Source organism: Ciconia boyciana, chromosome 5 (assembly GCF_034638445.1).
Source record: "Ciconia boyciana chromosome 5, ASM3463844v1, whole genome shotgun sequence".
NCBI lineage: Eukaryota > Metazoa > Chordata > Aves > Ciconiiformes > Ciconiidae > Ciconia > Ciconia boyciana.
The window spans coordinates 23,526,394-23,598,482 of NC_132938.1; positions in this window are offsets into that span (position 1 = coordinate 23,526,394).

Below are 72,089 nucleotides of genomic sequence, written 5' to 3' on the forward strand. Positions count from 1 at the left end.
TTGGAGAAGACATGATCCTTGCTACTTAAATGAGGTCCGTAGCCCTTGCACCTATCTGGCATTCACAATAGTTGAATCAGAACATTACAGAGTGAATTCTGCCAATTCCTTTGAGTTTCCATTTACAGGTAATTTAGTTTACCTCAGTTTGAGTCAGAATTAAATATGCAAAATCTTTAGTTCTGAGCTGTCATTTTTGCTAAAACTTATATTAAAAAGGTTTGATCATTTATTTTGTGCATATGCATATGTATTTGTTCTGTGGTAGCATTTTCCATGTCTTTTCCAGTGACAACTTGAAATACTCTGGATTTGCCTTCAGCTGTCAGCACTTCTCCCATTATAAGACATCAAATAGAAACAATATGAAGATTGTAGGGGAATGCAAAGTGGGGTCCATGAAAATAGTTGGGTCTTGTCAAGGATTATTAGAGTGCTTTATTATTAGTGCTATATTATTAGTGCTATATTATTAGATTATTAGAGTGCTTTAGTAGGATTATTACTGTTTAATGTTTTGTCTGGATAACATTATAGAAAAGTATGTGTTTTATAATCTCAATTTATTTACAGTCTTTGCTTTATACTATGAAATCATATTTTGTATGTGGTTAGAACTACCTTTTGTCAGCAGAGGACTTCTGTCTGTTGTTGCTTGCATGGCCACAGCCCATCTGACATGTTTATGCCTTCTGCGTTGGGCTGTTGCTATTCTCTGATGATGGAGAGGTCTGAAAACTTTCTTTGTATGCTGGAGTCAGTATAAGATATCAATTTTTTTTACTCTGCATGCTATTATCTTTTCGCACTCTTCTTATATTTTTCAAATTTTCATTATGTCAACAAGAGAAATATAGTTTCATGTCATTACTTTTGAAAAGAAAACTAAATCATATTTTAGTTGAGCTTGTTCATTTGTCAACTTTTTTCCTTTTCTTTCTACAGTTTGCAATAAAAGTGACATTTACATAAACAAAATATTTGTTCTTAAATGCCTGTGTCTCACTCTAGAAGACAACACTGTAAATCATAAGTATAACTGGTGATCTTAGAAGGGGCAAACTGTGGCACAATGATATCCTGGACTATGGCAGGATCTTCCACAAAACAAATAAAAGTTGGTAATTAAAACCAGTAATAAAAGCCTTAAACCAGCCTATGCTTTTTTGCTCTAATTGTAACAATGAAGAGGAGAACACACAATAATGCACACAGTTCTACAGATTTTTTTTCAAATCAATATGAGTATACTATTTCCCTGCAAAAAACCCCAGCTTTACAGAAATGTTCTTTGTTAACGTAATAAATATATGAAAGTTTAATATAGAACTGTATGTGATGCATAAGGTATATATGTATTTAAATTACACAGAATAGAATATATATACTTATGAATAATATGTAAAATACAATTTAAAATCAATTAAAATTCTTCACAATGGAGGAAAATACAGAGCTGGATCTAAGCCAAAATGCTGAACTTAAACTTTGAAAGTGGGGTGTGTGTGTATGAGAGAGATTTGGACTCTTGTAAAAATTGTTAGCTTTTGAACATGTTAAGCAATAAGCTTGTCCTAGATATATTGTAATGAAAATGATTGAAATACGACCTTTTATCAAATTTCACTGGCTGGAAGTAAACAGTACAAAACCTTAACACTTCATCAAACATAAAACAGAAAACCACTGGTTGATTAGATTTATTATGAATTCTCTTCTATTCCATATTTACACTTAATTTTTACTATAGACGCAAAATAAAAGACTAGAATGGTAATTCTTTAAGACCCTATTTGAGCCTCTGGAAAGTTTATATATTTATTTGCTTTTTTCTTATAAAGTTCAAGCCAATCTTGGAGTATGGATACAGAGCTCAAAAATACTTTCTATTTTGCAGAAATTTCAAGAGGATTTGTGAATGGTTGAGAAGCTGGACAAATCTCTGCATCGCATACAATCTATAACAGGTATATTTTGTATGAAACTATGAGTAAATGCATATATGGATACACATTGCAATAAGGTGAATTTTCTTTATTTGAGATATTCTGTTTTTCTATTTATACATGAATATTTACACATAAGAAAAAGTGTAACTTACTAACTATCCTAAAAACTGTTATTTATCTTAACCGTAGGACATAAAGAACTATAGATTTCTAATATAGACAACATATAATATTGTATCTTAAAAGATTCAGAATTTTTTTATGATGTTATTAGTTATTTCAAAGATTACTTTAAGGAACATGATGCTACCTTGGTGCTCTAGAAATAACTTCCTCCATTTCCACTGTTTTTGTGCTATTAGGTAGAGAATAGAAACACCAAATAACTGAGAATCAATGAAAAGAAAGAATATATAGGCAGACTGTGCTAAGAAAATGCAGAAAAAATAATTTGAGTAGATCCCAAGACTGAAAAGGAAGAAAACATTTACATCTTGCACCTTTCTGTAAAGGGAAGGAAGAAATCCTTGTCAGTGATGTTGCAGCTCTCCTGGGAAGCTTTCAGGATGGCGCAGTGAAACCTTCTCATCCCTGCCCAACAGACACCAACGGCCTCAGGAGCTGAGGAGCATGGGCAGGGTTTGCATAGCAACACCCGGCAATGGAGCAGATACTAGGAAAGTTTTTGTTCAATATTTTTAACTGTTTTGTCAAGGCTTGTCTGTGTTGATTTGGACTGTGAACATATATTACTGGTAACTAGACTAATGATTCAGACTGTAAGACTGTTAAAACATTAATTGGACTAACAGTAAATTCTTGGTTTCACATCTGAGGTCGTTTTCTGTTTGTCCATAGCAAGGTTTTTAGTTTAACATTTTATATAAATAGAAGGACATTGTGATTATTTTCTTTAGATTACATAGTAAATAGGTCCAATTGAAGTGCATTGTAACACAAAAATATTTACCTCTTCTGCTGTTGTATTTCAAAGGTCAGTGTTGAATTTTAGCTACTCCCTGCCATTTGCAAAGATCGTTCCATAAAACTTATTAAGTCTAACTAGATGTGTTTGTGAGCTGGACAGCTCTCTTAATGTTATTTGAACACCTCATGGAAATGGACATTCAGGAAATGGACAAGTGTGTGAAAGTGTAGAAGGAAAGAAATACAATTTTTAAAAGTTTCAGAAAGATGAAATGCTAAGAGTTTCCATTAAGCAGAAGAAGGTTCCCAGATGACAGAAAACCATTTTTTTTAACAAAACTAGAAGATGGGCTGCCAGATTTGCCAGCTGAGCATTTGCACCTGACTGATAATATGTTGATGCAGATGGCAGTTAATGCAACATTTGGCCATGTTACACATTGGCTGTAATAAAATTTTTTTTCTTTGGGACATCAAGTTAATATTTTAGCTTCATTACATTTAGGATAAAGTCCATAATGTTAAAGAAATTAATTGACATAAAAGATCCATCCCTGCACATTTTCCTTTACTGGGGATCACAAAGAATCCATCAGCCATCAAAATGCAAATATTTGACTAAGGCTACTAAAGATGACTACTTCACATATGAGGAAAGCCTTTGTTTTCCATGCAATTAATTTATTAAATTATTATAAAATAGACAGAAAAAAACAGCAGAGCTGTAGGTTTCGGTTCTATTTTCTTTTTTTCTAATAGTACTAGGTCTGGCTGGGAAGGAGTTAATTTTCTTCATAGCAGCATGTGTGGTGCTGTCTTTTAGATTTATGACCAAACCGGTTCTGGTAACAAATCAATGTTTTATCTATTGCTGAACAGTGTTTGCACAGCATCAAGGTTTTCTGTGCTTCTTACTGTGTCCCCCGCCCCCGCCCAGGGAGTAGGCTGTGGGTGAGCAAGAGGTTGGGAGGGGACACAGCTGTGACAGCTGATCCCAACTGAACAAAGGGATATTCCAAACTGTATGGCACCATGCTCAGTAATAAAAACTGGTGGGTGGGTGGTGTACTGCATTTCCTAGGTAGCCTTTGCTCAGAGACTGGCTGGGCATCAATCTGCTGGTGGCAAGTGGTAAATGGTTGCCTTTGCATCTCTTCTTTTTTTTTCTTTTTCTTCACTTATAAAACTGTCTTTATCTTGACCCATGATTTTTTCTTGCTTTTGCCCTTCTGATTCTCTCCCCCTGTCCTGCTAGAGGAGGGGAGAGTGAGGGAGAGGCTGGTTGGTACTTAGTTGCCAGGAGTCAATCCACCACAGTAATCAGGTATTAATCTTTTCATATTTTCTGTACACCAATGTAAGATTTTTATGTTATTTTTCTATATTTTATTTTAATAAGCTTGTTTGTTTTATTTCAATTTTTAATTTTACTGTGGTTATCTTAACACTAAGCTCATCATACTTTAGCACATTTTCCTGTCAGGTCAACTCCATGTTTGTAATTGATCCAGTTCTCTGAGGCCTTAAATTCAACATAAAACTATCTGCCATTTACCATAGAGTGGTTTACACTGAATTGATTGTGTGAAATTTCTGAAATGTCACCTACATATGGTAATAACTTAGTGGTCCTACTTCAAAGTGATTTAGCCTTCTCTTCCTTATGCAGCTTCCTCCTTTGAAGTAAACCCAGTAGAAGCATAACACACAGCGCCAGTTGTTTGACAACTGTTTCATATGTCAGGTGTAAGATGAATCTTCTTTTACACATCGCTTCCCATGTCAACAGACAAGAATGTCAATAAATCAAGTCTCAATTTTGCAATAAATAAAATCACCAAAGAAGTGCTCATTTGCTTGAGATTCTAGGACTTATTCTCATTTGATGCGTGAGGCAGTGTGAATTGGTAACTGGATGAAAAGTCTAAGTAGGCTAAGAATAAAAGCAATGGACTCTCAATCTGTTTGCAGATAATTTATTGGCTATTTTTTCCCCCTCAAGAAAATATTTTGTTCAGAAAATAATGCTCAATTAAAATTGAAATTGAAACTTCTCAGGATAATTCCACTTAAACTTTAATTATGATAGTTTCAAAGAGGTAAAGAAGAGTCTATAAAAATGTATTGAAACAAGAAAAATATATAAATATCCAAAAGCAGTGAAAAAAGGATTTAAATATGCAATTTTTCACATCCCATGTCAAAAATCTAATCAATAAGCTACTATTTTTTTTATAGTGAGTCTGGTTTGTATTTCATAAGATTCTTAAGAACAAGTTTCTCCTTGGTGGAGAAAGGAAATAGGTGAACTCCCCAAAACTTCCAAGTGTAGAAAAATAATTTCTGAACAAATTATGTTGCATGTCTCCAATTAGACTTGTCTGGAAATGCTTTCCAGGAGGATTATCTCCATCATCTTCCCATGGATTGAGGTGGCACTGACTGGCCTGTAGCTCCCTGGATCTTCCTTCTTGCCTTTCTGGAAGACAGGAGTGATGTTTGCATTCCCCTGAATCCCTCTCTCTAGGGCAATAACCCATAGGATTCTTCCAAGCAGACCTATAAAGAGGTTGAAGTCTTCTTTCCTGAAGTCCAGGGATGTGGTCCTGATTTTTGTGCTGCTCCCTCATATTAAGAACCTGGTAGGTTCTTAATCTCATCGTCCATATAGTACATAATGAATGACACGTTTACATAATATTTATTTGCCTGTTTTGAGGTTCATTTATTTATTGTTTTAAACCAATTTTTAAAATGAAATAATTTTTAAAAAAGAATTTTACTTCATTTTTATTCATAGACTTAATAACCACCCATCTTTATGTGTTTAATTCAATTCTTATTTAGTTCTATAAGGCTTCAATAAAATCTGCGATATTCTTAGAACTGAAGTAATCAAATGTGAGCTGTGATGCATGAGTAAATGTTTCATGACAAACTTTTTTTCAGCAAAATAAAAGTAAATGAAAGAGAATAATCTAAATGAAAATGGGAATGTATCTTTGACTGCCTGGTGGTTGGCACAGGACACACCATAAATAGTCTAATAATAAACTAAGTTGGAAAATTATTATCAGAGGAATGATAGACATTCCAAAGGTGTTTAGAATTCAGAAACACCCATTTTATTTCGTTATATTGAGGCATATGATAGTAAAATTAAAATAAAAATTTCCCTTCTGTCTTAACTTAGTTTTTCTATATTTCTCCCTATGACTTGTTATAATACTGAAAATATATAAATCTATATGTGTTAGACAAAATAAAGTCATTTATGTCCACTAAAATCCAATTGACTTTTTTTTTTCCCCTTAGAGTATATGGAATGTGGAAATCCTGGACTGATTGATTTCTATGAACACTTGCCACTGATATCGATGGAACTAAGATTTTAACTTCTTAGTCTATTAAGTCTGAAGTTGCAATTAAACACTAAGTCACCTAGACAATGGGCTGATACAAACCTAACATTCTCCTATAACTTCCATTAAAACTTTTTATTTTTACTTCCTATCTTATCCATTGCATGTACCTATTGAGGACCACTGAACTCATTTATTTCACTTATGCATGAAGCATCCTAGGTCATACTGCATTTTAAGTAATAGCAAAGAGAATCTTTAGATACTGTAAAAGCGAGATCATTGTTGCAATCAATGACTAAGTTAGTCACACAATGAAACTGGTTTACAAAGCATCTTGAAAAATATAATAAAAAGAAAATTCTGGAAGATTTTTTGTCATTTCAGCATTGTTTGTTGCTTTTTTTAATGCTTAGAAGAGAGGTAAGATATATACCAAAAACTAAGTAGACAGAAGGTTTCCTTATTATGTCTGAATTGTGAAAACAGTGCTGTATCCCTCCAATACTTGAAGCTGACAAGCATATAAAGACAAGTTTTTTTATACATTACATTAAATTCAGTTGCAAACTTCTAATCTCTAATCAAAGACGACTGCCTACTTAGAAAAAAACGACCTTATATATGTTTCACACCATGGTCTTCTATTTCATCTTGGCTAGAAATTCCTTTATATGTAACAGAAAATAGTGTCTAAGAGATACAATCAAGTTTTCATCTTTTTTTTTTTTAAAGCATTGAGTCTGCAAGAAAAGCTTATTCTCCATATAAACAGATTGTCTTTTAGAGGACACATGCTATGGTCAATAGAAGTGCTTATTCTTATTATTAAAAGAAATTTCTTTAGATATGTTTAATTATTCCTCCGCATCCAGAAAGAATTAAAGGATTGGCAATAGGAGGTCAAGTGTCTAAGTACAAGTACTCTATCCACTACTTTTCTCTGGATGGATGTCTGCCAACCATTCACTATGTGTAGAAGAAAAATCCAACATTCTGCTTAGTGTGTTCCTTTGTAAATAAAAGCTTTATCATAACTGGTCTAAGATTCAAAAGCTAATCTTGTTTTCTACTGCATATCTTACAGTGCCTGATGGAAAATATTTCTTCCTATTATGTTAATGTAAATCAACTACAGTGAGATCAATGCAATTACTACAAGTCCACTAAAAATTAGAACAGATTACACTTCATAAAATGTTTGTAATTTTTGTTTGGCAAGAGCTTGAACTTAATTCTATTGATTATTAGCCAGTACGTTATTGTTATAACCTTAAGTAGATTCAATTTTTTTCCTGTTGTCTCATTTATTTGCAACATCAAGAGAAACATTTTCGAAGTGTTAGCCACTGAAGAAAATAAAATATGACAAAACAAAATTATCTAAAAAGTATTCAAATACTGAAAACCATAAGAAATATTAATCTGAAATCCTACACTTCAGACTGTACAGACACAAAGAGTAGAAGAAACATGAATGTCTTTCACTGAAAAAAAAAATATCTGGAAAAAAAAATAGTTTTATTAATTAAATATACAAATATATATATATTTATATATAAATTTAAAAAACACCTTTTTTGATTCAACTGTTTTTTCAAGCTTTCAGATAGCATAGACTTTCCTTTCAAGAAGTAGTGACAGATTTGAGCATCTTTGATATAAGTCTGTTTATTTGCAAAAATGCATAAATGTGTGGGGATGGGGGGGAGTTGAACATCGACATGTCAGATAGCAAGGACAAGATTCAATTGATTTAATTCCCTATTTAACTGAGGAGTTCACATCCTAGGCTTTGTTTTGTGCTGTCCATTCTTTCTTTTCCTGATGGATAGATCTTCAATCTACACGAATATCTGTCTTTATCTCTGATGTTGTACATCTACTCAAATACATTATTTATCTAAACAATGGTCTGATGAATCCTGTTTTCCAGGATATTTAATTTCTAAAAACTTGCCTCTTCATCTATGTAGCTATGCATACACATTGTGTGTTTCAACATGGTTTAGACAATTTTTTACAAAAAAACCTGCTGTACTGTCAGGGACTGTACTGTCCTTTTAGTTCAGAAGTTCACAAATAGGAGGGATTAGGGGTGCTAGTTACTATGAATTTATCAACTATTTAAACACTTTTTACTTTTTTGGAACTTCAGCACAAATAAAATATGCAAGGTGAATTTTTCAGTACCAGGTATTCCTAGTATTTTTCCTATATTATTCCAGATGGTTTATAAATTATTGATAAAAATGAGACTGGTGAAACTATATTGTTTGGGTCCTTATTTTCTGAGTATGTCAGTTAGAATCTACAACCTTGTGAAAGATATTTCAAATTTAACAATGAATGTTGACTTCATGTCAAATATTTTACTAGCTCTGAACACTGAAAAAAAAGTTCAATGCTATTGGAAGATCACAGTGTCTTCCTTTTATGCTTTGCTGGCACTCAAGAACCGGGGACAAGAAAGTTTTCCAATTCAGATGTAATGGAAGCAAAAACACCTTAGGGCACTGAAAAAATAAAAGGGACAAGACGTTTGTGGTTGCGTATACAGAAAGGAGTTGAGTAAAGTTGAATTTATAGTTAAACACACCAGGAACTCTTAGGAGACAACAAAGTCAACATGATTATATCAAGACACTGGGATTGAGGCTAGAAGGAAAGAGAACTGGAAACATGAGCAAGAAGGAGCTAGATGGATTCTTGGAGGGACCAGAGATGCTAACAATTTGTCATAACACCCTTCTCACACCACCAGGCTGAAGCTACTGTCCTTACGAACCAGAAAAGTCATGCAAGGCTGAGTATTATCACAGCAAAAAGGGTAGGAACTAAGATTTATTTATATAAAAAATTTATCTATATTATTACTATTGATGAGATTTTGTACAGAAGTTTTTGTTTTCTCTAATAATTAGATCTGAACTGATAATGACTATTGGATTAGACTGTTAATATTCAATTATATTAACAATAGATTCTTGGCTTGATATATAAGGTTTGTTTTCCCTTGCCCATAAACAAGATCTTGAGCAAAACAAATAGACTATTTTAAAATACTGCTAAACCTGTTTGCACCAGTAGGTGTGCTTGTGTGTGAGGAACATCTGAAAAATGGGTCTATAATTTATTGCTCATTACCTCTTTCTTGTTAGTTTGTTCCTACTTGTTTTTTCCTCTGGTTTTCTTTGAAAAGGATGGCTCTTATTCATTCAGTGAGACAAAGAGGTCCTTTGGGAGCTAAAGAGCTTTTTTTTTCCATGGTGGATGTGCTGGTTTTGGCTGAGATAGAGTTAATTTTCTTTATAGTAGCCAGTATGGGGCTATGTTTTGGATTTGTGCTGGAAAGAGTGTTGATAATACGGGGATGTTTTTGTTATTGCTGAGCAGTCCTTACACAGAGTCAAGGCCTCTTCTGTTTCTCACCCCACCCCACCAGCGAGGAGGCTGGGGGTGCACAAGAAGCTGGGAGGGGACACAGCCAGGACAGCTGACCCCAACGGACCAAAGGAATATCCCACACCATATGATGTCATGCTCAGCATATAAAGCTGGGGAAAGAAGAAGGAAGGGGGGGACATTCGGAGTGATGGTGTTTGTCTTCCCAAGCAACCGTTACACATGATGGAGCCCTGCTTTCCTGGAGATGGCTGAACACCTGCTTGCTGATGGGAAGTAGTGAATTAATTCCTTGTTTTGCTTTGCTTGCGTGCATGGCTTTTGCTTACCTATTAAATTGCTTTTACCTCAACGGACGAGTTTTGCCACTTTTACTCTTCCGATTCTCTCCCCCATCCTGCCGTGGCAGGAGTGAGTGAGCAGCTGCGTGGTGCTTAGTTGCTGGCTGGGGTTAAACCACAACAGTGGAAAATGTTGATAAGGTCTATATACTTGTTGTGGTTTAGCCCCAGCCGGCAACTAAGCACCATGCAACCGCTCACTCACTCCCCCCTGGTGGGATGGGGGAGGGAATTGGAAGAGCAAAAGTAAGAAAACTCCAAACATAAAAAATAAGAAAACTCCAAATCCAAAACATAGCCCCATACCAGCCACTATAAAGAAAATTAACTCTATCTCAGCTGAAACCAGGACAATACTGAGGTTTTACATGTACATGTCTATGTAAACCTCAACTTTTCTACCACTGTCCTCTACACTACTGTTGTATTCTTGCTGTTTCTGCCTACAAGACTATTCTTTGAAGTCTATTGCATTTTAAAGCCATAAAGTATACTCTCAAAATCAATCTAGATACTTCTCTGGATCATTCTGAAAACTGGGTAAGGAGTGGAGTGAGAAGAGACATAAACTACTCCCTTTAGATGTAGCAAGTGCTACCACTATGGAACTAATGACCTAGCTAAATGCATTAGTAATTACAAATCTGAAGAAAAACTTTGAAGACATATTCAGTATTTATATTTATTTCAGGATATTTCAGGAGCTGACAAACAGTTGTGTTACAATTGGAAAGAAAATTGGCAGAAAACTGTGAGCATTTCAAAATAGTTGTGCACTCAGAAGTGCTGTAGCAGGAAGAATTAAAGTTTTGTTTTCCATTTCTTTACATAGTAGATTGGGTGATAGAAAGAGAAAGAACTGTGTAACAGAAGTATTCCACTCCTCTGTAAACACAGTCAGTACAACAGCTGATGCAGGAATCATCCTTCACTTTCAGTGCATGCATTTTTAAAATGTCTAGGTTAGCTACTACATTTGAAATATATAGGTTCTAACTACCTTACTTTGGAGGAATTACTTTTTTTCATTTCCACCTTTTTTTAATGACAAAAATTGACATGCCCAGACTGGAAAGAAATCGAGTTCTTTTCTCTACTCACCCCTCCTCTGCTCAGGTGACAGTAGACAAACTTTTACCTTGTGTTTATGAGCCTCTTCATATTCTAGTCTTCATACATGAACCACAGCTTCTTATACTTTCAGGGGTAAAACAACACATTTACTTGGAAAAGCAAACTGCAGAGTCTTCTATGTTGGATACATGATATAAAGCAGTGTTGCTTTTCAACGACTGTTGCAAGGTTTCCATAAGACCTGATAAAGAGAGAGCAAGGTGAGGTTAATTGCAAAGGAAAAATGTCTGTGCTAATACAAATTCAAGCAACTGCAGTGATTTTCAATTGAGATGAATTCTCTACTGCACTCCACTACACATGGCAAGATCCCACAGAAGAGAAATTGATGTCTAAGCTAAAATCTGCACACAAGAGAATTTAAATAGCTCAGCAAAAGGAAAACTATTTAGTAGCATTTAATTCCCAACATAGTTCAGGCCAGAGGCTATTCCCAAGGTAGGTCAGTTGTGATAATCCTGTTTTAGAGGGTAAGATAATTCAATAGTATGGATAAGGTCTATTCTGTTTTCTTTTTTGCTAGAGAGAGATTCTGGAATTCATTGTTAGACATAGCTGCTATGATCTGTTTACATACGTGTCCTATATGTTATTCTTTAACCTCATCATCTCCACTCTTTTCTGGTAATAAAATCTACACAATCAAAATCCAATTTTATTTTAATTTGAAGGAGGAAGAAAAGGACTTGGTTGTGATTTACTTATTGAAGATATTTGCAAGTGTACAAAAATGTGGGTTTAAAACGTTTTAGAGAATTTGGCTCACAACAGATCAAATTCATGTAAGGTGCAGGTACATGATTAATTTACTGATTATCTCACTCAAATGCCCCATGAAGAATGACACATCCTCTCAGGAGAGGCCATGCAGTTGATTCGGTTCATAGATGTGCAATTAGAGATGCCTTAAGATATTTTAGGCATCTATGTGGTAGTGGCTAATCTGACACAAAATCTGTAGGAGACCGTTGCCCTTTTGGACCATCAGGTAGTTATGGGATATTGTACAACATCTCAGATGGTACTAGATGTTTGTGTTTGAGGGATTGCACTGTGCTTTTTGATAATACAATCACTAGAGTGCAATTCAGTTTATCACATATAAGTGTCTACTTAGTGAAATTACTTCTTAGACCCCATTAATTATATTAACTAGCTGATCATGATAGGATCTTGGATACCATATATAGACACCTGAGTTGTCTTAATATGGAGATAAATAACTGGTATAAACTGAACTGCTTTACTTGTTCCTGTATATGCTATTAACTCACAGTGAATACAAGCTAATGTGATTTAATGTAAGGTAGAGTTAAAAAAATTAGTTATGTCACCTTACATTTTCTGTGAGTTAAGAGCATGTACACGAAGTCCAGCTTCAGCTTTTGAAGCTATAACAACTTGAATGTGAGTCAGTGCCCTCAATGTTCTCAAAACAACATCTAAGTAGGACTTCAGTGGTTTTATATTGGCCTTCTGTGCAAAGCAAAAAACCCCCAGAAAATAGAAATACTTCTCACTTTCACAGAAAAACAGTTTATGTAAGGATCTTAAAACAGTTGCAAATGCTAATTAATGAATCAACCTTTTCTTGCACACTTTTCATCTACTATTAGTCAATACTCTCTCCTAGACTGAGTAATTTGGGGATTTTTGTAAACTTCTTTCAAGTCCCCATTACAGGATTCTGATGACAGTTACTCAGATGAAATTTGAAAGGAATTCCATTGACAATTACACATTTATTTCATTTAGTGGCTCATCTGTGTGCTTTTGACTTTTCTGCTGAGCAATGAGATAGGGAAAACACAGTCACAGTATGGCAGTCCACACTGCAGCTGCACTACATAAAAAGCTAAGTTACTAACATTAATTATTTTTATGAAGAAAGAAGCTTGTCCTCTGACAGTTACATTAATATATAGCTTAGAGACAGACAGGCAAAAGAGAAACTGAAAGAATACAAAAAAAATTTCCTGAGCCAAAACTTGAATGAAGTCAGCAAATGAAGATTACCTTTCCCATTATAAAATAGCTTTTATAAGGATTTGCAAAAGCTACAGAATTGGGTCTTTTACATCTCATTGTATTTTCATGACATTTGGGAACAGGTTTTGAGATTCTTGGCCACATTTTCAAAACATTGCTAGAACTTAATTTGCAGTCACACATGCGATCAAAATAACTGTCCATAAGATACTTATACCAGGAGAGAATCAAAAGTAGGTTCACAAACTTCTATTGTTATCATTCCTCAAAAAAAGTGTCTCAATTTAAATGAATTTTGCTCTAAGTAGGTCAGTTAATAGGAAAGAAAAATAATCATTTAATAAGAGTTAGAGTATGGCACTGTAGATTAATTTAAGCTTCCCAGATCCTAAAAATAGAGATTAACATAGAGACTTGGCCCCAGAAGTGTATTTCATGGAAATGCAACATTGCATTGAACGTTTTGTTACGGACAATGTGAGGTGTGTAGGGAACACACCTTACATATAGAGCTAAGAATTTATTGTTAGTCTAATTAAAGTCTTAATAGCATAATCAAAATACAACAAGCAGTTATTATTAGTCCAATTACAATAACATTCATAGTCTGCAATATCTAATAAAGACAAAAAAAGCCTCAATAATACTCTAGCTAAAGTTGTTATATGAAAGCTTCCTAGTATTTGCATGTTGTATTTGATGTTGTGTGTCCCCTCTGGGCCCTAGGTTCAGTGGCTCCAACCTTCCTCCAGAAGAGAGTAGGAGGTTCAGAGCCAGAGTTCTTTGCCAGAAGAAGCTTGATAATGGTGGTGGGAACCTTCACTTCTTGGGTTTTGATCCACTTTATATAGTCAGCTGACTTGTCTTCAGTTCCCAGATAAATTTCAACTATCTTCACTTAGACATTATTTACACGAAAGCCTCTTCTAGCACTGGTGAACATGTATGTACCTCGATGACTACATAGATTTGTTGTAGCTTTATTACATTTGGTGTTCAGAGGGCTAAGTTTGAGAAAAAAAAAAAAGGTCATAGCCATCTGCTAGGCAATTTTTTCTAGAGCTGAAACAACCAGAAAAACTTCAAGACAAGCCCACACAAGTCCTGATATAAAAATAAAAATTTCATAGCACTAGCAATGGCAAAAATCTTATTCACTGGGCTACAGCAGTTTATACTTAAGCTTCCTGTGAAATCAGTGGACAACGGTTGGTGGTTCAGGAGGATAATTCACAGCAAATTAAGAAAATTGTGTATATCTGAAAGTTGATCCACAAAAATCTATGTACTGAGCTGGCAAATAGAAAATGGGATTGTATTCCTTTGGGTGTTAGGCTTTTTTTCTACAGAGCTTTCCTATCAGATATTGCTTGAACTATTCTGCTATGAAAGACATGAGCCCTAGGTTCTTTACACTATTTATACAGGCATAACTTAGTAACAATCAGATCTAAAATGCAAGTAAGCATATTAAAAGTTCCCAGACTGCACAGACTGGTTTTCTCTGGAGCTGTCATAAATAACTTTCTGTGGAGCTATTCAGATTTCCTGCTCCTCTAATAACTGAATAAAAAACGTAAATATTTATTTTTCTTATGCTCTATTCCCTTCTTCTTCTTACCCCACGTTCAGGACAATAACCCTAAAATGTAGTTTTGCACCAAAAGTTTAGTTGCGTCTACAGCCAAGTCACTACCAAATTACAAATAAGTTCACCGGCTAGGGAGTTATCCTGGAGATTCATTAATCAAAATTGCATTTATTGTTAATAAGACACAGTCCTCAGTTTTACAGTTTAACTTGAAATTCCATTCTGTCCATTTGCTACAGCTTCATCATTCTACTTTTCGTGTTCTTGTTTTCCAGCATTTCTATGATTGCAAACCTCTATAAGAAGATATTAGCTAAGTGTTTTTTCTTATGTAGTACTTGTGTTATGTGTTATGTGTTATGACACACTGAGTAAGTCAATGTCAATGGATTTTGGGGGGGGTTTTTTGTTTGTTTCTTAGGTCATTTTTGTTCAAGAATGCAGCAGAAACAGATAGACATGGTGAGTAAATAAGATTTCTAGGTGAAGTAGGAGAGGAGTCCTTTATCTCTCATACACATTCACTGTTATTTGTAAAGAACTCTTCTCAGACTCTGAAATGTACTCTTCCAATCAATTAAAACTGTCATCTTATAGTTACAACTTTTGGCATAAACTTATGTAAGTTTTAGAAGAGTGCATATGCACTCTTGATGTGGCATCTTTACCTATATATACACTTTCTGTAAATATTAAATTTACTCTATTTTGTCTTTCTGTTTGTTGGCTCAAAACTTCTCCCAAGTTTAAGTGCCTTAGGCTCTTAACCTTCATCAGCTCCAGGAAAAATTGCAGAAATTTCCTTTTGTTATAAATGTCCTCTCATGTTTGTCAGAGTTAATAAGGTTGTAGTCTAATAAACAAGTTTCCAGTGTGGTAAACTATCTGTCATATATCTTTAAACTCCAAAGCAACTGAAGGTCTCACAGAAATCCTTGCACATAGAAGCTTGTGAGGTAAGACTGTGTGCTATCCTCTGTTCTGTCTCACAATCTAAAACAGCACCGAGGATCAGTCTGTTATGGACTGCTCAGACATCCTTTATAACTCTGACTCTGTTTCTGTCAGCTCTCATACACAGTAACATTTCAGAGGGGTCTGGTTAAGCAGTCTTTTATCTTTATTTTTTAGTGCCTTTGCGAGAGACAGTATTCCCAAGTCAGACTGTGAACATTAGATTCCCTTTATGTAGTTAGGACTAAGAGGGAGAGTCTTCTTCCTGTTGCTAAACTCAGTTAATCATCTGAACCAGTTGTCTGTAAAACGATTTTGTGTATGTGTGCACAAGATTTTCTTTCTGTAAGCAAAGAAAAACTGTGCATACTTTATGTTTCTAAAGTGTGTTCGTTCTTGCTTGGTACAGAAATACTGAAGCAAAAACATTATTCATGAGGCACCAATAACCATCATGCTATCTTTTCAAATTGTCATCAGAATGGATCAGAGAAATGAATTTGTCAGTCTCATAGAATAATTTTAGATGTGTTACTTGGACTGGATATCTTGCTGCATTACCAGCTGAAACTTCAAACCCGAGTACACTCAGACACACATGGAAAAGCAACAGAGCAGCTGTCCCTGCAGCATGGAAAAAGGGAAAAAGGTCATTATTACCCTTCACCTTATTTTGTTATGATAACACATGCTACCGGATCAATGGGTGATATTGGCAGCATTCCACATTACAGAACTTCATAACAGAACCAGAGGGTTTGAATGATCTGACTAATTCTTTCAGTTGATCATGAATGAGAGAGAAACTATTTTTAAATAAGCTGAGGAAAGAATAAGATTTTTACTTAAAAATTAGAAGAAGGGAAGAAAGAACTGAACTGCATAAACATGTGGACAGAATTGGGTGAAAAGTCTGGGAAAAAAATAGAAAAGAAAAAACAATATGAATCAAAACAGACAATGTCAAAAGAGAAAGAAATGAGAAATGAAGACATGGAAAGACATGAAAATAGGAATGAAAATAATATAAAATGAAGCATTTGTTAGACATGAATCAAAATACAAATTGTAATAATTTGGGTTTTATGCAAAAATATTTGAAGAACATTTGATCAAAGTATTCAGAACTCGACTGTACAAGTCCCTGAAGGACCTGATCTAACTGAACCAACTCAGAGTCAGGGGCTGGACTACACATCCTCTCAAGGTCAGTCCCAACTTGCATGATTCTGTGATCTAATCACAGAATAGAATCTTTAAGGTTGGAAAAGACCTCTAAGATCATCGAGTCCAACTGTCAACCCAACACCTCCATGCCTATTAAACCATGTCATGAAGTGTCACATCTACATGTTTTTTGTACTCCTCCAGGGATATTGACTCCACCACCTCTCTGGGCAGCCTGTTCCAATGCTTGACCACCCTTTCAGTACGGAAATTTTTCTTAATATCCAGTCTAAACCTTTCCTGACGCAATTTGAGGCCATTTCCTCTCGTCCTATCACTAGTTACTTGGGAGAAGAGACCAACACCCACCTCACTACAACCTCTTTTCAGGTAGTTGTAGAGAGCAATAAGGTCTCCCCTCAGCTTCCTTTTCTCCAGGTTAAACAACCCCAACTCCCTCAGCCGTTCCTCATAAGACTTGTTCTCCAGAGCCTTCACTGCCCTTCTCTGGACACACTCCAGCAACTCAATGTCCTTCTTGTACTGAGGAACCCAAAACTGAACACAGTATTCAAGGTGGGGACTCACCAGTGCTGAGTACAGGGGCACGGTCACTTCCCTACTCCTGCTGGCCACACTATTCGTGACACAAGCCAGGATGCTGTTGGCTTTCTTGGGCACCTGGGCACACTGCCGGCTCATGTTCAGCCGGCTGTCAACCTGCACCCCCAGGTCCTTTGCCGCTGGGCAGCTTTCCAGCCACTCTTCCCCGAGCCTGTAGCATTGCATGAGGTTGTTGTGACCCAAGTGCAAGACCCAGCACTTGGCCTTGTTAAACCTCATACAGCTGACCTCGGCCCATCGATCCAGACTGTCTAAGATCCCTCTGCAGAGCCTTCCGACCCTCAAGCAGATCAACACTCCCGCCCAATTTGGTATCATCTGCAAACTTACTGAGGGCATAGTCAATCCCCTCATCCAGATCATTGATAAAGATATTAAACAAGACTGGTCCCAAAACTGAGCCCTTGGGAACACCACTTGTGACCGGCCGCCAACTGGATTTAACTCCATTCACCACAACTCTCTGGGCTCGGCCATCCAACCAGTTTTTTACCCAGCAAAGAGTACACCCACATAAGCCATGAGCTGCCAGCTTCTCTAGGAGAATGCTGTGGGAGACAGTGTCAAAGGCTTTACTAAAGTCCAGGTAGGTAACATCTACAGCCTTTCTCTCATCCACTAGGTGGCTCACCTGGTCATAGAAGGAGAACAGGTTGGTCAAGCAGGACCTGCCTTTCCTGAACCCATGCTGGCTGGGCCTGATCCCCTGGTTGGCCTGCACATGCCTGTTGAGCACACTCAAGATGAACCACTCCATAATTTCCCCCGATACCAAGGTCAGACTGACAGGCCTGTAGTTCCCTGGATCCTCCTTCCGGCCCTTCTTGTGGACGGGCATCACATTGTCAAGCCTGCAGTCATCTGGGACCTCCCCTGTTAACCAGGACTGCTGATAAATGATGGAGAGTGGCTTGGCAAGCTCCTCCACCAGCTCCCTCAGTACTCTCGGCTGGATCCCATCCGGCCCCATAGACTTGTGAGTGTCCAGGTGGTGTAGCAGGTTGTTAACTGCTTCCTCCTGGATTATGGGGGGTTTATTCTGTTTTTTGTCCCTGTCTTCCAGCTCAGGGGGCTGAATACCGTAATGGAAACATGATCTTCCTGTAGTTATTTTTTTAATGGCTTGTTAAAGCCATGCTGCTGGTTTGTTTCTCTTATGAAAAGGTTGATATTTAAAATGTGTTTTCTAAAAAAGTTGCCAAATCCAGTTACTTTCCCCTTCCTTCACGAGTTTTCATCTCTTCAGGTGTTAATTAAAGGGAAAATGTTTCCATGTGCTAAACCTGTTTTTTCTGACTGACCTATGACAATTGCTTAATGTTCCCTAATGACATGTAATTCAGGTTTTTTTGACTACTGATTTCCTGAAAAAATCATTGGTATTTAGTTTTGTTCAATTCTCCCCCAGATTTGAAATGCTATATAAGATCTGGTCCTGAGCAAACACTGGCACATTGTAGGACATGAGCTAATAATCACAGAAAAAAATTCATAGATTTCATACAGAATTATTCTTTTCGCATCATGCATGTTATTCTTGCCCCATTGCGTTATCATCCTGGTTTCTGCTAGGTTCCCATGAAACACTATATATGAATGACTGAAAAATGTAAAAGTCAACGGAATACAGAACCAAATTCAAAACTCATCCTGAGAAAGTCAGAGACTTTGTATTTTAAAGAGAAGGAAGCTCCTTATATCCCTTATACTTTCTATTTTTTCTTGGATCTTTCCAATATTACATTTCCTATCAAGTGTGCTTTATGTATACAGTGCCTCTTATATATTTAATTTTTAGATAACTCAATTATTTTGTAATAGATACTCATATTTTTGTTTTTTTCTTTTCCCTTTTATCTCTAAGAAAATCTAATCTTGTCATGGGACGAAAGAATAAACTACATCAACTCCACAGAGACCTTCAATCTACTTTTATGGATCCCTAATTCTTTCTTACAAAGATGAACAAAATAAGACAGAATTTAAATAAATGCTTTAGTGACATTTATTTAAGATTTTTTAGCAGTTGGTTTTTGTTTTGGTTTGGTTTTTTGGGGTGTTGGGGGGGTTCTTGTTGGTTTTGGGAGGTTTGGGTGCGTTGTTTTTTTTTTTCCTCCATAATGAAACCTAAAGCCATCTAGTCTTATGCTTTATTGTGAGCTTTACATGATCAGCTGGAGGCCCAGTCTGTATTATGATTTTGCTAAGATGTTTGTGTCTTAAACACTCCCTGGCTGTACCATTTACAACAGACTTCAGTATGTGTTTAGAATACAATATTCTATTTGTTGGTGTGATTAATAAAAAATAGTATGGACTTTTGTTTTTTATTAAGATGATAATTACCATGTACACTGCCCTGTCATTCTTCTGATACAAATTGTATCTCTTTAACACAGTCTAATATTAACTTTAATGTTAGTGCCAGTCTCTATTTGTGTGGTAACAATCATTCTTAATCAAGTAGCATCAATAATAAAACATAAACTTTCATGCAAATCTGCTAGACTCATTCCAAATGTTTCTGAATAAAAGGGCTTAGTAAGAATAAATCAGTGTTCTTATTTATATTGTAAAATGAAAAAAAATTAAAAAGCAATAAAAAGCAACCTGACATAAACACCTGCTGTCAAATAACCTATGTAAAGATTAAAGGTCATTTATCTTAAAGATCTCTTACCGCCGTCCTGCATGAGCATTTGGAATATAAACATAATGCATAATATGTCTAGAACTCACCTAGACTATAGATATGAGAATGTGTCATAGGGAACAATTCTCGTTTGAGAGTTTTTTCCCTTTTTTTTGGAATGCTAAGTAAACATGGCTTAACAAGAAACCTACAAACTGACTGTATTTTAGAAAAAGAGAATTCTGAATAGGAAAAAGAAAGGCATAAAGGGCCAAGATTGTCCTGGGATGCATCAAGCACAGCATAGCTAGCTCGTCAAGGGATGTGATTGTCCCGCTCTACACTGCACTGGTACATGAGGTGGGACTACTGTGTGGAATTTGGTGCACCTCAATATAAGAAGGACATTAAACTGTTAGAGTGTGTCTAGAGGAGGGTGACCAAGACGGTGAAATGTCTTGAGGGCAAGACTTACAAGGAGTGGCTGAGGTCTTGGCTTGTTCAGCTTGGAGAAAAGAAGGCTGAGTGGTGACCTCATGGCAGTCTAAAACTTCCTCACGGGGGGCAGCAGAGGGGGAGGTGCTCATGTCCTCTCTCTGGTGGCCAGCGACAGGACACGAGGAAATGGAAAGCATCAGGGGAAGTCCAGACTGGCCATTAGGAAAAGGTTCTTCTCTGAGAGGGTGGTCGGTCACTGGAACAGGCTCCCCAGGGAAGTGGTCATGCTGCCAAGCCTGTCAGAGTTCTAGGAAGATCTTGTCATATGCTGTTAGTCATATGATTTAGTTTTATGTAGTCCTGCGAGGAGCAGGGAGTTGGACTCGATGATCTTTAAGGGTCCCTTCCAACTTGAGATATTCTATGTTTCTATGCCTCTAAGTGAAGGAAAGCTTTGTTATGCCCCACGAGATGCTAGTCAAACTGTGCAATTTCTATGTGCTTTACATGGTTAGTATCAGTTATAGTCATTCATTCTGGATGGTATTTGTGCTCCACAAACATTTGACCTGTCCTCTATGTTATGCTACCATAACTTTAACCATATTTTAATTATTCAATAAGACATGCATGAATGCATCAATAAACACCTGAGATCTCAAAAAAGAACACTCAAGGAGATGTCAAGGTAGAGGTCTGAAACCAATGACAGATAGGCTCATGCTTAAAACAATGAAAAATAAATAGATTAAAGCATTTTTTTTGAAATTTACACACATACTTCAAAAAAAGTAACCTGTATATAGTTCTGTAACAACATAGCTCTTCCAATAGAATCATAAACACTTATGTGTACATATACTTAATTTCTGCATTTGATTCCATTAGAACTCAAGAATTTATAATTGCATATAGTTTTTCTGTAACCATGTATAATATGGATGTTGATAGTAACAAAATGTTACTTATAAAATAATTTATTGCAAAAAATAAAAAAGAGCTTGATTATAGCATACTTGGACTTCATGAACAATATACTGCCCCTTCATACATTTGCTAAATCTATTTGAAGTATACTAAAAGTACACTACTTTCACATAAGTGTATTCAGGCATGAAATATAATAATGCATTTTTAAGTAAATTGCTTTCTAACAAATTTATTTCAGAATATGCACATAATTAGAGTCACAGCTCTGCATAGTAGTCAGTCAGTATTATATCATTATTTGCCAACAAGCACTTTGTAAACAAGATGTGCCATCTCAGGATACGCATTCCATTTCAAAATTTTTCTTGTGCTCACTGAAAGAGAAGAGGTATTTGAAAGTGAGACATTTTATTGACTAACATGACGTCAGTCTGATCAAGGAATCATGTTGACGGTAGGATTTTTTTTTCCGTGTAGCTTCATTAAAAGAATAGAATTTTAGAAACAATTGGAATTGTGTCATTGCATATCAGAAAAGATGCTGCATTTGTCTTGTTCTGGTGATGTGAACTTATCAAGACTTCAGTGTATTTTTTTTTTTCTGAAGCTCTGTTACACAGCAGATGGGATGTCTAACATCCTTTTCTATTTAAAACATGCAAGTTCTAATCAACAAGAGGGTTTAGAATGTTAAACCAGCCAGCCATAAGAAATGTGTCACACAGTTTGCTGTCATCCTAATTAATTAGATAGCATTATTTGTTGTCCCCAATGAACTCAGATGAGCTCAATGACTGATAATAGCCTCATTCTTTTCAGGGATTCTCTTTTAATTTTATTCACTTTGATTTAAGAGAGAATGTTTAAAGAGGGAAGAAACAACCTACCACTACGAAGGGTTATTCAGAAATACATACTTGTGACTTATTAATATGAGCAAACATTTGGCCTGTTACTAAGGTCATTTTAATTTTAAATCTTCCAGGGTAATGTTTCTTGAATAACTACTATTTCAGTAATTATCTTGCACTTTTATAACACATTTCTGGACATGTTTTGTAATAGAATTCTTGCCCTTCAGCCTGTAGAAAGACTCAATAAAATTATTTTTGAACATCATTTGTAATACAGGACAAATAAAATCTAAGGGTTAACATAACACAGAGGTCTTCAAATGAATGTTAAATAGAAAAGTTAATGGGCTGTTCTCAGTCAGGAAAACATAATTAATTGCTTTTTGTGAATTTAATGCTCAGATTTACACTAGAACAAATAGGTTTGATGAATACAGAATTGAATGACACGATATTGACATAATATAGAGGACTAATCTTGCAATATTTGTCTTTCTCTTGGTGACTATGAAGAAAATTAAAAGTTGATCAATGAAAAAATCTATAGATAATGAAGGCAATAATAGGACTTTAATAAAGCAAATGGTAGTTTTGTTACTGGTTATGATTATTTAAGTTTCTTTGTTTCTGGTAAAAATACTGCACTTAAGTAAGGGATTAAATTCCTCAGTGGAAGAAGGGACAGAGAATTAAATAGGCTGTTACTGAAAAGTATGTGTCCACAAGTGAGGATATTTCCTTCAGAATACATGTGCTATTTCTGAATTTCTAGGTGCTTAGATATCTGTTATTTTTGTCTGTATGTATATCATAGCACCATTTTTATCTGTTTTGCATTCATGGAACATTTTTTTATTAAAAAATATGACAGCTAAATTAAATTTGTAAATTCCCATGGCTTTTAACTAACTAATGTGCATTCTGGTTCACTTTTGGATGTTGAAATGCAAATAGTCTTGCATAAACCACCAAAATCTCAAGAAAGGGTTAAACTAATTGATGTCCTCTTTGGTAATAGCTTCTACATCTATAGCAGTAAATGTAAAGAAAGAGAGTGCAAGAGCAAATACCTTTCTGAAGGAGGCTGCACTTAAACAGTCACACTTCATACTCTTTAATGAATCATTCCTCTATACAGAGTTCAGTCTTACACATCATGAAATAGCAATGTGTTCTATAAAGCATCCATGAAGAAATGTTTATTCTTGTTTAACATGCTTGATAGTTTCATTGGGTCTTGCTGGTAAGAGAGTGCCTACTTCTCCAGGTTTTATTGAGTAGTATTTCAGTTTTCTCTTTTTCAGACTGAAGAATCATAGGGGTCTTTTTGTCTGTTCTCCTACAGGAGGTATTCCATCCTTCAGACACCCGGTTATCCTTCTATGTACACTTATTTATATGTGTATACTTTTGGGATCACATAGCAAAAACTTTACACAGGATTCAATCTGAAGGTATACTTACCTTTAATAAATTTCTCTTCAAATTCTTATTCTTTTGATAATTATTTTTTGCAAGCTCATTTTTGTGTTATATTTAACAACCTGATTATCTCTTTGTTTTGCCTTTGTTAGGACACATCTGTTTTTTTGAAGAGCGATTTAAAGCTTGCATTGTTTTTTTTATTCTGTGTCCTTATGGTGTTCCTGATTTTTCTGAGCATTTGGTGGTCTGTCACCACAGTCAGTGATAGTATAACTCCAATAGCATATGCTTCCCATCAGATATTAGATAAAAAGCTGTAGATATTCTACAGATAATGCAATTAACTTCTTCTATTCCATGCATTTATTAACCTATAGCACCATTTGTCCATTGGCTCAATAAAATCTGAATAACATCTCAGTGGTAATTTGTATGCTTTTATTCTAACTTTTTCCATGACTTCTTTTACTGAGGAAAAAACATGAGTTGTACTAAGTTTGTGCCTGAAAGATACATATTGTAAATGGTGTACTCTTCACCTTCTATCTTTTCCACTGTTTCAACTTATTTTTCTTACTCTACTTAAGCAAGCTTACCCTGGGTGCTACTTCTTTTTTAGTCCATAGTGGCCTCTTCAGAAAGTAACATGCACCTGTGACCTTTATTGAAGAACTTTAGTGAATGAGTAGGCCATGTCTAAAAGTTATAAAACAAGATTAAGTGAATTTCACTCTACATAACTCTTCCTTTGTATCAAATATGTTCATTGATGTTGATCATTTCTTCATTTCACATGTAATGACATAGCTTTTCTGTTTCTCAAGCATTACAAAAATGCTAGAATAAAATAATCAAAATTTAAACATGACCAGGTTTTCAAATAATACTTGTAGAACCAGGGCATGGTTTAAAGTTTGGCTTAAGAGCTTTGAAATATATTTAAAAATAATAGAAACTCCCAGGACATTTTTTGTGAAAAACTTAAATAAGCTTAGGTCTGATGGAGGAGTTATCTTCAGCATAAATCTTCATGAAATGTAGAACTTCTGTAAATATTTTTATTATAGTTCACTAGGAAAGCTCTCAAAAAAGGAGTGTTAAAAATATGAGAAAAAATGTCCTACATTTTTCATCAGAAACCACTGATATAGGTCAACCAAAATCTTTTATAATGTCATGGGAATTTCTAGCTAATTAACTAACAACAATAGCAAAATCTGCAAAGGAATGGTGGTGATGCACCACAGGGCACATTTCCCAGCAGGTGTTGGAGCAGCTGTCCCTGCCAGGCCATCCTGCCATCCAGCCAGTTCTTTACCCAGCAAAGAGTACACCTGCCCAAGCTATGAGCAGCCAGTTTCTCCAGGAGAATGCTGTGGGAAACGGTGTCAAAGGCTTTACTAAAGTCCAGGTAGATAACATCCACAGCCTTTCCCTCATCCACTAGGAGGGTCACCTTGTCGTAGAAGGAGATCAGGTTGGTCAAGTAGGACCTGCCTTTCCTGAACCCATGCTGGCTGGGCTTGATCCCTTGGTTATCCTAAGCAGCACTTGGCCTTGTTAAACCTCATAAAATTGACCTTGGCCCATGGATCCAGACTGTCTAAGATCCCTCTGCAGAGCCTTCTGACCCTCAAGCAGATCAACACTCCCACTCAATTTGGTATCATCTGCAAACTTACTGAGGGCATAGTCAATCCCCTCATCCAGATCATTGATAAAGATATTAAATAAGACTGGTCCCAAAACTGAGCCCTGGGGAACACCACTTGTGACTGGCCGTCAACTGGATTTAACTCCATTCACCACAACTCTCTGGGCTCAGCCATCCAACCAGTTTCTTACCCAGCAAAGAGTACACCCGCATAAGCCATGAGCTGCCAGCTTATCTAGGAGAATGCTGTGGGAGACAGTGTCAAAGGCTTTACTAAAGTCCAGGTAGATAACATCCACAGCCTTTCTCTCATCCACTAGGTGGCTCACCTGGTCATAGAAGGAGAACAGGTTGGTCAAGCAGGACCTGCCTTTCCTGAACCCATGCTGGCTGGGCCTGATCCCCTGGTTGGCCTGCACATGCCTGTTGAGCACACTCAAGATGAACCACTCCATAATTTCCCCCGATACCAAGGTCAGACTGACAGGCCTGTAGTTCCCTGGATCCTCCTTCCGGCCCTTCTTGTGGACGGGCATCACATTGTCAAGCCTGCAGTCATCTGGGACCTCCCCTGTTAACCAGGACTGCTGATAAATGATGGAGAGTGGCTTGGCAAGCTCCTCTGCCAGCTCCCTCACTACTCTCGGCTGGATCCCATCCGGCCCCATAGACTTGTGAGTGTCCAGGTGGTGTAGCAGGTTGTTAACTGCTTCCTCCTGGATTATGGGGGGTTTATTCTGTTTTTTGTCCCTGTCTTCCAGCTCAGGGGGCTGAATTCCCTGGGGATAACTGGTCTGAGTATTAAAGACTGAGGCAAAGAAGGCATTAATTATCTCAGCCTTTTCCTCACCCTTGGTGGCAATGTTCCCCCCCACATCCAATAAAGGAGGGAGATTCTCCTTGGCTCTCTTTTTGTTGTTAATATATCTGTAAAAACATTTTTTATTATCTCTTACCACAGTGGCCAGATTGAGTTCTAGCTGGGCTTTTGCCTTTCTAATCTTCTCTCTGCTTGACTTGACGAGATCCCTGTACTCTTCTTGAGTTGCCTGTCCCTTCTTCCAAATGTAAGAGTTACCCTTGCTGGCAGAGGATCGGAGTATCAGAGATATGTTTCTTCAACAAACTGGGCATACATGAATAGATAAGCCCTAATAGGGTGCACCCATGAGTGCTGAGGGAGCTGGCTGATGTAATTTTGAGGCCACTGTTGATCATCTTTGATCAATCATGGTGACTGGGAGAATTGCCTGAAGACTGGAGTGAAGCAAATGTCATTCCTATCTTCAAGAAGGGCAAGAGTGAGGACCTGGAGAACTACAGGTCGGTCAGCCTCACCTCGATCCCTGGAAAGGTGATGGAGCAGCTAATCCAGGGAACCATTTCTAGGCACATGGACAAAAAGGTGATCAGGAGTAGTCAGCATGGTTTCACCTAGGGGAAGTCATAGTTTAAAAACTTGATAACCTTCTACAATGAAATGACTGGCTTGGTAGACAAGGGGAGAGCATGACTACAGGAGTAGCTATTGTCTCCTTTAACTTCAGGAAGGCTTTTGACACTGTCTGCCATAAGATCCTCATAGAGAAGCTCTTGAAGTATGGGCTGGATGAGCCCACAGTGAGATGGACTGAAAACTGACTGAACAGCTGAGCTGAGACTGTTGTGATCAGTGATATGAAATCATTCTCTCTAGGATTTGCATTTCAATCTCTTGCTTTTATTTGCTAGATTAACCACCATGTTTCATTATGGAAGAAAACATAGAGACATTACAAGCTATCTATGCAAGGGGTAATTTCTGATCAGGAACTTTGGCTTCCACCTAAGTGTGTCAAAGAGTACTATATGAAAAAAGGAGAAAAAAGAATTTCATCTGGTAAGTAATACATCTTTTTATAAATCACTCAGAGTCACAGACCTGAGGCACCTGTTAATTTAAAAATTAGGTTTTGGCTGTAATATTTTTTCCAATATGAACAGTTTCAACTGTATCTCTGTGTTTCATGCTATGCCCAGCAACAAGCTCTTATTTCTGTCTATTACATTACATCTGTCTATTTACATTACATCTGATAAAGCTCTTATTTCTGTCTATTACATTTCTGATTTTCTGATCATGTATATATGATATAAATTGTTTGGTTTTCATCAATCATTATTCATGGATTAGGATATTCATTGTACGTAATATAATCAATATGTCTGGCTACTTCTTCAATTTTGTATTTTGTGGAAATAGAGAAATATTCTTTATATATATTAAATCAACACTCCCTTTTTATAGTTAAATATTTGCTTTTTTTTTTTTAATGCTTGACAAAATTGTTAGTAGGAATAGCAATAAAGGAATAAATAGGTTAAGAAACATCTGGTATCCTGAATTAATAGATGCAGAACTATTTAAAAACAATTTAAAAAAAAATAATTTTATCTGCTGTAAGACTAACCAGCATCTTTGGATGAAAAGTAAATTCCTTTGTTCAATGAATCCTTTCACAGCTGTGTAAGTGAACTTAACAGTGCAGTGGATGAGACTCTCTTCAATGCTTAGCTTTCCTTTGATGCAGGATATGGTACACAACTTTTTTTAGGTTTTTTTTCCCTTTTTTTAAATTTTATATTACAGCTACAACGACAATATACTGGGTAGAATAACTTCATTCACTTAAGGAAAAGTTCCCTCTCCCAACGCCTTAAATGAAATTCATGGGTTTGAGTTTACTGACATTTAAACTCATCTGTCAGGACTGATTGATGTAGTTTATTTGGGTTAAGCTTATACTCTGCCAATTTCTTGTCCCTTTATGTTCTGCCTTCACTACCCTACACAAAAGAGTGGCTTTTCCTCACCCTTTATCCTTTTTACGGTCCTGCTGGATAGTTTAGGACTATTCTAGAACTAAACTCTAACTTGCTAAGGGGTTTTAAATTGCCTTATTTTTTTGCACAGAAGAAAAAAAACAACAAACATAAGCAACTCTATTTTAAAGCCCATTCTAAATAAAAGTTTAAGAGTTTTCTGCTCTAATACTTTGGGTTCAGCTTTTCACATTTTGGGAAGAAGGAGGAATTCAGTCACCAAATTAGAGAAAATATTCTGAAACTTCTGATAGCCTCTAAGAAGTTGACATATTCACTGTCTTCTAAAGTTATGCAGATACAAAAAGCTCATTGCGATAACTGTATAGAAATTTACATTTAATTTCAAGGAGGCTGCATAGGATTAGTTGTCGACTCCAATATAATTCTGTCCATCAGAATTAAAATATTTCCTTCTCTTCTAATTTAGTCAAGGTATTTATTTGTCATTTATTCTGCTTTGTAAAAGGGATGCCTCAATTTCTTTTGATTTCCTTCTCATGTCTGAGGACTTATAAGTGATTTCTACTAGACGACAATTTTCTATCCTAACACATAATTTTCAGTAAAAGCAAAAAGACCTTTTTAACTGAGTCAACATATTTGAACCTCTGCCTCTTGAATTAATGGCCAGTACAGTATTTAATTAAGTTCCTCAAATTCAGGGAGCCCCAAAATTATGTACTTAATTCAACTCTGCCTTTGAACATTCTGAAGTTTTTCTGTCTCTTTCAAAGCCATTCCAGTCTTGAGTAAATCATGTCTTTTGAAAAACATAACTGCTATATTTAACTGGTTGACATAGTCAGCATTATTGGAAACTGATTTGAAATTTTAAAGAGTAACACTTATATGTTTCTATATTGTGGGTCCACTTTTAATCATTACTTGATAGAAAATGTTTTCAAATGAAATTAATTTATATCTTCTGTATTTTATAAATGGTTCAGTGTTATGTCAAATATATAATGGCATGGTTTAAACTGAATTGCTAAATTATATCTTTTTAAATATTTGTAATTCTCAGACAGTGTCTTCATATTCTTTTTTTTTAATAATGAAAATAGTTGAAATTCTATGGTCAACAGCCTTGAAATTACTTCATTATGTATAACAAATTGATAGAATAACATGCTTTTTTGGTATTTTTTATAATCTTCAGCATATTTCAAAATGAGAAAGACCTAGATAATCTAGATAATTGTTCCATAATTTTATTAAAGGCCTAAGAAACTTTCTGGGAAATACAGAAAAAAAAAAAAATTCCTTAAACATTATGTTTCATGGTGATCTAATCTCTTTTTTACCAGAACTGCGCTTGGAGAAAAGGACCATATTCATTAGAAAAGCCTAATTCTACAAATATATTGCCAGTTAAAATGAAAGGAAAAGCAAAAGCGGTAAAGGAACTGCAGAAGATATAGGGGAGGCACTCAAGGGTGTTAAAGCTATAAAGGATAAGTTCAGTGAATTAAGTGATTATTTTGGGAGGATCCAACACGTCACACATTCTCTATAGCAGATAGATTAAAGGAGTGAAAGCAGTTGGAAGCAATTATGGAGGAAATATTAGGCCAAATAGATAAATTGGAAACCATTAGCTCACTAAATCCAGCAGAGGTCATTCATCACAATGTTTCGGATATGAACCCACAGAATTGCTAGTCAAGGTGGTAGAAACATCATAAGAACCATTGCAGAGGACTGGTGGGTTCCTAATTTAACTCCTATGGACCTAAAGGTCTGTAGAGGAGACCCTGGGAACTGTCAGTCAGAAAGTCTATTAATATGGCAGAGTTTATAACAGAGTGAAATCACTGATAACACACGTAAACGCAGTCTTTGTGAAGGTGTCAGCATGTCTTTTTTAATTATCTTATCATTTCATTCAGTAATATATACACTTTTAAATCTACCTAATAGATCATATAATAAATAAGAACATGAAAAATAGTGTTACCATTAAACACTAAAGGTAAACACACTCACCATAATATACAGAGTAAGTTTGTTTTTTTTTTAATTGGGTTAAAGTTTTATTTTTCATCTTTCCTACCTTAATGAAATGGATATTACAAAAATACTGTGCATCTCTTAGCTGTTCTAAAAATTCAGCTAACGTACAGTGTAGCATATTTTTTATTTTATTTGAAACTTCTTTATTTAAATGTTGTTAAATTGTAAGCAAACTTTTGCTATGAGCTAGAATGCAGAAAGATGTTACTGTTTTTCTTTCCAAATGAAATGATGCATCCATAGCGTACCTTGGAAATCTCTAGTGATATCCTCCACTGAATGTTTTTGGATTGTTGCCTGGAATTTTGGATACAGGACTGAAGCTATTTATACAGTTTCTTTGCATTGCTAATTTATCCAAATCTTAAGTGTGGATGACTACTGAGACACTAACCAGATGCTAGGTAGCAGGATGATACAACAGAAACACATGATGGAGAGAGCCAGGATCAAGGAGAAAGACTTGAAATGATTCTTTCATTTTTGACTACTGTCTGTAACCTAGATAAAGAGTTATGCTCAGCATAGTCAGATCTCTCTGACTTCAGCACATCATATCTCTCAGTGCCAATAGTCCCTTGATATTAAACAGGGAAAAAAATAAATCATTTAATATGGCTGAGTACCTGAAAATACACCTTTGTTTCTGTAGTCATTTTATGAAGGTAAATTAAAGATGGTTTTTGCCGATATAATTACCTCAGCCTGCCATAAAATCAGTTTTGATTTTATGAAAATGACAATTATTTAAATAAGTTTTAATGGCTGGTTTGGGGTAGGATTCCATGCATGAAGAGAACTGAGATTTTATACTTTTTTTTTTTTCTTTTCTTAAGTGAAAGAGGCTTACAGAATGTACATCAGCATGTGGAATGATGTGTTTAAAAATATAATAGCATTGAATTTCTGTTAATTCCAGATGAATTTACCAATTTGGAAGATAAAACAGACTCTATGATCAGGGTATGGATATTAGGACTGTTTAGTTGTGCCAAAAGACCAACAAAGATTTATTTATCAGAGATGTACAGATACCCTCTTCACTCTTCTTTACTGGACTAAAAGCTTTGTTCCTTCTTTCTGTCTTCCTTGCTTCTCTTGTCTCGTACAGCCAGCTGAATATGAGCCAGCAGTGTGCCCAGGTGGCCAAGAAGGCCAGTAGCATCCTGGCTTGTATCAGAAATAATGTGGCCAGCAGGACTAGAGAAGTAATTGTCCCCCTGTATTCGGCACTGGTGAGGCCACACCTCCAATAGTTTCAGTTCAGTGTTCAGTTTTGAGCCTCCCACTACAAGAAGGACACTGAGGTGCTGGAGTGTATCCAAAGAAGAGCAACGAAGCTGGTGAAGGGTCTAGAGAGCAAGTCTTATGAGGAGCAGCTGAGGGAACTGGGACTGTTTAGCCTGGAGAAAAGAAGGCTCAGGGGAGAGACCTTATAGCTCTCTACAACTACCTGAAAGGAGGTTGTAATGAGGTGTGAGGTGGGGCTCAAGTAACAAGCCATAGGACAAGAGGAAAAGGCCTCAATTTGCACCAGGAGAGGTTTAGACTGGATATTAGGAAAAATCTCTTTACTGAAAGGGTTATCAAGCACTCCTGGAACAGGCTGCCCGGGGAGGTGGTTGAGTCACCACCCCTGGAGGTTTTTAAAAGACGTGTAGACATGGAGCTTAGGGACATGGTTTAGTGGTGGACTTCACAGTGTTAGGTTTACATTTGGACTGAAGGATCTTAAGGGTCTTTTTGAATCTAAATGATTCTATGATTCAATTAACCTTGAATTAATTCTTGATAGAAATTCAGTAAGGAGTGGTTTCCACATCTTCTAGCCAGTTGGCAGTGGTGAGGACATGATAGCTGTGTTTTTGAGGCCCTCGGGTTTTGAGGGAACTGGAGCCCACTTCCTCAGTAGATGCCCTGTAAAATGCAGGAACAGTGAACCGTTGGTGTTTCTCACATGCATTATTTTCAACTGGCAGTGACTGCTGTGTTTTGGGATGAGCTCAATAGGGAGTATTTGCTAGGTATGCTTTATATATACACCAGTGAGAGGCATCTTTGGAAACTAGAGGAACAGGACACCTAGTCTGTGAATTCCACATGACTTCTGTTTGAGATAAATGCTGAACCTATGTAATATAAAATTTCTGGGAATTAATAGGTGCAGGATCTGATATCCAGGATTAAGTCAAGATGGAGTCAAACGCCAAGCTTGAAAGTGCTCTACAGACAAGATTCTGGAAAATACTTTCCTAGCCTTCAGTTCCGCATGTATCTTAGCATGGAAACTTGCTGTGTTCATAATTGCCATGGTAATTCTTGAACATGCCAATTCTCATCACATCTGAAGTATCCAGATGCCATATAAGCAATTTGTAATACTTGTGTAACATTCTGAAAGCTAAATGAGTCACCTTTTAAAAGCACATGGACTTTCTCCCAGAGACAGATGTGGCTTCAGCACATGCCTCTTATTTACTAAAACGAGCTAATGAAAACGAACAGCAAATTAAAGTCAAACTCTGATTGTTTGAAGATAGTGCTTTTACCTAATCATTCTTAGGTGATGTTAAGGCTAATTGTGCTTTCAGCAAGCTGCATATATTCTGGTATAGAGATTTTTAATTTGTGCATTATTTTTTTATAATTGATAGTTTTATAGTAACACACTTCAATTTTATTTAAATATCTTATCTTTCTCTTACGCTCATCTTAATGCTTATGGTTGTAGGAGAGTTATGATTTTTTATTAATTCAATGAATCCAGATAATTTCCCCTCAGTGTGTTGTTACAATCATATTTTACATATTAAAAAGCCCATGTTTATTACATAACATTTATATGATGATCTATCTAGTAATCAGAATTTAAAAAACAAAACAAAAATCCTAGCTCTGATTTTGTTCTCTTTTCTTCTTTTACTTTATAACATATCTGTGTTTATAAAATATATCCATATCTAATACATTCATTATATTAAATGGTTAAGGTGCTCTCCAGGAGTTTGGAATGTGTTTTTCAGGCATTGTACCAACGTTTAAAATGCTGCTTTACCACTGGCCTTATTATTTTATCTTGTAAACCCTAAAACATCCTGCTAAAGCTCTTTCCGAACTCAGGAGGACAAAAAAGAAAAAAAAAATTCTACTGTCATTGAAAATTCAGGTCAAAGCTTCCTGACACATAGATTTTCTTGAAGGATATACAGTTAAGATCAATATAGTGCCATTAAAAAATACATTTCTGCTGAGTCATCTGAAAGCAGCTTGGAGTCTTTGTTTTTAGCAAACACACTTAATTATAAATCTGGATATACTCAGTGATCTGTGAAGGTTAATATCTGTCCATAAAAGTGATGTGCTGAGTTTCTTTTGTCTAGTCACCTAAATGTTAACAGGAATTTTTAAACAGAACTGAATTGTCCACCTTATTACAAAAGTAATACTCACTATAAACGTTTACCTGTGGGTCAGTGAGTGGGTACTTCATGACTTTTAGAAGCTACTTCAGCTTTCTTTTGATGTCCTTATGACACAAATCTTCACACTTGAAATCTTTCAAGGCCAGATTTTCAGAGGGGTTTTTTTTAGCAGCTATGGCAGCATTTTTGCAAATGACTACCTACTAGCTGCCTGTCTGGATATTCAGGTAATAACCAGCTTTTTAAGCATAACAAATACATTTCATATATATACACATATATATGTATAATGTATATTGCATAAAATGTATTTTTACATATATATTTATAGACTTAAGTTGAGCAATAACATCTGTAAAAGTATTAATTTTTCCATGATTAATTCCTCTCCTGATTTGTTCTCTCACTTCTATCTGTAGAACACAGAAGCAAAACCCAGGAAAAAAACAAACCAACCAACACTAACCTCCCTCTTGCTCCACCCCGCCTCCCCCCCAAAAAAAAAAAACAAACCCCAAACCACAGCCCAACTCAAAAAAATGCAGACTCTTCTCCTCAAAAGTAATATACACTACAGAAAAAAATCATAATGATCTTAAATATCTTAACAAAACATGCAACAAGAAAACTTCTTAGAGTCAGCTGATGCTTTTTCCCCCTCCCTAAAAAGTGCATTATGTGAAAAACATGTTTTTAATAATCTGAAACTGTTCTTGTTCACAGAATTTAGTTGATGTAGAACAGTGCCAACATTTACAGACTTGGAGGAACACTGCCCTTACTATTGAAAAATACATGGTTTAGAACATGGACTGTAGAAAACAGGTTTTCTCCTGGGAATTTATGCCACTATCCATCAACCCATTTAGGAGATCCCTGGCTATCAAGTGATTTAAAAGAAGAATTTAAATCTCTGTTGTTGATTGTATAATAATTACTCATTAATGGTTACAAGATATAGATCTGAGGTGCCCTACTGCTATGAAAAATGACCTAAACTTTCTTGAGCTCTAACAGAATGACATTGTCATTTATACAAACATGAAAAGGAACACTAAGAAAGGTCTATTCAAAATACCGATAACCTAATTCTTAGGACAATTAAGTGCAAGTGAGAGAAGCAACAAAACATTGAGACAATGTTTAGATTGCATTAAAATAATTCATTATGAGATAAGCCCCTTTTTCTGATAATGAGAATAATAAATATTTCAAATTTCATTTGATCCAGTTCAAAAAGATCAATAATCAATAATTAACAGTTAACTCATGTATCTGATACATTGGCAATGTAGTATCATTCTTATGCTGTGCATTGATGAGGGAAACATGAAGATTCAGCTGTATAATTGGTAATTCAACTTAGCACTTGACATTGGACTGCTATGCATACATACAGGTGGGTCATTGATTACTAAACAATTATTAGCAGATATACAAGGCCATAACAAATGCTTATGTTCAATCATCTCTTTTCTGCAAGGAAAAATTTTGGATGAGAGAAGCATTCATAGAAATGCCTGTTCTTTATTTTATTTCTTGTGGCTACTTCTCATATAACCAAGTTCAGAAAGAAGATGCCTAATTTCAAGAGAAACAATGAATAGGTTGAGAAAGAATGAAAGAAACTTGGTTTCATGTAGAAAGAGACATTTTATAGAGTTAGTATAGGAGAAAAAGAGCTTCACGTTGCTCAATGTTCATCCTGGAGAGGAAAAGTGTCAGGGTAGGGGATCTAAGAGCAGACTTCTATTATCTCCAAGGAATTCACTGAGAAGACAGAGACAGGCTCTTTATAGCTGTGCATGTTTGGAGGATAAGAACCAAAAGATAAAAATTAAAACAGGAGAGGTTTAGACCTGGGGTAAGGAAAACAGTCTTCTTCCCATGAGTACATTCAAGCAGTGGAACAGGTTGCCCAGAGAGGAGGTGTAGCTGCCATCTTTGGAGGTTTTAAAGACCCGGCTGGATCAAGCCCTGAGCAGCCTGGTCTGACCTCATAGCTAATCCTCTTTTGAGCAGGAATTTGGACTAGAGATCTCCTGTATGTCCCTGCCAGACTGGATTATTCTACGATTTAATGAATACTTGTCTAACGGAATAATACTTTTGGAGGTGTTACAGTTAGTTTAGTTTAGAGGCCCATTCACTTCCTCTTTGCCTCCTCTTCATAAACCTCTGGAAGAAGAAAAGACTTGAGGAATACCCAACCAAACAGTTGATTTAAAAATGTCATTTCATAAAATCAAAACTTTTATTGAAAATGGGCTAGATCTGTTAATTTCCTAGGACACTCTCTTCAAATCTCAGGAACTTCAGAGCTCATTTCAGTGTTCAGAAAGTTCAGTAGGTGTGGCAGAAGGCTAGCTTGGCTGAAGAGGAAAATCCTTGGCCAAGCTCAAAGGTAAAAAAAAAGGAAAAAAAAAAAAGTAAAATTGTACAAGGTGTGGAAGTAGGAATAAGCTACCCAGGAGCCTGGAAATGCAGGAATGGAATCAGGAAAGCCACAACCCAGCTGATGCTGAAACTGGAGAGGGACATGAAAAGCTTTTATAAGTACTTAGGCAGCAAAAGGAAAACTAAGGAAAATGTAAACCTATTGCTCTGTGAGGTTGGAGAATCTAATAACAAAGAACACAGAAAAGGTGTTCAATATTTTCTCATCTCTGTATTTCTTTGTAAAGTCTATTCTTGGGTTTCCCAGATCCTGGAGGGAAGTTGCAGGGTCTAGGGGATTGAAGTATGACTCACAGTAAAGGAAAAAAGAATTAGGGAATGCTTAGGCAAATGGGACATAAAGTCCATGAGATCAATAGGATGCACCCAAGAGTGTGGAGGGAGCTGGCTGATGTCATTGAAAAGCTGGTCTCTGTAATTTTTGAAAGGTCATGGTGATTAGGGGACATTCATTCAAAAAAGCAAACATTATGTCCATTTATAAGAAAAGAGAGGAGGATCTAGGGAACGCTACACTGGTCAACCTCACCTCAGTCCTTATGGAAGTCCTATATAGGCACATGAAAAAAAAAAGTCATTGGCAACAACCACCATAGCTTTAACAAGGCAAAATTGTGTCCGACTAACCCTCTATGACAAAATGACTGTCTTAGTGGAGGAAGAGACAGTGGTGGATGTTCTTTGCGTTCATTTTAAGAAGGCTTTCAACACAGTCTTCCATAATATCATTACAGCCAAATTGGGCAAAGTAAGGATTGACAGAATGGAATACAGGACAGATGAAAAATTGGTACTTTTCAGAGATCAGTACTGAGAAAAATACTGTTCAAGATCTTTATTAGTGATCTAGACACTGGGATGGACAACATCCTTATAAAATTCAAGTGATGTTGCCAATCTAGGGGGAGTGGTCAATACACTGGGGCTACTTTTCAGAAGGACTGTGACTTAGCTGCATTTTGTAAAACAGACCTCTGCTTGCAAGCTGAAAGCAGGATGGGCGAGTTTACCCTATCACCTATTTTTTCAAAAAATAATATGCTAATTGACTTAGTAAGCAATGTATCGGCTGACTAAATCTTTCACAACAATTCCTCCAGAGCTGCCTGTAAATTAGTGGTCTTTTCTAGCCAAACAAATGGTTTGTAAGTGTTGGATAATGGCTGAGGTGACTAAGAAATTAGAACTTATATTCACACTGTTAAGTAAGGCACAGCATTGAAGAAGCTTCCCAGGTGGAATGTGGCTGACATGCAAGCAATCCATTCCATGGGAGTTCCCTAGGCCTGCAACCTTAGATGCTGGTAACGCCAGGGGAACTTGGTGTGCTGACTCTGAGAGGCGCTGCCCGGAGGGTGGAGCGGTGTGGAGATGCCGCGGCCAGGCTCTGCGATTATATGGGAACTTAAAGGTGTCATGGAACTAATAAGCTGCATATTTACTACCCTGGACCAACAGTCTGCCATGTTTTTGACAAAATGCTGTCCTTTTGGTGAACTTTGCTCATTATAACATCATTATAATACCAAAACACACCTCCATCCCAAAAGCTACCCGCCTCCAAGGTGCAACCACCCCTCACTGAGCTTGCACACTGAATTTTTCTAGCTTATAACTTTAAAAGCTAAGCGAGAAAACTTTACACCAATCCTAAACAAAGGTATGTATGACTAGAGTCACTCAAGCTCCACCCAAAAGGTGAAGAATAGTATAAAATGGTTTAAGAGAGAGAGAATGTTAGGGAAGACACCATCGTGTACCACTCTGACCTCTGGGATCAGTTGACGGGCTGAGCCTCTCTTCCTCCCCATCAGGACGCCTTTGGGTAAGACTCGAACGCTTGGTTATATCAAGTGCCTCCGTGGAAAACTCAGAAATCTCTCTCTATATATATAGATTCGCTTTATTATCTTTTAATGCGTTTGTGTCCAGCCGTGTTACTCATATTCTTGATATACGCGTTGTGTCTGGCCGTGTTATATACATGTTTGTGTCTGGCCGTGTTATTCACACTCATATTCTTGGTATTTGCATGTGCTTTGCAGACAGTGCATTTATCACCGGTAATCCAAAGAATCTGTGTGTCTGTTGCTCTAATAAACTGCACTCTTCACTGCTCTGGCCATGACAGTTCCTTCAACACGACCAGACAGGGGGGTGTAAAAAATTAATGCTGTTGCCTTAGCGAAAGCCCTGAACTAATAAGTGGCTATACACACAGTCCTTAGAAAATAAACCGTAGACCAAGTCTGAGACTAAGACTGGACCTAGCCGCACCTAGACTCCTCTCTGAGAAGGAGTTTAGAAAGCAAGGGGGTCCTGTCTGAACCTCGTGACTCAACGGGAGGGTTTCCCCCTCCAGCCACTCCTCAGACTCCTATTTGTATGCGACAGTAACTCTTAACGCAAGAGAAAATTGGCGTAGTCGGCAGGATTACCATGGATAAACTGGTGCAAAAATACAAATGTGCCCCTTCCCAGGCTGGGAAGGAGTGGGCTCAAAAATTTTGGAAGGATGAAGAGAAAGTGATAGAACACATTGAGCAGTGTCAGGCTGTGCAAAGGTTTGGAGTGAAAAAAGGTAAAGGTGTGGTTTGTGCGGTGTTAGGAGCCTGTTTGTCTTGTGCTCAGCAAGAAGCTAAGAAAACCCCTGCTCCCTGACTAATTTCCAATGTGGAATATTCAGTTTTAGAATCAGAAAATGGGGTGTTGAAGTCATCATTGGAATTTGAGAGGGAGACAGGAAAAACACTAAGAACCCGAGTTGATAATCTCATGAGTGAAAATGATAAACTTGTGAGTGGAAATGGTAAACTCGTGAGCGAGAATGGTAAACTCATGAGCGAAAATGATACACTTGTGAATGAGAATGGTAAACTCATGAGTGAAAATTATAAGCTTGCGAATGAGAATAGTAAACTTGTGAGTGAGAGTAATAAACTTGTGCATGAGAATAATAGATGTGTAAATGAGAATAATAGACTCGTGAGTGAGAATAATCATCTTAAACAATTGCTGGAAAGGGTTAATCGGCTGCTAGATAAAATGCAGCCTTCTGCTCCAGTTGAGCAGATTCGTAGATTAATGTGTGGTGCAAACCCTGAAATTGGGGATGGTGATCTTTGGTTTGACAGTGATGATCATGAGGTCAAAGGTACCTCCGATTCCGAGCCTCAATTGATTTTCTTACGACCTTTGGTCAAAACTGAGACCGCTGTTGATTACGATGACGAAATCCGCACCACTGTGCGAACAATTCCATGGTCACCATTGGTCCAATCTCTGGGTAAAAAGAATAACCCAGCTGGGGAGAATTGCCTAGCTGGAAAACCCCCAACCCACAAGGAAAGTGCACCTTCTGCACCAGGCCTAATTGACGAGACAGAATCTCAACAAAAAAAACTTTCATCCCCAGGGAGGGCAGTGAACCACCCTGCTTGGCAGGTATTAGCAATGCAATGGCTCTCTGATGAATACTCTGACCCTATCATTGCCATTCCCATTGGACCCCAAAAAATATTGGTAAACTTTCTTATTGACACTGGGGTCCAAATATCAGTAATTACCCATGAAACAGCACAAGCCCTGGGCATAAGACCTGGCCAGTGCAGGGTTAAATTCACAGGAATTGAAAAGGAATGCACCGCCGAAAAAGATTCACCCTGGTTGCTAGAAGAACAAAGATTAACCAGGGCAGAGGTATTAGCCGGTGCTGCACATACTAACATTCTAGGATTTGACATACTGCGTGGGCATATGTGGAAACTCCCAGATGGAACTGTGTGGAGTTTTGCAAGAGGTAAAAAGGAATCAGACATAGTGAAACGGAGTCTGTTACAAACACCTATACCCTTACCCCCCTCTAAAATCACTAATGTTTGGCAATATCCATCTCCAGCAGCAGTGCTTATGGGGATTGACGGGGTGGTAACGGAATTAGACCCCTCTCTGAGAAGGAGTTTAGAAAGCAAGGGGGTCCTGTCTGAACCTCGTGACTCAACGGGAGGGTTTCCCCCCCCAGCCACTCCTCAGACTCCAATTTGTATGCGACAGTAACTCTTAACGCAACAGTAAGTCGTAAGTCTCTTAAAAATGGCCTCCCTAATGGCATAAATGTGTCATTTTTTTCATTTTTCTTTTTAAAGACACTTTTAATGAAATGAAATGAAATTGATTTAAAAAATCCATAAAATGGTGAACTAGTTTTCAAGAAACAATTCTCATTTTTGGCACCAATTGTATTTGACTTTACAAACAGCTGAAACCACTGAGTGAATTGATAGTGAATAAATATTTACTTATTCCAAACATGAGATAAAGATTCAGTCTATCTTTTTGTTTGCAGCATACAGCCCAACCTTCCTCTATTAACTCCTCAGATCTGTAGCCCAGAAAATGGATCAAGTAAGAATTATGTCAGCAAGAAAAATGAAAATCCTGGTGCCACATTTTGATTACCCTTCCTCATACAACACTGGAGAAAAAGAAAATTAAAGAGATCTTCCTTGGAACTACAGAAGCAAGGAAACAGGAAAAAAGAAAAAAAACAACCAAAACAACAAAACCCTGAAAAATACAGAATGAGTTTATACACCACAGGCAACTTTTCATATACTTTTTAAGAGGACTTGAAAAGTTCCCCCTCTTTTCCCTGACACTGTGAGAAGTCATTTCCAAAAAAGCTGTGGAAAATACGATAACAAAAATGGCCAAGTATAAAATAGTGTCTAATCTACAGATATAAGCATATTACAGACTTATACATTTATTTCAGAAGTGCTGGTGATTTTTACTTCCTACCAATTTCAGTCAATTTGTGCTCACAACATTTGAGCCCAGAGATTTGTCTTCCCATTTCTATAGTAATTTCAAAACATTTGATAAACAATTGAAATAAATAAATTCCTTATAAAATGTGATCTTTAAGTGAACATTGTCTTTTCAAATTTCTGTGATTTGAATTGGTTGCAGACTGCTGGAGATAGCTCATGTTGTACGGACTGATAACTTTGTCTCATAGCCAAACACATGCTAACAATGCATAATTTAATTCATATATTTAATCCACATTATTAATTCATTTTTTAAAAAGTTTGTCATGCCAATTCTTACCTCTAATATTATGGAGTAACAAACCTTTCATATGTTATAAAGATCTCATAATGTGATGCCCCAAGAAGCAGAGAGAAGTCATGATTAATTCCCAAAACTTTCCAGGGTGCAAAGAAACTGTGCATCACATTAGCTATGGAGTCTCTTTTGTAAATCACAGAAGGTTTTTAGGTTATTCCCACATTCCCCCTCCCCATCCCTGCCTTTTCCAAAGATGTGATTTTAAGTATAACCATGTTACAAATGAGTTTGAAAAAGACATTTTCAAAAGTTGGGTCAATTAATTCAAAACTATTTACTAAAATCCTCATCCAAATTTATCTTTGAACATTTACATTTAACCTTATGATACTAAGAACTCAGAATATTGGGCTGAAAAGGTCACATTATTTGGAAAAAAATAAAAAAGGATCTTTAATCTAAGAATACTTAAATAGAACTCATTTTCACTACCAAAGGTACCATAGGTACAATGAAAGAAAGGAAATGAAAAAAGAAATAAACCAAACAAATTTCATAAACTTTGGGAAAGAAAAAAGATTCAAAGATCTGAGACAAGCTTGTGAAAAAACAAGAACAAAACCAGTGTGAAGAGAAGGTATAGTACTGTGTAAAACTGTATCACATTTTATACATGCTTCTCAGATTTATGTATTTTGCAAATTTTGAGTACAGTTGAACAGAATTAGCTTTGTTCTTATACCACCTGTAGGGCCATTATCATTGATTGAAAGAAAAACAATTTTATTGCTGTCATTAAATAAATGTAATGTAAATAATAAATCTTAGAAGTCATCTTGTTTTAGTATTGTCTCTTTAGTTAGGCTGTAGAGTGGCATCAGGAAAAACTGAACTGAAGAATAGTGTCTCATTAGAAAGTGAAACATTCATGGCCCAGGTCTTTAAAATCTAAGCTTGATCAGTTATATCTACTGTACAGGATAGCTACTTATATTGGCAAGGAGAGGGACAGATGTCTTAAACAGATCCTTTTCAGTTCTAATATCTGTTAGAGCATAGATGTGTTCCAGAAGTGAGCTGACTGGGTTCAAGGAAGTTCAATAGCTCCAAACATGGAAGCACCTACCTGCCTTGCTATTGCAAGGACATGCAGTTCAAATTAATTTGCAAATCTGTTCTTCACAAAGATACTGATTAAATGAGCTAAGTCATTCATATCAATGTTTTTTTTCTGAAAGAGGAAGTCTGACAAAAACAATGTAAAAAAAGAAAACAGGTGCAGATGCACATAATGAAATTAAAGTATTAGGTGTACTGCAGTGCTATCATGTTTTCCACCTGCTCTGCTTGTGCACATGTAGCTTTTTGCCAATACACTCACCAGAAAGGAGGGAGACTTTGTATATTAATATAGAACCTTGTTTTGTCAAACAATTTGTTACTGAGATTTTCATCCAGGTTTTTCTAAGGCTTGTGTGTTTTCATGATTTGTTAAAAGCAGCTTTACAACAGGCATGCTAGTGTTAGCAGATATTTCTCTTCATTATTTAGTATAATGGGCCAGGATAAAATGAATGAACAAGTCTCAGTGACTGTCCCAGAGAGCTTTTACCTTTAAAAGGCTAAATAAGGAGGCAGATCACACAATGAGTAAATGCTAGATATGTAAAATCCAAGTGAGGTTACCTTGTGTCCTCTGATATACGGAGTGTTTTATTTTTTTATTATAGAATTGTGTTAGGTAGTGGAAAAGGGGCTTCTAGATGGGTATAAATGAAAAGAGCATGAGTTATTTGGGCAAACTCTGGAACTCTTTTTCCTTCCATAAGAAATTAAATAATAGACAATCACTGTGTGATATTGTAAGTATGTGTATTGGAAAAAAGTTGTTGTACATTATAAAGAATATAAGTTAAAATTTTGGAAAGACTTACCTTTCCACTTCACTTTTTAATATTGAGACCTTCTTCAAATAGAATGATACATATATTTCAAAAAAAAAAAAAAAAAGATTGAACAAGAAAACCAAGATATTCTTTGGTCCAAAAGAACCAAAATATTTCTTTGGTCTTGCTCAGTGATTGAAACAAAAACCTGATGCTCTATTTAATGAATACTTTTCCCTCTTTAACTTAAGTGTTCCTTATTAAAACAGACTGAAAGGTACTAATGATATGAACTGCTGCAAATAGTAGGATAATACTACAATGAAAATCACAGTGACTGCCAGATTTAAAATGGTGATCACCTGCATGCATAGTTAACTCACAGACTGTCAAGAGGAAAGGTCACACCAGTTGACAAGGCAGCGTGGAATAAACACAGAACATGGAAATACCGGTGTTATATAATCATAAATATAAGTGATTGTCAGATTTTTAGATGACAAATACTTGCATTCATAATTAAATTAGACACTTGTGGGATAATGGCTGAGGTGACTTAGAAATTAGAACTTATATTCACACTGTTAAGTAAGGCACAGCATTGAAGAAGCTTCCCAGGTGGAATGTGGCTGACATGCAAGCAATCCATTCCATGGGAGTTCCCTAGGCCTGCAACCTTAGATGTTGGTAATGCCAGGGGAACTTGGTGTGCTGACTCTAAGAGGCGCTGCCCACAGGGTGGAGCGGTGTGGAGATGCCGCGGCCAGGCTCTGCGATTATATGGGAACTTAAAGGTGTCATGGAACTAATAAGCTGCATATTTACTACCCTGGACCAACAGTCTGCCATGTTTTTGACAAAATGCTGTCCTTTTGGTGAACTTTGCTCATTATAACATCATTATAATACCAAAACACACCTCCATCCCAAAAGCTACCCGCCTCCAAGGTGCAACCACCCCTCACTGAGCTTGCACACTGAATTTTTCTAGCTTATAACTTTAAAAGCTAAGCGAGAAAACTTTACACCAATCCTAAACAAAGGTATGTATGACTAGAGTCACTCAAGCTCCACCCGAAAGGTGAAAAATAGTATAAAATGGTTTAAGAGAGAGAGAATGTTAGGGAAGACACCATTGTGTACCACTCTGACCTCTGGGATCAGTTGACGGGCTGAGCCTCTCTTCCTCCCCATCAGGACGCCTTTGGGTAAGAGTCGAACACTTGGTTATATCAAGTGCCTCTGCGGGAAACTCAGAAATCTCTCTATAGAGTCGCTTTATTATCTTTTAACGCGTTTGTGTCCAGCCGTGTTACTCATATTCTTGATATACACGTTTGTGTCCTGCTGTGTTATATACATGTTTGTGTCCGGCCGTGTTATTCACACTCATATTCTTGGTATTTGCATGTGCTTTGCAGACAGTGCATTTATCACCGGTAATCCAAAGAATCTGTGTGTCTGTTGCTCTAATAAACTGCACTCTTCACTGCTCTGGCCATGACAGTTCCTTCAACACGACCAGACAGGGGGGTGTAAAAAATTAATGCTGTTGCCTTAGCGAAAGCCCTGAACTAATAAGTGGCTATACACACAGTCCTTAGAAAATAAACCGTAGACCAAGTCTGAGACTAAGACTGGACCTAGCCGCACCTAGACTCCTCTCTGAGAAGGAGTTTAGAAAGCAAGGGGGTCCTGTCTGAACCTCGCGACTCAACAGGAGGGTTCCCCCCCCAGCCACTCCTCAGACTCCTATTTGTATGCAACAGTAACTTAACGCAACAACACTGTTGAGGAAAAATGTCAAATCATCTGAAAATACTGTCCAGAGCACTTCTTATAAATGAGAACAGAATTTTGGAGATAGTTTTGAATCTCTCAGCCACCATTCTACAATAATAGTATACAATCTAGACTGTGTACCTTCATCTTTCAGTAATATTCCTTTTGATTAATTGGTGTGGGTTCCATTGTCTGTACTGCTCCAGAACTTCCACACAATCATGTCACCCATTTTTGAGCAATTACAGTATCTATAATCTTTATATGTAAAACTGTTGCACAACAACAATTAACTATCATCCCTATTGATGTCATTTTTATTCTGGTCCAGCAAGTGGGAGTTTTACTGCTGACTTGAGTGAGGCTAAATTATTTAATGATATAGTCAAAAATAGTTTGCTTTTAACAAGCTGCCAGACCAGAGCAGAGCAATGGTAACTGATTAAATTTGTGCTATCTGCTCTATTTTACTTTACAACAGGTGTGCTTAATGACTTTCACACACAGCTAAGGAAGATCACTTCCTACCTTTCAGCAAAAGAAAGATGTTTTTAACAGTCTTTTGATCATACTGCAGGTGATATGGAAAATAATAGACAATCTGTTCTAAGATGACCATAGAAAAGAAAAAAGTCTCATTTCTAACACAAAATAATTTTACAGTGACAGTCAAGTATTGGCCTGACAGTCAAATAAAAATGAAAGATTATTTTAAATCTTTGTGATTAGAGTGCTACCAGAAGTGGGAAATCTGGGCCTTCTAAATCTCTTAACAGGTTTATACTTGCCTGCATGTTATTAACACTGTATTGAGGTAATGCTCCTTGAAGAGCTAAGAGAAAAGGTAGTTTTGACTCCGTCCAGTCCTGAAAAATTCAGCACTGAGGATTAGCACATCAGAGGGTCAGCCGAAAAGCCTGGTCTGGAACAACAAAGAAGCAGGGATCAGACAGTAAGTCAGACATTGCTTCATTATTTTGTTTTTCTTTGATTTTTCCTGTAATGGATATCAGCTTTTGATGTTACCATCTGCTGTGAGTTATCTTGCTGATTGCTGTAGCACAGGGAAGTGTTTTTGAGAAAATAATTTTTTAATGGGGTGAAATGAAAAACAGTTAGCTCTGACCTCCTCTTAGGGAAATGAGAAACCCAAAGTAGCGCAGAGGTCACTAACTTCTAGGCAGCTGGAACAGAGAACAACATAGCAAGTAATTTGAGACTCTGGACAGTGAAATGTCTTGCTTTTCATGACTCTTTATGAAGGAAAGCTGACAGATTTTGGAATCTCAATCTGGGTTTTTCTGTCAAAGGAAATATTAGTTAAATTAACAGCAGATTTTGTGAAGGACAGATTAAAGGACGTGAGGTAAATAGAACCAAAAGTGGGCAGAAACTGATTTCAAGAATTCTTACAATTTAATGAATCAGTAGTGCCTCTGCTGTGGTCAGTTCCAAAAGTGAAAAATCAAACTATGAATGAAAATATGACTTATGCCATTAGACAAATATAAACCTATACTTTACAGTAAAAGTTGCAGACCACAATCAATATCAACAACATACTTGCTAGCAGCACAGAATTTAAAAAAAAAAAAAAAATCAGGAACATGTCAGAAATACTTAAAAATACTTTACACAATTATTATCAGACACAGCCTTAGTGTACTTCTAGTTACTGGAAGTGAATTCATTATATAGTTTTTTTGGTCATATTACAAAAGTTCTGCTCAGAACATACTTTCTTGGCTGCACTTTTCACCTCTAGATAACTCCCCCAGCCCGCTGTTTTAACGCTGTCTTTCTTCAAACACTCTGCACACTGCTTATGCCACTCTCAGAATTTTAATGTGAATTTCTCAGAATATGGAGTGTTACGAAGCATTAACACTTAAACCCACTGATAATACCCACATGGCTTGGTTTATTTTTTTATATCTGTATATTGTATGAGCTACAGAGAACAATAAAACTGAATAAGTACCTTAGAGAGAGAGACAGAGAGAGCCTGTGTGTGAAACGTGCTAAGTAATTACAGTGGTGCTATTTAAGAACTATAGCCAAGGCTATTTCAACTATAGAACGGTTTTAATCAGATGATTAGCAGTAGTTAAAATGCAGTTTGTTGTCAAAGTTTGCCTTAAGGCCTTCTGTTACCCTTATTCTGTTAATTCTGCTACAAAATGAATATCAAGTCTGCTTCAAGAAGCAAAAATATGTAGGTTTTCAACACATTCACATGCCATTTTGAATTAATAACACAGGAAGAAAAGCTTTATAGCAAGTCCCGTTTTCCCAATCCTGTAACTCCAAACTAGCCTCATGTTTACTGCATGCAGTAGAAGAACAAATTTGAAAGCTTTTTATTCATAATACATACTGGAACTTAATAGAGCTTTTTTAATGACAAATATGTATTTTAATAATTCAAATTGAAAATGGGAAATCAAAATACAAAAATCCTGTTGAGGATATGTACACAGAAATTGCATACTTCTATTACCTTCTTGGTCTTCTCTTTCTGTTCTGGCATGCACATCTTCAGATTTTGTGAAACAACCAGAAAATAGCATAGCAGATTTTTCATATTCCGTTTTTCTTAGAGTCACAATTCTTTCAGGTTCCTGACTAGAGATCACATAACTAAGCAGAAATAAATAGCTACATGTAATAAAAATGCATCAGGAGCAAAACAACAGTCATTCTCCCATTATTGTCCCATTCAGAGTTTAAATTATAATTCAGATAATTCAAATCCCGTGCTACAAGCATAGCTAAAATGCTTTAGAAGAAATTGTGAAAAATGTTGATATATATAACTTCTGGTACCAATGTGTGCAGTAACACATGTTGTGCACATAATTCTACACTCCTGACAGTATTTCGTAACACACTATAAAGCTTTTCAAATCTGTTGAATGGTGGGGGTTTTTAGCTTGCTCAAATGAAAAAGCAAAATTGATTTGGCTTTATGCAAAACAAATACCTGCCTAATTATTAAAAAAAAAAAATCTATACAAACAAATAGGCACTACCTCCAATAAACAATGTACATTATCCATGGACATCTGTCTTATGTTCTTCGGTTTACCTTGACCTTGAAAAGGAAGGAAATAACATACATAAGTCTTCAGATTCCTGGAAGAAGGAGGTCCCCAGTTTAATGATGGTAAACAGAGTTAAAAAAAAACAAAACAAAAAACCAACAAAAAAAAAGAAAGCCACAAAAAAATTAAAGTCAGCAAAGTGAAAGGAAAAAAAATGGACAATTATAGAAAAGGAGAACTTTAAAATGGGTAATCAAAGGAAATTTGAAAGAAACCACATAACCTAGAAAAGCTGACTTTATTGCAGCCTATTAGCTATTTTTCCTTGTATATTTCCTAGTGCTTGAGAAGTAACAACGAACTCAAACTAGTTCTAACTAAAGTGGTTTTGTTATAGTGAAAAGCAAATAGTTTTAAATACGTACATGTACACTTCAGAGCAGACACATAAGGATCAACTTAAACTGCAAAAAGCCTCCTAACAATACAGATCTCAAAAAAATACAGAGAACAGATGAGATTGAGAAAACCAAATTAATGTTGCTAGTTCTTAATAGGTCAGTACTCAGTATACAGGCTCCCAGTAAGCTCTCTAATTTGAGTACAAAATGTTACAGATAAATGAAGAGCTCTAAGCAAATTATACATGAATAATTTACATGAGCTGCTTAACTTGGCTTTTGACAGGAAATAAAGCAAAGGAGAATGAACTAATGTTAACTTACTGTAAGGTCATGGACTTCTGGAGCAGAAGTTAGATAACATGAGATATTCCCCTGACACCAGTTAGAAAGATAACTTGTTATAAGTATTTTTAAAGGATGTCATGGTCAATGCATAAAAGGTTAGTTAAGTTAAAGTTAAGGCAAGACTTTAACAAGGAGAAATCATATTTGAAAAGGATTCAAAATTTGCATATCTTAAGCTCTTACAGTTGAGGCTTTGTCTACTACCTCTGTTACACATGGAGTAGTACAGAATGTTTTTTAGTTAATATTTCTAGCCAAAAAGTCCTCTTGCAGACTACAGGAAAAGAAATTAAAACATCCAACCTGAAAAAGAGGCTGTTTCAAAAATTGAAATGCTGAAGTAAAACTGGGAAAACATCCAAGCTGTGTTTGAGTTAAAAACAGAAGTACAATGCTACAATCTGTTGTGTTTAATCTAGTTTATTTTCTACTATGTTATTTTAAAAGGTATTTTAAATTTGATTTCATAGACTTCTACAGAGACCATGGAAGCCTTTCAGAGGTCTAGATACTTTGGCTTTTTCCACAGATACCTTACTTGGGCTTTAAATAGCAAGTCACAATTTTGTTACAGTTCCTTTGTGTTTACAAGTCCCTACAAGCATGCTTTTCCAAGAAAAAATAGTTCCCATCTCCCTATAATGCCTTTTATTTATCAGCAGGTATTTGCTATGGCCAAACATCTGCAGTCCACATCCATATTTTTCAACACTGAATAACAGGTCTCATCCATTCTATACAACTAGATCCTGCATACATATAAAATGACAAAAAAACCCCCCATATGCTATCTTTCATAGAATTACTACTGCAACAACTCATGCTAGGGGAATACATAAACAATAGGTTATTTTTCCTTCTTTGCCATTGCAAGTACTTTCAATCACTTAACCACCATAATTGCCAGCTTCCCTTTTCTAACTAGACTTCCTTATCCACTGCTGAATATCTAGAACTGTGATAACCAGAGTTACCTAGCTCCTGTTTCCAACCTCATATACCTTTCTGTTCTTCCTCCTTCCAATGCTCAGCTGGTGTCTTTCAAGACATGACCTCCAGTGTCACCAGGTGCATCTCCCAACTTACTTAGCCACTGGCTTACATTCAGGAAGTGTGAGGGCTGTCCCTAAGTGCTCACCTGGGTGTGATTCTCCAGCAGATGAAGCCAGTGCTAGAGTTGTCCTGGCTGGTATCTGAGTTTCTCCAGTTAAAGCTCTTTAACTTTGTGTGCAACACAGTACTGCTGATTGCAGTGTAGTCTAAGTGGTTGAGTGTAGAATTACAAAAAGGCTTAGCTTCAAACTTCTATGCTGCTGTGATATGCTATCCTCTTCCTACAGACTGGTATTTCTTACCAATTTACAGTCACATGTAATCATTAACACCCATAATTGAACCTCAAATCTTTGACTGGGCTGTTGAAGTGCAGGCAGCTCAAGCCTCGAGTGACTGTTTCTTTTATAATTTTGGCACCTGTTCTAGAGATATCTGGCTGCATGGAATAGGAATGTTAAAGGACATCCTGACAGGATCTATGTATAGCTCAGCCACTCAATCACAGTTATCTAATCTTTTATAACTGTAATTACTTTTGATCATTAAATGATTGTACAAGAATTAGCTGAAAATTTGTGAGCTTGAAATGTGATTCAACTTGTGAAAAGAAATTTGAGATCATATTCTCAGTTTAAAAGTCATTAAGTATATGACAAAAAATGATGCAATATGCAAAAAATAAACCAAAACCAAAAAAAAAAAACAAACCACCAAACCTGAAGTGTTTTTCTGCCTGTTCCTATTTTCCAGAAAGATGAGGATTGTTAAATACCTACTCGTGAAGGGACACTTCCTTGATATTTCTGATATTTAATAACTCTTGCTTTCTAAGTGACTATAACCTTCCAAGAAGTAGTGAATTCCTATAGAATAGTTAATACATGAATTAAGGACACAGTTTCTAGAGTTATTAAATGCTTTGCTAGATCAGGATCTGAATTATCTTCCTTGCCTGAAGCATGCTTATTCTAACTGATTTTGGTGTATCTCTTAAAACTTGGAACTTCCTTGTATTTTACTGTCATGTTATCCAGAGGTAATGGCAGAAATTACAATGGTAGAAGGAAGAAAAAATTACAGATCAGTCTACATTTCCATTAATTTATAGGTGTTTTCTTTGTGAAAGGAAAGTCTTTGTGAAAAATATGTGCTGAAAAGCACGCTGTATCAGTCAAGAAAACTCCTACTTATTCTTAAATCTGTTCCAAAGAGGAGGTGAAGCACTGTTTATTGCCCAGAATGGGTGAAATAACAACATTGGGGTTTTTTTCAGTTAGCGATGGTCTTTCTAAAATAAGAAGTCATTATATTTAGGTTTTCTCCCTGGTAGGATCTCATGAGCTTAGATGACTTTAGATGCTCACCTCTTAAATTACTATTTATAAGAGTCCTCCTAAGCATCTGTCACATCCTGAATGTCTCACAACATGCTTAGTTTGTTGACCTGAAAGCTCCCAGTACTCCAGCACTTTCCAGGTTGCTCTTGCTTACCCTAAGCAACAAGATGTCTAGCTCCCAAATTCCGCAGGTGTATAAAAGAAAGGCTGAGTAATGCTTAAACCACTTGATCTAATACTTCTTAGAGAAACAGTCACATCACAAAATGAAGTTACAGCTGTGGAAGGTAATAACAGCACTGACATTTTAAACAGAAAAAGAAAAAAAAAAGTATTCCAATTAAAGACAGTAGAAAGACTTAATCTGTTCTCTAATTACACTTAACAATGCACACATACATAGTTTGAGGAGTGAAGATTTCCAGTTCTCAAATGCATACTTTAATTATTACGTTCTAGTTTTGTATACTACCTGTCTGGCTTTCTGCCAAAATGGACAAAAACTCTCTTTCAGCTCTTGTGAAAGTATTGAAGGAGGCTCCACCAGAAATAGCTTGTGGCTCGGTGTTGGGGAAATGTTCAAGAAAGGTGAGGGTATGATTTTTTTCTAGAAATTATATGTTGTTTCTCTTTTGCATGTGTGAGTGAATGCAGCATTAACGGTAGTCAGTAAGCTAACCTCAATAAATGCTGTACATTTCTGAGGCTGTACATAGACTTGTTTTCCTTTGACCCTAATTCCCTGTATTGTATCTATGGCAAAACTCAGATCCATATGCTTAGTGTCTCCTGACTTGTTTTATGCAAATCTTCATAATTTTGTGTGTTTTATAGATCAGCTTTCTAAGGTGAACTGTAGGTTGCTCCTGAAATGTAGATACCTATCTGACATTTTTGGAACTTTATTGGTGACAAGGAACTTGGGATTTAGGTAGGTGTTGCGCCTACTGCATAGGTGCCTAAATGTTAAATTATATTTGGTCTTTAATTTATTTTTTCTTTTTCACCAATTAGTTCACTTCTAATTTATAGTTCTTGGACTTAAATTTTTGCCTTTGTGGGTCCCCAAGGCAACTTAGGACTTAATAAAACTATTTGTTGCTATAAGCAACAGAAATGTTTTTCAACACATTATCAGACTGATGGTATCATTTGAATTTTGACGGTTTGCTGCAATACTATCTTTATGATTGTTGTCATGGAGGCAGATAAAAATATTTTGATTGGTTGGCACATTGCAGGTGTGAGCTAGCACTGTTTCCTGTACTACTTTTTAAGATGAAAATGATAAGTAATGGACTAGTCCCATCTGAGTTGATCTTTGGGGAGAGATAATCCTTCAGTTTCATGGAAAAATGGTCCTGTTTGGAATAATTTAATGGGAACTTTAGTTTAAAATGCCAGTATATTACCAGTCACACTGTATTTTATAACATAAGTGCATGCAAACACTAGCATATTTCACTGATTAAAGTACTGGGAATATAGCCTAAAAACATAGGATTTATTTTTCATGTTGTTATTTGTATGTATAGTTATCACCAGACATACCACTCTGAGTATTATTAATACATATTTGGGTTACTTGCAAGAATAGATATGTGAAAAGATGTCATAAAATTAAAAGGGATTTTATCGATGTGAAATTTTTTACTCCATTCGGACCTCAAAATTTAGTTTTGTCAAATTCCAGTATCAATTAAAAATATGATAAGCAATTAAACCTTAGCACCATCCCTTCAATGAAAATCCTTTTCATCTTGAGTAGGGCCCATATATACTGGAAGAATTGTATCTCTGTTTCCTGCTCTTCTATTGCATGACTTCATTTTTATTTTTATTTTTTTCCCCTGAGATGTAAGTTAATGCTGCCTTATGGATGGCTGTTGCTAACTGTAGTATACAGAAAGTTAAACTGAATGCTAGATAAGTATCCCTCCTGTTGCTTCAACTCAGTGAATTGCAAATCATTAACAGTATCTGTAAAACCAGTTTGGTTGAGAAGACTTCATGGACTTCCACTGAGGAATCCATTTCTTTCATCTCCATTCACAGCTACTGATGAAATAAATTATTTTTGTATCCTTGCTCAAACAATTATAAATGTGAAATTATATTCAAATTATTTTAAATTGACTTTTACAATAAACTAAGTTTAATCCCCCCCCCCCCAGTAAATGAAGACATTCCAAGTATTCACTTCCTAATTTAACTTACTGAATTTTCTAGGCTCAGAAACTTGAAGTTCTGATAAACACAATTGAAGCAATCCATTTCCTAGTAATACAATTTGCAGTAATAATTCCTAAATAATTTATTTTGTTGATTCCCCTAGAGTTTGCAGAATAACTCAAATGATAGCATCTTGAGATAGACTCTTCTGCTGATTAAAGTCAAAGTATAACTTCTGATTAATCTTGAGTTGCATTATAAATCTGATTTCAACCTTTTCTCGCAATGTTCATAAACAAAATAATCTCAGTTTTAGAATCCACAGGGTATGTCTGAAATTGAATCAATAGGTTCCTGAAGCATGGCAAACTTAAAATTAACATATTGTGATAATTATGGGGCCTCTTATAGCTTATATGAACTCTGTGTAGTTCTGAGTCAGAATGCAAAGCAGTCTGAGTTTTAGCTGGGCTTTGCCTTCTTATGTTCATCTTAGTTTAAAATAAAACACTAAAGACTAATTGCAAAAAAGTTTTTTGTCCTTTACTGTTTCTGAACAGAAAATGCTTCATTTCTCAGGCAAAATTTTTGCACAATAAAATAACTTCCCCTATAAACCATGAGTTTGAAAAGGAAAGGTTGTTTTGCCAAATCTTTAAGAGGTGTGTCACACAGTCACCCAACAGCTCGGGAAGCAGAAAGAAGCACAATTCAGGTATCTATTGGACCGTTTTCAGCAGTTCAGAATGGAAGAAACCAATGCAGAAGCTTGATGACATGTATGGCTCATCTTTCTTACAACCAGTGGTTCACTGGGGACTCCCTTATGATTTAAAAATTCTGTTCTTTTCTCCTTATCTAAAAGCAATGGCCTGTTTAGAAATTCAATGCAATGTTTTCCACCAAACTTATTGTTTACCTATTGAATAATTAAATTGGACTGAGTCCTGAAACAGCTCTTGCCCACTGTGCATGTATTTGATATGCTAGATAAGTTATTTGAATGTGCCTATAGAGTCCAAAATTGAAGTTGATGACCTGGATTCTGTTTAGCCATCAGAAGCCTGAAATATCATCTCAGTCTTGTGTCAGGAATTTGATCATCAGCTAACAGGGATTTGTTGATCAGAATTTTGTCATAGGTATTTATTAAAACCAAAATAGTTTCTACATTTTTGGTACATTATGCCAGAATGTGCAAAGAAGGAGGTAAAAGAGATCACTTTACTAAACACATCCATTTTAAGTACAGTGACAAGACTGGTTGATTTAACTCTTATTTTAAAGCTTGTTAATATCTTAATTGGTAAACATGAATTATTTGCTGGTGACGGTGAAACTGGGCCACCAAAAGCCTGAAGAAATCAAAACTTTCATTAAAAAATAAAATAGACAAAAAAAAGTTATGGCTCTTTTTTCCTTAGAGATATAAATTTGTTAAAAAAAAGCTCATTAAAGGAAGCCTGTAAATGGTAAATAAATCAATCAACCAAAATTGAAGCAAACAAAATGTTCCTTTTGTAAATCAGATGACATTAAAATGGAAGAAGAAAAAAAAGGTCCAACCAACTACATTATTTTCAAATGTTCTCTTGTTTTTCTTTAGTTTGAGAAAACAGAGAAGGAGAGAATTAGGATGTTAGGAATTGCACAGTGAGTTGTGAATCTTGACAATTAGGCTGAAGAAACATGGTGTTTGTCAGTCATTAAAATGGGGGAATGCAAAGGCTAAAACAGACGCTGCCAGTGCAGCCTCTTAAAATTAAAGATGTTAATCCACCAGGTTCTTCAATTGGAAAGACTGGATTTTCAATGAGTTTTGCTAGAGATTATTGCATATATCAAACAGAAATTATCATTACACAACATCTCTTAGGTTTGGGATGAGAAGATACCTACAGTTTCTAAGGAAATCAGCAGAAACTGACTTTTTCCCTGAACTATCCACCCATGTTATGTTATTTAAAAAGCCTAAAGAAATTCAAAAGCAAAATGCATCAGTAACTCAAAGCTGAGAGTGAATATATCCATATGTGTATTTTGAGAGCAAATGTTTACAGGGATTATGTAATTGGCTAAAGAACAGAAAGAAAATAAAAATGTGAAATCCAAAAACTTGCAGTCTAACATAACAGACTTGCCACATTGAGGGCTTACGTACATAAGGAAGAGGATTTATGTCCATATAACTTCTTTTCGCTAGTTGTTTGGGACAATAACACATACAACCCATAAATTCAAAATGGGATTCAGTGCTTTTATTCTTAAAAATCCTCCATGATCCACAGATCCCAACTAACATTTTAAAAGAAATTTCAATATTGACTAAAAAGGCATAGTGAGAATAAAACTGGTAACAAAGGTGTGAAAAATAATAATGCCAAGAATTTTTAGAAGATAAAGATGGACTTTCACAATAACAAATTATGACTCTACATCCATTCGCAGAGAGATCCGATAGGTTTCTCAGACCTTATCTTCTCAAAGCTTTTCACTTTTGTCTGCAATTTCTGACTTATTTTATGTTTTCTTAAGTGTACCTGTGACGCTAGATGTTCCTGTTACATTATCTACTATTGATCTGCAATCAAATCAGAGCAAATTGGAGTAGCAATTCCCACAAAATTTTCTAGAATAATTTTGAACTGTGAGGACTAAAAAATGCTGGAGGATTATAAACCACTCTGAAAAATAAACTTTGTCTCTACTTGTGACCAGCATAACAAGGTAATGGAACTATCTTTTCTTCACTTCTTTATATCATCTATGGAAAGCCACCAAGAGTAGATAATGCTTGACTGCAAGAATAGTAATTGTGTTTGTTTGCAACATAAGAGGCATAGTCTTTATATACTTTCCTTGTGCATCTGTTCCAGAAAGGCCAGAAGCAAGTCTTTCATTAATCACTTATTGTCATGTGCAATAAATCTACCTAAACTCAGTGTGATATAGTTTTTCCAAATTCTCAGTTCATTTGTAAATGTTACGGGTATGTCAGTCCAACTTGGGTTAGCTCTTTCCTTCATCATGCTGCTAAAGTATTTATTCAGCTCTGCCAAAGTTGCCTGAACACTACCAAAACATTGTTAGCAAGCTAATTAGTAGTGACTGTGCTATGCCTACACACCAGTTAACTATTATGTAGACATACCCTGTATTACATTTTGTATTTGCCATCCAAAACTTGGCATCTGTAGGAAAATAATGTGGTTTGCTTTTTTTTTTCTCTTTTCTTTCTTGGTTTCTTTATTTTTTTCTCTCTAGATACAATTTGTAAGAATACTTTGTATTGTGAGCAGAAAAAACTGTGGAAAGAACACAAGAATTGTCACGTATTCCAGAATGGTAGGTATAACAGATGAAGAATTGAAATGAGCAAGATAAGAGTACTACAAGAATTGCTCTTTCCTCCCTGCTTTTCATTTTCCCTGTGCTGAACTCAGTGAAAAATTAGAAAGTGTTGAACTTCATGGTGCCAAACCACAACAAAAAGTAATTATGAAAGCAATCTGGGAGTTACAATACATTTTAAACTACACAGCTTCAATTACAGACTTCTTCAAATTCTAAACGTAGGTCTTTCTTATCCCAGATGCAGTATAGATGATAGAAAATAATGTGTTCAATTTATAGGGTATCATATAGCTCCCACACAATATTCAAACATGGGAAACAGCTTTGATCAGTAGAGTTAATACCTTATTCTTCTCCCCATCTAAAGAGGGAGAAAGTGGTCTTGTACTGCCAAATCCCTAAGTGCCATAAATTTGAACATAAGGTTTATCTGATCATAAACTCAAGATTCTGTAGGGATCATCGGGGGGCATCTTTGATCCCTGGAAAATCTGCACTGTAAAACAACTATGACCAGGAAATTACCCCTAATTATCATAGGTAACCTAATCAACTAGATTTAGAAATTTTATCATAACACAATAAAGAGAAAATTAATAATTCTGAATAGAATTGGTCTTTTTACAATGCTGATTTATTTTTCTGATTGAAAAAAAGATGATAAAGGATTTTTTTGAATTCTATTAGGAGTTTTCTCGAACATGTATAGTAATGGGAATAAATGAAGTACTGAATCCTCACCAAAAAGAAAATAATAGAACTGTGATTGACTGTTCTTAGGTTTACAGGGTTCCCTATAATTGTAGCCTGTGAGGTGCACTGAGAAATGTTCACAGCTTCAATGACTTCTTAGTTTTTAGGGGAGCAGACAATCTTAATAACATGGGTGGCAGGAGAACAGTTTGATAAGGACCTCCATCCCTTCTCTTGGCAAGTTCAACCTCATTCTTTCATGAGGAAATTTGAAGCAATTTTACTAGCTATTTCATTATCTGCACATATTCTATTTACAGTGCGGGAAGCTGGGCAGAAAAGAAATCTGGGGAAAAAAAGGCACAAAAATCTTGTAAGAAAAAATACTAGTAGCGTTTTGCAAGTAAATGTATGGAATCAGCTCACATTCATCAAAAAGATACTGAAAGATATCCTTTTATATTCTGATGTCTACATCGGATATAATGGGTGTTGGCTGAAAACTTTGTAGCAATTAATCCTAATATGTGCTAACTTCTGTGCAATTAGAATTTCTATCAATCTGATACAACAGTGTTTATTTTGCAGATGTCAAGTGTCTTGCACTAATCTCTAGAAAAATAATTAGAATATATTTAATAACTGGTAAAGAAAATTAAGAGTTAAGATTTTCAGAACAGCTTAGGAGTTTAATTATTTAAATATTGGTGTAAAATGCTAGCTCATGTGTTTGCTTATCATTGCATACTAGAAATATGAGATACTTAAGATCTTCTGTCTATATCTGATTTGAAACTTAAAACCATATTCTAGACTTCCTGTTACTATGAAAATGAGTTGTCAAAATAGATTTTTAAAAAGTATGCAGTAATGAAAGAGACAAGATAACACTTAATAAAATTGTATGTGTTTTATAAAATCTTGAACTATTACAACTGTTTAGTAACATGATATTCCAGCATCATGCCTACATTTTATTTGGAAAAGCTGTGGTGGTCAGGAAAATATAATAATAAAATTTATTTAAATTTGTGTTTGCTTTAAATTAAATAATTATTCAATAATCTGAAAGATCATTTATATAATGTTTGAATTAACAGGCTATTAGCAAGTTAGGTAGGGTGTTGTATGATAAAACATTACAGTAATTACAAAAATAAATAATTAATTTAAGTATTTTCATAGTTTTACATCGTGTTTCAGGTTAAAAAAAAGTTTCCTACATATTTTACTCCTTGTCTATTTATTGGGAAAAGAAAGGAATTCAAATTTCAAGAGGCATTTTCATTTTTCTATAAAGTTTTGTGATCTCCCAAGTTGTTGGAATTCTCTACTTGCCTAGAGTTATAGAGATTTATACTGTCCTTGTCCCTTTTAACTTTGGCCAGTGTTAGCTGGAGTCTTAGGCAAACAGAGACTATATTCTCTTTTGTGTTCAATAAACTTATACAAATAAGAAACTTCTCTAATTGTAAAACTGAGTTTTTTCTTAGTTATTCTCTAAGTCTCATATTAAACATTGTTTTTAATAAAATTTCCGATAAAAGTTAATTATCTATATGGATTATTTTTGTTACTTTAAGCAGTTACAACTCAGCTATTGCATGTTGTATTACGATGTAGCTGTAAATAAGTCACAGGCATCTTTGCTGAAAAAAATGTTTGTTGTATTAAGAGGGTTTTGTAGAAATCTCTTACACTCACATCCGGACTTGTAAAATAGCCAATCTAATGCCTGAAACCTTGGCTGTGAGGTAAATCTATTCATATATGAAAAAAAGAGTAGCTGTTTTACAAACAAAATAAGGAGTGCATCTGCTTTCTAACCATAATGAATTACACTGGCAGAAGACATCTTTAGAAAACTAAGTCTCACTATGCATATTAATACTTACTGCCACTGTGCTTGTAATATTCATACTTGCAATACTCTATTCACATTCTCTGCTCACACCACCCTGTTTATAGAGTTACACAGATACTGGAATTTACCCTATTTCTTAAATTACCCCAAAATAAAGCTTATAACATAAATTACAAGCAAAGAAACAATATTCCTCCTTCCAGAAATGTAGGTACACACCTCTTATCTATATTTTCAATACATTGTGATCATTATTGACATTTCAGAAAAAATAGCTTGTCCACATTTTAATATCTCTTTAATTAACAACTTTCCTTTTTTTCTGTTTTGAAATCAAATAACAAGAGGCTGAATGACTTGAGAAGTTACTTGACTTCATTATGACATAACAAATCATTGCTGAAATGATTAAAATATATATTTTTTTAAATTAACTGGACCAATAACACATACTAAGGAATGATTTTAAACCATTGCAACTTCTCCTGTGATTGAACAAATCAAAGGAGACTGGAATGCAGTCTCCAGTGTATGAGTCATGGACATTAAATGCTAATTACCAAATGTTACTTTAAGGGCTTTTATTTATTTATTTATTTGTTTGTTCTGGAAAGTCAGAAATTTAAGGATTATATTTGAGACACAGAGAGGAAAAGACAGCATAAGAAGACCACATTCAAATTCAATTTAAATGCCAGAATAGGACATTTCTTATCACTGTCAGACTAAATTTATACACTACAAATCTTCTCCTCCTATTTTTCAAAAACTCCATTCCCAAATTATAAGTTTTTTTTTTCTTGAAAAAGAGCAAAGTAATGAATGAAGTGAAGATTTCGTTTGTAAGCTGAAATTGTACATATTTAAATTGTGCACTACTGCTGCCAGTATTGCTGGTAGGTTAGATTTCAAATCATTGAATATCATAATACTTGTCTGGTGGCAATAGGCATGGGTACAGTTTTATGTATACAGTACTCCTTAAAGAAAAAAAGTCCTTATTTTTTGAATTGTGAAAGACCTTAAGTTTTTAAAGTGTGCACTACATAAAAGGTTATACTTCTAATAAAATATAGATTATATTTTGCTGGGACACTTTTTAAAATTGGGACACTTTTTAATATCTGTCTATCTCTTCATAAATATGCCCACAGCTTCATAATCTTTTAGACCATGTGCATGTGTTTTGCATTATGTCTACTGGAACATGACATGATTGCAAATAGTTTATAATCTGGTCTCTGAATCCCTATTTAACCCTTGTTTTATGGCTTAGATAATAGCTTCTATGCTTCTGGAAATAGCTTTCACAGAGTTATTAACAAATCAACCGATAGACAAGTTTTCAACCTCTTGTGGTTATTGAAAAAACACAGAAAAAGTGAAAAAAGTATTATTAACCCCCTTTTTTCGGCCTCATTCCCTTTCAGAAAGTCTCATGCAGATGGTATGAATATCCAAGCATTATCTGGTTTTTCCAACTAAATTTCTTGATGGTAGGCAAAAAACTTTATCTTTGAACTCATGCCAGGGACAGGAAGATATTTTCTGAATAAGCTCAAGACTCCTCATCGATGAAGGCAAAAATGAAACTTAGCTCCCCAGGATGAAAAGCTGAAGTGGGACATTGTTACGGCAGGAAGAAAATAAGTAAAATGAAAGGCTGTTTATGGGCAAGGTGGCTCAGGTTGCCTGATGTGGAACAGACTGGAAATATCCTCTTAACAACTCATAAATCCAGTCTCATTTTTGGTAGGATCCTGATAGCACCAGTCCTGTCTTTCCAGTGCTTCAAAACAGGCAAAATAGGCAAGAAAACAAAATAGGTATTTTGTTGTTCCTTATCGGTATTATGAATTAGGCAATTGCTGTCCTGTTGGTAACCTAAAACCAGTCCTTCAACTACAAGCCTGCTTACAAGTTATTACAGGTGGTTAAAGGACAGGCCACTAAACTCTACTAGAAATTACACTTAGCAGGTACTGAAGTCTTGGAGTTAGGTGATAAAACTGGAGGATTATCCAAAGGAATTAATAAGGAAGATTAATCATTACTGGTGAACTGTATTAAAACAAAAAAACACAAACAAACCAACCCCCCAAACCATAAGAAATAAATGACAAGAAAACATTCCCGAATACCTTCAGAATGTAAACCCTAAATACTTATTTTCTAATAAGACATTTGCATATTTTCCCCTCCCAAGATCTCCACACAAATTGTCCAAACTATGTTCTGTCATTTTCATATTGTGAAATTAAGTCTTTTAAGGGGAATAAGAGGAAAAAACTTATATATTACTGAGAAAAAAGATAATTGTACTTTACTGATTCTGCTCTTTCAAAGTGCTCCAAACTTGGACTTCTGATAAAATTTTTATATGTCCAAGTCTAACATAAGATTTATCTTTTGAGAGGAAACCAATGATTCCATGTTTTCTGCCAATAAGAGCTATTTTCATTAGAACAGGAGTGGACACTTTTTAGTCTTAGTTATTGGGATTAAAGTTTTGGAAATATATATATTCAAGCTTCTTTCTGGAAACAATAATTGTGAAAAAGAGGTATATAATGCAAAAGTGATAATACTTTATATCTGACAGATTATCTGTATAATGCACATGAATTTAAGGACATGAGATGTAAACCTGTAAAAATTTCTTAATCCTGAATTTCTCTGCTTGAAGACTGCATTAAGCAGTACAAAGGTTAATGAGGTATGAACTGTTTAAATTCAAGTTCAAAGGGAATGGTATACACGTACCACACCAGGTTCAGCATTGGTATTGCTCTGCTTCTACAAGTATTACTGTTCCAGTAATTGGCCTTACAGATCTTGTCAAGCAACCCTACTTTAATTTTGTTTTCTTATTTATATTACATTTATATTAATATCCACCTTCCTGAGATGTATGAGTGTAATTTGTTTATGTTTCCTTTGCTGTACAAGTACTATGCGTTGTTTCGGCTAATAAAGAGAAAGCAGCTGTAGAGAGCAAGGTAGGAAGCTGTTAACCTTGTGTTGTTTGCTGAAGAGAGAGGAAAATGGCTTCTTCTTTGGCAGCATTTAATCATGCTTGGTCCAGGAGACTAGTGCATAGGAAGTGAAAGAGAAATATGTAGTGCACGCAGACATCAATAGATGTCAAGCAGAAGAGGGAGTCTGCCTGCCTCAAACAAGAAACAGACTCAAAGCCAGGTCTCAGGTGACCAAGAGAAGTTTTTTCTAGACATTCATCAATGGAGTTTGTTTCAATCAAAAAAACAACTCAAAATTGCTGGAATGGAAGAAAAGATATTGTGGGCAGAAGAGGGATTTTTTCTAAGTTTTTCAGTCTGTTAAATGCTGCAGTTATGAGTATTTATTACATCTTTAAACATATTTAAATAACTGGTAGCTCTTGTTTTAGTTAGTTATTTTTGTGTTCAGATAAAAGTTAGGTTAAAGAGATCTGGCTGTCTTTGTATCTTCTTCTGGATGCAGGAAAGTTCAGAGAACTCCACATCAAGACTTTTGTGATTTGAAGTCTTTATAAACTCTTCCATACAGGACCTAAAATTCAGTTGCTCATTGAAACTTTGTAATGTTAATCTTTACTGTTTGATGTTATTTTCCTAATTCTTTGCCTTTGGGCTTTTTTTGGCTTTTATACACTAAGCAAATAATTTTACTTATTAGACTGTTAAAACGTTAATTAAACACTTAGAAACCTTGTGAAAATCTCTTACAGAGAATGTTGGAAGAATTGACAGTTCTGGTTAAGAGAATAGGTGTAGCCACTTCAATAGGACAAGAAACCCAAAAAGAGAAATTGGGACTGTGAAGTGGTGAGAGCAGAGGTGTTGACTGCACTTCTGATCTTTGACTATCAGTAAATTTATTTATATGCTTAAATACAATTTTAGAAATGAATCCTTGATATTTTTGTCCTTCATCAAAATTAGAATTAAAATGAGAAATATTTCACTGGAAGGAAAATATTATCTAACAAAGAAGTGGGAAGGAATAATCGTTAGCTATTAATGCTCTTCCTATAACTTCTAATGGATTAATGATTACTTCAGAGCAGAGCTCTGTGAAACACTGGCAGAAAAACAGGAAACTGAAAAAATTGCCTGCTTTTATTCTTTATTATAAATTTGATTTTTTTTTTTTTCTCTAAAAGTTGACCAAAGATTCTCATAGAAGGACTCAAAGCCAATTTGGAGGAATTGTGTCCTTTTTAAAAAGATATATACTTTTCAAGCATTTCATGTCATTTTTCTTTAAAGACTGATTCTATTGGATAATGGAAACAATATTTAAAAGCAATTTAAAAAACATTGAGCAGTTATTTAACTAAATATTTCAGATGTATATTAGGCACTGAGCTTTCAAATAATTTTTTCAATATCCATGAGGTATGGGCTAAATCATGTTGGAAGCCAAGTTGCTTATAAATTTCTTCATAAGGAAACATGAGGAACTTCAGTTTCAGTCACTGTGATAATAGTCAGTAAATGTGTGGTCTTTCCCAAAATGATTCTGAGAAATACTGTAAGAAAAAGAGTGGAGTGAGTTAGTGACACAAAGTATAGGGATAAAAGTTATATTATAATAAGAATATGACTTTATCCAAGTATTTAACCCATCATTTATAACTTTCCTATTAATTTTTGGTGAGCTTTTTTCTTTTGAGATATTTAGAAGCACCATTGCCTATACTACACTTTTTTTCTTAAATTATGTTTCATTCATACAGAGTCATGACACTGCTTATAAATTTGAAAAATAAAAACATTTTATTTACTTCATGATTTATTTATTTTTATTTTCCTTCTGGCTTCTGAATCATTCATCTTCATTTTCTGAATTGATACATTCTCTTCATGTCTTCAAGCTCTTTTACGAGAACTGGAAATATACTTTTAATGAAAGCTGAGATTCTCATGTAGTTGGTTTTCTTCAAGCACTGGACTTTGTGGAAAATATCAAATATTATATTTGTGAAAAAATGGCAAGAATCAAAAACAGTGGGGAGAATCTTGAAAGTGGGTTCTCTCATCCTTCTTTTATGTCAGTTAAATGGTTGAATTAAAAAAGAGGGAACATAATATCTTAGTTCTGGTTGACATAACCTTGCTAAAACTTATGCCCTCAAAAAGATAGATGAAATATTTCAGCAACATGAGCTGGAAATTTCTCTAGACTTGAGAATATTGTTAACAAGATTCTGGCCAGTGTCAGAGTGCTGCTGAGCTGATGTAGTTATCATGGACTCCAAAAGCATTCTAGCTGCTGCAGTACAGAGCTATGCAGGTTATTTACCTTTTGGAGAAGCAAAGTAAAGCAATATACAGGATGCAGTGCACTGCTGCAGCTATGCTGTATATTGTACCCAAACAACCTGTTTAGAACTAGCTCTTGATTTGTTATATTAGATTATAACTGGAGGCATGCTTCCACTATATTTCCTATTCCACACGTGTGAAAAAACTAAAATGGTATAAAGGCAAAATACTTTGGATGTGCCTCAGAAACATCACCCAGTGTGCATCAGAGATTTAGAGCATATAAGTGGGAAACTTTTATGAAACATAGTGAATGTAATGACATACAGGAAAACTAAGTTTTGGGAGTTTGCATCCTTCTCAAATAGGGTGGGGAAAAAAAACAATTAAAAAATTTCTCTCAATGTTTAAATTAAAATGGAGTATTTTTTTCTTTCACACTTTGAAAGGGTTCCCAAGGCCTTTGAGCTGCCACCAACGTCTTGCAGACACTATTTTATGCCAACCTGGTGGCTTGGTTCTCAAGACAAGGGACAGCCTGGGTATATGTGAAGGTGAATGTCTGTATACCTGTCTTCATTGTTTGGAAACTATTCCCAGACACACCTTTTTTTGCTTTCCTGACTCAAAATCCTTTCTGATACCCACAGGTGACTCCAGATTCTCCTGTTCCAGAAAATTCTATCCGATATCCTGCCTGAATTCTGTATGTTTCTGTTGCAAACTATTAAGCACTCATAAGAATTACAAACTAGATGGATATATGATATCTGTGTTCAAAATTCGTTATTCATTCCTTAGAGACATTTAAAAAACCAGGAACAAAACTCAAACTTTTTAAATTCTTTTCATTCACATTTTGGTTTTTAAACCTTGAAGTGATGCAGTCATTAATATGTGAGGTATCTGTTGTTGATATTTTGTGACTGTAAACCATACAATACATTTTGTACAAATTTATCTACATAGTACTACAGTACTAAAATGTCAGCAACATTCTGTACAATATGCTATTGTTTTGATTCATTGCTTGGTATAATTTGAGGTAAATATTTTTATGCATGAATGTGTCCCAAGATATCTGGTGGCAAATATGTCCTTATTGGTAAGAGTCTGCTAAATATTATATAAGTACCTTATGTTTTCTTGAGATCACATTGCCATTGTCCTTTAGGCCGACACTTACAATATGCCTTATATGGCTTGTACAAATAAACTAAATAAAATTCTTTAATAGGTTTCATTTTACTAGATTCAGTTACTCTAAACTCACAAGAGTTTTAATTTTTTTTTTGTTTAATTAGCTCAGGGCGATTACATAGAAAGCAAAAGCAGATAAATACAACTAAGAAAATCTTCAGTTAGAATCACCCAATTTTATTTGCCATTGCTTTTTATTTCCATAATTTTCATTACTAATTTATGTTTAAACTCTACGTAAAAATAATGTCATACAACATGCAACTAATTTCTCTATTTGTTCATTACTAAACAATTTGGGATTTTTCTTCAACTTAAATTTCATAGATTAACCCAAAAGTTATTTGAGTGTTTACTACAGAATAAACATTAATAATATAAAAGTATTTCCACCCTTTTTCTGTATATGTTTTATACCAGTATAACTTGGATTACAGGAGTGAATTCTAGTGAAAACAATCATATTTGTTTGATTTAATTTTCAGTTCATATTGATAGAGTGAAAATGCAGTTACAAACTGCACCTATTAAAAGGAAAATAGACCTCAAACATTACATCAAAAAAGTATATAATGGGTGACATCTTTCAGAGTAGTAAAACTGCAGATCAAAGCATTATCTGCAAAGTACTTTCGGTCTCTCCATTTCATTTTAACTTGAACCTTATTATCTTCTGCACAATATTGAAATGTTCCTTCAAGCAATAGCCACAGGAAATCAGAACTACAGTTTCAGTAAAGGCATACCAAAGGTATTGTGAAAAAGTTGTTTAAAATATCTACGTCTGTTTTAAAACATTTAAAACAACAAAGTTGTCCTTAAAATCAGCCCTGTAATGTGAACTGTTCCTTATTCTCCAGAGGAAATAGTCCCTGATAGTCCAAATCCTGAATTTGTGGTGCAACCATATGTACTAAGTAGCTTTAAAAAATGCATGACAAGAAGGAGAGCATGGGTTCAAGCAAATTACTGATCCAGCCACATCTGTATGTGAAATACTTAAGAAGAAAGTGTAGATGCCTAACAGGGGATACAATATCAATGTTTGAGGATACTGTCTATCAAATCAAGATACAGGTGATTATCCAAAGTCAACAAACTAATTAAGGAGGTTGAGATTTAGGAAAAAAAAAAAAAAGTTGCATGAAAGATCACACAATTTGCTCTTTTTTTTTTTCTTGTTCATCAACTGTGAAAAGGTTCTGAGCTGTAACTTTTCCAAAACACATGTTTGAAAAGAAACATTCACCGCTTATACATGTCAGGACATTACCAAACCTGATTGTCCCTGCCTAGCCTCCTCAGGGCTCCCCCCAACCCTACCCATGGCCCAGGACCCCATTTCAGCCCAGCCCAAGGCCATCAGTCCCTGCCCCAGTGATGCCATAGGAGTGTCTGACCCCATTCCTGTCCCTGAACTGCTGTCTGCATTTCCTTGCTGGACCTCAAACCTGATTTATTACCTTGCTTTTACCTGATGATCACTGGACTCTTGACAGGAGCTGTTTCTCTGCTCACCAGTTCTGTGCTGTCCTGGTTCATGGACCCCCTTTCTTCCCAACTCCCCTGGGGAGCAGCCCAGCTCACACTGTTCCCTGACACTGTGTGTGTAAGCACAGGTTTGTCTGCAAATACAATGTGAATTCCTACTCCTCCCCTTCTGCCAGCTCTTCTTTAGATTTTGGCTTGCTTTCTGTCATTTCAGGTCCCTGAACTGGTGCACTGGAGGTCAGGTTAGCAGCATGGCTGACAGGGACCAGGAAGAGCATCCTTTGGAGGAAGAATTAGAACCAGCATTTCTGGTGGCAGCTAACCATTGATGTTATAGCTCACCCCTAGGCCTGGTTTATTAAGGTTTCATTCCCATTGTTGGTTTCTTACTCAGAAAATTAGAGATAGTGACCTATCCAGTGATTACTATGACTAGTAGTTATATATGCTTCTTAAAAACAAACAAATAAAAACAGGAAAAAAAAATCCCAACCTACTGCCCCAAACCGCAACACTGAATATATCGTTAATAGCAGAGGTCTTGTTTTTCTTTACACATAAACCATATCATATCATAACTAACTCTATGAGAATCAGTGCAGTTCTAACAGTATGGGTATAGTACAGATTATACTTAAAATGATACATACCTTCCTTAAAATCTCATACCTTCCTTAAGAACATACACAGTTTGGCAATATGGGTAAACACACTTCATTGTCTACATTGTCCTTGTTCATAGCTATTTCTAAGTTTTAGAGAACACAGAATCCCTGCTGAAGGCTGCAGAGCACAAGTAACATGCTTAGAGTATATAGCAGTAACTGCTGCCCTCTCTTCATAGTCCACCCTCTGCTCTTGACCACGAAATGTTCAGTCAGTGTAGTTCCAGATCCACTTCAATTCTTTTGCACTGGTTTCATTGACGTCAGATATTGTGCAAGCATACAAACATCTTTCAGAGCAATGGTGCAGAGTTCTAGAGCTTGCATACTCAAAAATTTAGTAGGAGATGAGCATCATGGCAATTCTTAATTACTTTAACATAACTTCCTAATTGTAGCCAGATATGTGGAAAATCACTAAAGATTCCCTTTTTGGTGGGGACCTTTTTCTTCCTCTGAACTTTATTTTAAATCTTGTCATTCATTTGAAAAAATTTAATGTGACAAAACCAGGCATTGTCAAGGATTTTTTTCTGCTTGTATTCATGTTTCTTCAGATCACGGTGACTCTGCTGTGAAATGACAATGTACTGCAAAGCTGAAAACTGGAAGAAAGATAAAATAGAACATACAGAAGGGGCATGGGAACTAGCTGAGATAGTGCTCACTGTTATAGCTGAACTTTACATTTGACTCCTGTTTCCTTTGCTCTGAACTACAATGTTCAGCTGAAATGTTCTTTGGCACCAAGGCAGTCTTTTTTGTTCATTGTTTGTATGATGCCTAGCACAGTGGGGTGTTGGCTTGTGACACTGGGTCTTAGGCAGCCCACAACACAATAAAAATGATAAAGCTAATTTAGTGTTGCTTCTAACTCAGTATGTAGACAGAAATAGAACGTTCTTTGGGTTTACTTATGAATATTAGAAGGCAATAATCTTTGCTTCTTTAAAATCTATTGTGCTCAACATTTTTGTTAATAAGATCCTTTGTTGAACATAAGATCCTGAGGAAGAACTCAAATTGTGAGGACAGACAAGAAAGGTCACCTCTGTACGGTTGTGCAGGGCTGGCAGACTAGAAGTATTCTCCATTTTCTTTCAACGTCTGTGGTGTTCACAGAAGCAGAAGAGAAGAGCAGGTAGAGTTAGAGCTGCTTCTGCCACTGGTCACCAGTCCAAATACCTAAGCCATCACCACTGACAGGTTTAGGATGCTCCAACTTGGAGAAGATAGTTGATCACTCCTTCCTACATTCAAGGAATATCCTAGCAGAATCCCTGGCTAGACAGGCACACTGTTTTTTCTTCCTGGGAGTATAGTATTTTTTCAATGCTCTTGCAGACAAGCATTTGTGCCACAAATATGCAGAATAATATAATAGTTCCGTATTATGCCTAATAGTACATGCCTTTGTAATGACAAGGCTGTAGCTTTTGAATAGCTATGTAGGGTGGTGATGCAGACAGCAGAAGCACATCACCTAATGAGAGCTCCAGCACACAATTCTAATCATCCCTAATGCCTCAGGTCTGCTGTGGGGGTTGCACACTGTAATTAGTTGCAAGGCACTTCACTGTAGGGACATGATGTGGGAGCCAAGGATTAACATCACTACAGAGGCATTTGGCTTCATTTTTCTATTGACTGTTTGGAAGTATTGCTTCTAACAACTAGTTCATCAGAGGAAAAAACATTTCTGATTAAGCAATTGCAACACTGGATTTAAACAGTTTTCAGAGCTAATGTATTTTCATCTCACAGAAAGGAAAACACAAAGGGTCGAATTAATCTGCACTCTTATGGTCTCCTTCACCTCTTAAATGTGCAATGGCAGAGGCTGTAGATAGGAATTTGCCCCTAACAAAGCACAAAGTGTGCTATAAGGATGAAGGTAAGTGTCTCCACAAAATCATCTTTTGACCTCGCTGTTGCAGGTAGTATTTATTTATATCTTCTGCTCTGCCTGTAATTTCAGTATCACAGTAGTGTCCATGGTACTCTACAAACACTTCCTAATCTGATGAATTACTTCTAGCTTCACATTCATATTGCCTTGTCCAATCCAAATTTTTTTTTCTATCACTCAGTCCTCTGACCTATCATAAGCTACTTCATGACCTTGGCTTATTTATCTTTTCTACTCCTCAGTTCACTTTTTCCCTTTTTGCTAGAACAGCACACAATCTAAAGTTCTGCAAATGATATATTAATATAATCAAAATTCTACAGTGTCTGGAGTTACTAATGTCTGGAAAGCTAGATACTAAGGACCCATCCCCTTTATTTAAGGGACAGTTTTGTGATACGTATCCCTGCATGGGATCTGAGAGTCCTTGGGTGTGGAGTGAAGGAAGCAGAAATAAAAAGCCCTGCTATTCACAGTCCCACTGCAGTAGGCTTTTGACACCTTCTTAAAGGCATAAGATCAGAACCTTATGGTGTGGAGTGCTTCTTAAATGCTCCTTTTATAATTTAAAAGGGCATTTCAAGTCTTTAGTATCTTTCAGAAGGCAGTGGCACTTTTCAAGATTAGTTTCATCACTGCACTTGTCTTAAACTGAAATAGTCTATCCCCAAATTTTAGCTCTTTGCACTTACTCTTTACGGTCCAATACAGCAAATCTTTACTTGTGTATGTCTTACACAATTCCAAGGTGTTCCTTCAGTGTGACTATATGTCTAAGAAAGTAGTTCCTATGTATTTTAAAGTACTATAAATCAAGACTGCAACGAATGGAATGACCATTCCTACTCCTTCCCTGCTCTCTCCCATGTGTCTTTACAAACTTTCATTAAGGTGACCTGAGGAATAGCTCCAAATGAAACTACCACAGATGAAAAAAATTATTTCTAATCAGTTTCCTACTCTGATGAAAAACAGAATGGGTAGGGTATGATGGAGCACAGGGAGTAGAGAACTGCATCTCTCAGAGGCAGGGCTGGCTTTAAGTGTTTATGTAACTATGAATTCAGTTTGAAAGATCAGTTTTGTAGAGTGAGCTAGACAGAAAAGTTAGCAAAAACAGTTTTACACTATCATGAAATTATGGTATGCAACAGAACTGTTTTTCCTTCTGTGTTTATCTCTAACATCTAAGGTTGTACTTCTTATTTTAAAGTATATTACCATATTAGTCATTTTCAATGGAAAACTGTATGAACATTGTTTATGCCTTAGCAAATAAACAGCATTGGTTTATAGCTGTATGAATGAAACTAGGAAAGTCTCTGCAACTATGTATTTCATCTGCTAAAATATTGCTGTGATTTGAATTTGGAAAAAGATCTTTAGAAAAATAAGAACTCTCCCACGTGGGCAAATTAATACACAGAAATATCCTTTTGCAAATATTACACAGAAACAGACTCTTAGACATAGAAAGGCCATTTTTGTTTTCTCAAGGCATTTAAAAATTATACTGTCAGAAAACATATTCTAGTTTCAGCCCGCAGTGTTAAAAATTACATAAGGCACAGACTTCATAGTAAAACTGAGTGAAGGAAAGAGTTTGATGAACTATCATATCATGTGCTACTGGGAAAATACATACTGCGAAATAGAATTAGTACTGTAGTGGAAGGAATAGTGACTTAAAGGTATGAAAGACTCCCTTTCTGCCCTTATCAAACATACTTGTAGCCCATAAAGGAAGAAATTCTAGTGACTAACACAACTGCCATTATTCTCCAGTCGTGTCATCTCTCCTCTTCATCAGCTTCTTCTTAAGTAGAGAATACTGAGATAGCACTATGACAACAGATCTTACGTTATCATCAGTTGATTGATACCATTGGATTACTTTACTTCAGCATCCTGTCCCCCTCTGTTCAAAATGTTATTTCCGAAATTTTGCTAACATCTATACCTTACTGGGTTTCAATATACTAGATTCCTTGAAGATAGGTAGCATTGTTGTTGGTTATATAAAGTAGAACTGAAACTGTTCCCTGGATGAAGCCATTTACTTTGAGTACACCTGCTATGTTACTTATATTGAAATACATGCTATCTGGTGTGATATAATTTAGAAAAAAGTCATAACTCATCACAGCATTCTACAGCATTTGGTCTGTTCTGCTGTAACTTTGATGTATATAGGGCTAACTTTTTATTTGGGGGTGTGGTTGCCTTTTCCTGTAATGAGTGAATTGTCTTTTGTTTCTTTACTTTTTCTATTACCCACCTAAAAGCTGTGGAGATGCATAAAGAGGAAACTTTTAGATGGCACTAGCTGTGACTTCAGATCAAATCCGGGGATCATTTACACCAAAACAGCAAGATGTATAGTACTGTGGTTTAGGACTGTGGATCACAGT